Source organism: Malurus melanocephalus, unplaced genomic scaffold (genome assembly GCF_030028575.1).
Source record: "Malurus melanocephalus ecotype Western Australia unplaced genomic scaffold, MMel_1.1 scaffold_46, whole genome shotgun sequence".
NCBI classification, from domain to species: domain Eukaryota; kingdom Metazoa; phylum Chordata; class Aves; order Passeriformes; family Maluridae; genus Malurus; species Malurus melanocephalus.
In genome coordinates, this window is record NW_026623278.1 from 1 (window position 1) to 71,497 (window position 71,497).

General features: G+C 40.3%; 3 protein-coding genes across 3 annotated transcripts in view; all 3 read left to right on the forward strand.

Annotated features, from left to right (window-relative positions):
• Positions 1-49: 49 nt before the first annotated feature.
• Positions 50-11,903, forward strand: LOC130572934 (desmoglein-1-beta-like; the record flags this gene model as incomplete). The annotated part of the gene is given in 10 exon segments (XM_057364986.1): positions 50-240; positions 805-990; positions 1,172-1,431; positions 2,383-2,525; positions 2,673-2,891; positions 4,054-4,611; positions 6,055-6,203; positions 6,695-6,755; positions 8,240-8,448; positions 9,929-11,903. Coding segments are annotated over 10 exon segments (2,948 nt in total), but the record flags the coding sequence as incomplete, so codon positions are not given.
• An 8,531-nt stretch (positions 11,904-20,434) lies between these two features.
• Positions 20,435-45,855, forward strand: DSG2 (desmoglein 2). The gene is made up of 15 exons (XM_057364987.1): positions 20,435-22,293; positions 28,380-28,415; positions 29,313-29,447; positions 30,386-30,544; positions 30,896-31,040; positions 32,294-32,454; positions 33,255-33,389; positions 33,530-33,715; positions 34,667-34,926; positions 35,797-35,939; positions 36,567-36,794; positions 38,236-38,466; positions 39,478-39,620; positions 40,756-41,085; positions 43,108-45,855. The coding sequence occupies exons 1-15, from the start codon at positions 21,865-21,867 to the stop codon at positions 44,131-44,133; spliced, it is 3,747 nt and encodes a 1,248-aa protein (XP_057220970.1). The 5' UTR covers positions 20,435-21,864; the 3' UTR covers positions 44,134-45,855.
• Positions 45,856-65,616: 19,761 nt separating this feature from the next.
• LOC130572937 (transthyretin) overlaps positions 65,617-71,497 on the forward strand; it is a 7,778-nt gene continuing 1,897 nt past the window's right edge. The window contains exons 1-3 of the mRNA XM_057364988.1: positions 65,617-65,731; positions 66,488-66,627; positions 71,111-71,246. Of these exons, the coding sequence (XP_057220971.1) occupies positions 65,663-65,731; positions 66,488-66,627; positions 71,111-71,246 (345 nt within the window). The 5' untranslated portion in view covers positions 65,617-65,662. The remainder of the gene's footprint in view (positions 65,732-66,487; positions 66,628-71,110; positions 71,247-71,497) is intronic.

Sequence of the window (71,497 nt, forward strand, 5' to 3'; positions counted from 1 at the left end):
AAACATCTAAGTCAAATTCCTGCACTAGGAAACAGTAGTAAGATATGAGTTGTTTATTAGATGCACAGATGGTCTTCAATATATTTATTTCTCTTTTTGTGACAGCAACATAGCAGCTACACTCTTGTTGTGAAAGCATCAGACCGGGATGGGGCTGCAGATGGAATATCATCCCTTTGTAGCTGTAATGTGAAAGTCATTGATGTTAATGACAACTTTCCAACTCTTGCTCAAAGCTCTGTAAGTTTCCAATATCAAAACTGTTTTAAAACACTGTTTAAAAGTCCCATTGATAACAGAGCCCTTACTAACCCACAGAGAACTTTTACATTTCCATGATCCGCTGGGTTAACAGGGTTGTTCCCTGGAAGCGTGCTCAAAATACAATCTGTTGCTTGTGCCCCAGTTCTGATAACATACACATAGATTTTTAATTTTTTTTCCCAGAAAAGCCAATCATGACACTGTCAGGACTGGCTTCTCTCATTCAGAAAAACCCAGTCATTCAGGTGTCCAGACTCCTACAGTACAGCCACATTATCTAGATTAACCCAATCTTTGGAAGATTATTTCTCATAGAAAGCACAAATCCTTTTCCTCTAAGATCCTCTGCAAACTCTTGAGATGATACAGCTTTTCAGCTCTGCAACCACAATCACAGTTTAAGCAGAAAGCATATTTTTTTATTAAATTGTTCTCGACTATGTTCAAAACACCCTTCAAAAGCATCTCTGCAGACAGCTGTGTTTTCCCCACATTATATATATCTAATGTTTGCTAATAGGTATTTATCTGTCATTCCAGTTTTCAGCAAGTATTTCAGAAAATTCTCTCAGTTCAGAACTGCTACGAATACAAGCTCTGGATGCTGATGAAGAGTTTACAGACAACTGGTTAGCAGAGTTTTTCTTTATATCCGGTAATGAAGATAACTGTTTTGAAATTGTTACAGATCGAGCTACAAATCAAGGAATCCTTAGAGTAATTAAGGTATGGATAAATATTGTGATTCAGCTCTTAAAATAATCATCCTAAAATTTTAATTAATTGTGAACAGAATTAAACAGGCAGTAAAAACACTGTCACTCAACTATTTAAAGTAAAAAAAATATTTAAATAAAATTAAAGGAGCTTTTTTTTATTATCTAGTTCTCTGTGGTTTACCTTTTAGGAACTGGATTATGAACAGCTTCGAAGTCACTCACTGATGATTGGTGTCAGGAATGTAGCTGCCTTCCACCACTCTGTCGCACAGGACTATCAAATATTTGGAACACCCCTCACAATAGAAGTAAAAAATTTGATTGAACCACCAAGATTTCACCCATCTTCAGTTGTGTTTAACCTGGCACATGGCGCAAAAGCGAATTATGTTATAGGAACCTACACAGCCATGGATGAGGACACCAGAGCTATCGCATCAAACGTTGTGTAAGCTCTGCTCTGCTTAACTCCCTGAATGGAATAATTCTTTTGAGATTTCAGTGGGATGAGGAATAGGTATTTTAAAGGATGCCTTAGAAAAAAACGTTTATTGATTAGCAATAGAAAAATGGCAATAGTATATTCTCCAGCCCATTTTTATGCTGTAGCTGCTTTTCTTTCCTCACCTACTTTAATTAACTTTATGCAAAACACACAGAAAATATCATTTTTCTAACAGTCTGTAAATTGGATAGATTAGAATAAGGGTTCTTTTTCTAACTCAGTCTAAGAATACTTTTTCTTGAAAAGTTTGCTACAAATAGAGAAGTTGTTAGCATCTTTAAAAAACAGGCACAAAATCCCAGTAATGGTCATATTATCCACTCAGAATAGAAGAGGTCACTACCAGCTAATTCTATAGAAAAAAAATATTTACACTTATTTTTCTTTAAATTAACGATAATAACTGGGACCATAATTTGCTTTTCAGTGTATGTAGAAAAAAAAATATAGCCTATTTAAAAATATCTTTTAGAAGTTCATAAAATAGAGAAATGTGTTAGCAAATAAAACTGTAGAATGCTGTAGGAAGAGTTGTGGATTTAACCACTGTCATCAACAAGGATTCTAGAAAAGGTTTACAGGATCAACAAGGGTACTAGTAAAGGTTTACAAGATCCAGAAAATTTTTGCTTTTAGATTTTGATGCTACTTTCAAAATATAATTTTCTATAGTACAAAATATAGGCTTCTACACACTTGCTTTATTCCTAATTACTTTTCTGGACTACATCTTTTGGAGTCTACACAGATTTTGCTTGAACTGAGTGAAATRCAATAGGACCTAGCAGAGCCTAAAGAAAAATGTTCCAAAGTGCCAAATTTTATCTGTAAAATAAATAATTAATAAATATATTCATAACATAATGCTGAGTAATTTTACTTCACCCAACACAGATATAGCATAGGACGTGATCCAGCTGCCTGGTTCAGAATCAATCAAAACACTGGTGAAATCACCCTGAACAAGGTCATTAGCCGGGATTCAGTCTACATAGTCAATGGGCAGTACCAAGCAGAGGTTCTGGCTATCACCAGAGGTAAGAAAGGAGATGAAGTTTTCTAAAATAAACTCTTTTTGTTCCAGATTTCTCTCATTTTTTTTTCTGTTTCTGATTTTCCAATCCTAACTGCATTATTTATAGTATCAATATTTCCTCCTGACCACAAATATCTTCTTTTTACAGGGTCTCCTCGATATACTGCTACTGGCACCATTGTGCTTTCAATAGATGACATCAATACCAACTGCCCAACTATTAATACTGAAATGAGGAAAGTATGTATGCATTCCCCATCAGTGATTATCTCAGCAAAGCCCAGGGATGGTGATCTATATGCTACCCCCTTTACATTCAGCATACATGGTGAACCTCAGACTACATGGATTATCAGACGAATAAATGGTAAATTAACCAACATTTTACAAAAGAATAAATTGTAGTCAGCTCTTATCTGAGACAACTGATTAGGATGATATTTTATTACCAAAAAAACACTTTTTAGAATCTATTCAAATCTCAGTTAAATATTAATGTAAGAAGTTGCTCCAAATTTGAATATATGCATGTATACATATGGATGTATGTAAAATCATATTATAACTAGGGTCGGAATTATTACATGTGTTACCTTTTAAAGGAAAGTGAAAATTTASTGATAAAAATAGAGCAGCAAAACTYACTTYGAGTATGGCTATAAAAAGAASCTTTACTGGTCTAAACATAATGAGGTCAATCAAAAGGAGTAATTTATACTTTTTCATTTCTATATTATCAAAATATACTAAGCACATGAAAAAACTCTAAAATTTTATTATTAGAGTATAAAGTTATAGTTAGCAGAGCTTTACTTTTATGAGAGGCATATGAAAATGGCAAATTAAGATTATAACTTTTGCAATGCATTGTACCAGTCATACTACTTGCATTTTAAAGGAAACTGTTTTAGTCAATGTCCATTGAAACCTTGCCAGTTTCCCTCAATAGGACATAACAAGCTAATGCACTAATCAAATCTCATACATTACAAAATGACAGAATTTGCGTAACTTACTGTATGCATAGAAGACTATATTAAATGACAAATATCAAAATTGAAACTATTTTTGAGTCTCCTACCTGTCCTAAACAGTTGCAAATATGTAATTTAAAGTATTTTAAATCTACTGAAAACTTTTTGAAAAACATACATCAATTCTTTGTGAGATGAAAAAGAAACACATAAAACTTTCAATTTTTATGCTTACCATTGTGTGAATAAAAATCAGAAAAGCAGCAGCATAAATAAAAAATTGCATTTGCCCTTTGGTATTTCCCATGTTTAAAAGTGATAACTAGACTGATTTGGCTCATGTTTTCCAARAAAAAAAAAACAAGCAGAKGYGAATATTATATTTTTCAGCTTTGAATAAGTCCTGTAGATGCATAAGTAATTGGGGTGCTTAGAAAAGGAAGACTTCGTTTCATCCTGTTTTTTGAACATAACACACAAGAGTCGTAGATTTGTAGAGCACTTATAGTCAATACCTTCATCTAAATATTTTTCTCCTTTTCTTTTCACTCCAAGGTTCCTCTGCAGAGCTAGTGGGCCAGAACATAGACTTTTACCTTTACAGGATCCATGTGGTTGTAAGAGATAGCCAAGGCCGACGCTGCGCTAGACCACACATAATTCCTGTGCAGGCTTGCCAGTGTGACAGTCGGAATTACTGCACCAGTGGGGCCACAAGAATAATTATCATCGGTGGTGGTGGTGGTGGTGGCGGCACTGGTGGTGGCACCGGTGGTGGCACTGGTGGTGGCACTGGTGGTGGTACTGGTGGTGCCACTGGTGGTGGCACTGGTGGTGGCACAACTGGTGGTGGTGGGGGTACTGGAGGAGGCCGGGAAGATGGAGGAGGCCAGCAAGGTGGTGATGGTGGTGATGCGGGATATGGAGATTATCAGCCCCACACAGAATGGGAGAGTTATACAGATGGATATGAAGGAGGTGAGGAAGGATACACTGCATCCACTGATGATAGTTACACTGGAGGAGAAAATTACGGCAGAGACTACCAATCAAATACCACACTTAGCGGTGCTGCCATTGGCCTGATGTTTCTCGGTGGATTAATATTTGTTCGTAAGTATAAAATTAAGAAAACAGTTTTATTACTTTTTTAAGTAATGTAAATGGTATTTTTTTCTAATTCTTCTAAAATAAGGTTACTTTGTCAGTAACCTTATACAAACACAAAATTCTGAAGCTCTCAAAGGTTGTTCAATCTGTAGTTCTCAGATGGTTAGTCTCACAGGACAGACTGTCTTTCTGCCTTTGGAGATCTCCCCTGGTAGTCTGGATTAAATCTGTCCTTAGTCATGCTGTATAAGGTAGCCCTTGGTATATGGTATTGTCCTTTCCCCTTTTCATTTCCCTTTGATGTTCAAGTAATCATAGGGCTGGAGCACCTCTCTTATGAAGACAGGCTGAGRGRGTTGGGACTGTTGGGAGAAGGCTCCAAAGGAAACCTCAGAGCAGCCTTCCAGTACCTAAAGGGGGCCTGCAAGAGAGCTGGAGAGGGACTTTTTACAAGGGCATGTAGTGACAGGACAAGGAGCAATGGATTTAAACTGAAAGGCAGTAGGTTTAGGAAGAAATTCTTTCCTATGAGGGTGATGAGACAGAGGCACACGTTGCCCAGAGAATTGTTCCAATTTTGGAAGTGTTCAAAGCTGGACTGGATGGGGCTTTGAGCAACCTGGTCAGTGGAAAGTGCCCCTGCCCACAGCAGCGGAGTTGGAACAAGATGGTTTTTAAGATCCCTTCCAACCCGAGCCATTCTATGATTCTAAGAAATAATCTTGTACTGCCTTTCTAAAATAAGATGTGTTTTTGATGCTGACCTTGACAACATTCTGCAATTTCCAACACCGAGCTCTTTAAACAACTAAGTCTAATGCAGCACTCTGGGAAAGCTGACTCACTCTATGTAAACATTTTGTGAAACTAGGGCTTGGGGGTTGCCTCCACTGTTTTTTCAAATCAAGCATTATGTATACTTGATGTGAAAATTGCAGCTGGAGCCTTAGCCAAAGATCACTGTAGTCAGGTGGCCATCTCTCCACTGATTTGCATATGTCTATTGTTACTAAAGTGTATTTCTTTTCAATTACAATATTTGAAGAGACCAATTTATGCTTATATATCAGGCAAGAATAGCACTGAATGCTATACATAGCAAGACTTGTTCTGTTCGTTTAATTTTCATATGTATGCAACTTATATTGGCTCAGCTGAGGTAGATCAAAGTCTGTTCCCAGGTGCATAAGCATAAATTTGGAGTAACAGCCCCACCCCTGTGTTGCTCTGCTATGACTAGAGGCACAAATTATTCTGAATTTCAGAATACATGCATCTCCTAAAGCAGTTAATGCTTCTGAAAGCCAGACTTACAGGCTGCTTGGTTAGAAACATTTTAAAGACATATTTTCAAAAGTTCACGAGCACCTGCCCTCTGGGGAAAGCAGCTATTCCTGTGAGGAAGAGATGTCCTAAATCCTTGTTTCCTGTTTCCTTCCTGTTAAGTGATCCCAATTTTGATGTCAATGAGTGACTGTTGTGGCTGTGGACCTGGCGCCGCAGGTGGAGTTGGAACTGGATTTGAACCTGTACCTGAATGCACAGAAGGGGCAATTCATCCATGGGGAATAGAAGGTGCACAACCTGAAGACAGGGTCAGTACATCCCATGTGTCATATTTAGAGAAAAGGCTGCATTTGGCTAGAGAAGGTTTCACTTTCACTGCTATAGACAGTAGCACTGTGTCATCTAAAACAAGTCTGGCAGTGTCAACAATTGCCAGATATGAAAGGTGATTCTTAATTACCATTCACTGATGGAGTTTATGTGTTTTAAGCTGTGGTCAGTTAGCTTGGCATAAAAGTTTGGTGTCACGACTTTTTTAGATGAAACATGTTAACTAGCAAGCTTCTTTTTTGCAAGTTTAGAAAAATGCAACAAATCATCTTTACAGATTATTGTGTTGATAATGAAAAGCTTGTAGTCTCTTTTTTTGTTATGTTTTGTTTGTTAATGAAGACAGTGATATTTATTAACTATCATTAATATTTTGGATTGCTAATTCCTTAACACAATTCACAAAGTCTTGGTCTTCATATGGAAATTTCAAGGTAATCATTCAAGGAGTCAAAATGTTGTTTTCCAGGATGTCTCACATATTCTTGGCCCAACAACAGCTGCAGGAGGTGATTTTGGTGAACCTTCTGGTAAGCAGATCTCTAAATCTTCTTAAATCTTCTATGTTGTGCTGTAATGAAACTATCTTTCAGAGCTTCAATGCCTTCTGATTCATGGAGTCCTTTAGTTTCCCAGCTATAATCAAACCCTTCCAATCTCACACCTGCAGATAGTCAAATTAATGCTGGCAAGACCTCCAATGTGAATAAAAAGTCCGGTGTTTGAACTTTTGAGCAGATTAATTTCTGCAAGCTACACTTACTTTAAAATACCTGCCATGGCTGTCAAATCCCAGGCAATTTTTTTTTCATCAGTGCAACTACGAATGGAGGGTTTTTCAAGACACCAGTTCTAGCAGAAATCAGTCTGGAGACAGAATAAGGAAATTTGCTTTCATAACTCAGATAAAAGTTCTTCCCGGTTTCATCTCTTCTTCCCACAAGATAGCATATCTGGTAGCTAGTTAATTACTGACAATTTGTGTACTTAGCTAGACAAGCTGGTACATAGCACAATAAATTTGTGCTTCTGAGATAGGCCACCTCCAGGAATTCAACGATCACAGAGAATAAATCAAGTTGTGCAGTGCCACTTTCTCTTTCTCCTCCATTCCTTACTTCAGGATAGGAAGGAAGGAGGCTGGCACAGATACATTTTCACTAACTCCTGATAGGAAAAAATGTTACTCTGCATGACAATTTCTCTCCTGGATATTTATTATACAAAAATGTTCTCGTATGTTCTCATTTCATAAAAATGAAAATGATATACAATTTAGCCTATGTTTCCCAGTGTAACCAGTTAAGACCACTCTATAAAATTCTTTTATTATAATACATGCTGATCATTAAGACAACTATTTCCTCATTATCATGTATTAAAAAAAATCTGGAGAAGATAAAATCCTGTATTACTTTAATGCTGATTGTAAAGACTATTTTTATTTTGGATTATAAACTTGTGGTTATTTTCATCCATTGTTGTTCTCCCCAAAGAACCTCACTCCTAGAAAATGCAAAAGGAATTACAAAATTCTTTCTTTTCTAGAATTTACAAAACTCTTTCTTTTCTAAATGTGTAAGGAAAAATAATTTTAACCCCAATATGATCATAAATATACATTTATGTGTTTGCAAAAACATCCATAAACATTACCTGATTTTCTAACACAAACACCATGACAGCACATATATATATATATCAGATAGAAAAGTCTTTTCAGCCAATCACAGAAGCAAATAATTGATTTTCTAAAACACAATAAAATGTGTTTTCTAATGTGTCCATGCTGCCTAGCCTCAGGAATAAAATCAAAGTCTTAGATGCCCATTAATAGGCATTTAATTACTACTGCAGTTTCAATGTTTCATACCTGTGCATGTACCTGTGACTGAAATTGGTCTAAAACACCTTTAGAAACTCAACAGTGTCATTATAGCATTTGTAAAACAACTGAAAAATTGTGCACAAAGTTTAACAGAGCACTGGAAGGATAACTTTTTTCTGTTTTCAGACATATATAATAACACATATGGAGGAGGAGGAGTAGTAGCTTCTGGTGCTGAAGAAACTACAGGGGTTGGCTATGGCACTGGTACTGGCTACGGAACAGCTGGAGGAATTTCTGGAACAGGGGAAGTAAAAGGGTCGATTGGAGGAACGATAAAAGAGTATCGAGAAGGAGGCGTGAACATGGCCTTCCTAGACAACTATTTCTCTGAGGTAATCATTTGCTCTTCTCTGAGTTACAGCTGTGAGTGTACTTTTTGTTAGACTCTCCTCCCCAGGGTACTTGGTGGCAATCCAAATTAATGCTACTCAAAATGAAAACTTCCATGACTTAAAACTGGTGTGAGGGCAAAGGTGACTGTACTGGTAGGAAAAGTGACAACCCCAGTAGCAGAACTGTCTTTGAGCTGCTGCCATAGTAGATGGATTGTTCAACAGCCTTTTTGTAAAAAGGCTGCATGTATGGATAGGAGGCAATAAATTATTTCACTTTCATAAGTAACCACCAAATTTATGTATTTTCCACCCTTTTCAGTGTAAAAATATATAATAACTTCGTGAAATTTTTCACTCCTACTTCCTGTAAAGCTTTTTAATGAAGTGACTTGAACCCTCAAAGAACTTTAAACTTCAGTTCATGTTCTTCCTTACTTGTATCGCCATTTTTGCTCCCTAAAAGACTTGTGAACTGTCAATGACAACAATACGCAGTTTTTCAATTGGCAACATCATAATTAACCTTTATATGTGGGATTTTAAAAATGGTATGGAATTTACATGATTAATGGTTTCATGGGCCATATTTTTTTTCATAGGCGTGAACTGGAAGGCATAAATGTTGTAATTGCATGTCACCAAAATACCAATTAAGATACAAGGATTGCTACATTTCAGAATCTAAACAAGGTTCAGTGAATGAGAGAACAGAGCAGTCCTGACATCCTGAGCATTGATTTCTCCCAGACTGCAATCTTCCTGCCTTGGCCTGGGGCATAATGTATTAATTGTTGGCTGACCATAGGGCTCCACAGATTACTCCTGCTACCTTCCAGGACTGACTGTCTCAATCCCCAAACTCTCTGACTCTCCCTCCCAGGCCTCCTCTTCCATCCTTTCCTGCTTTTTCCAACATTACTCTGGACTCACTTTAAATTCTCCTCTTTCCTGCCTGATGTCTCTTCAATGACCACTCCAAGGTCCCCGACATCATCCCAAATCAGTGATTACCTTCTTGCTCAAAACCAGACTCACTTCTGGACTCACCAAGACATGCCCCTGTGGACAATCCTCCATCCCATCTCCTCTATCCTGGTCTCTGCATTGCTCCCCTCATCACCCTGCTTCACTCCTCTWCCTATCACTTTGTTCAGACACTGCTGCCCAAAGAGGGCCTCTGTTTGCCTTTTGCACCACAATCAGACCCACTGATGTCAGACCAAATTTGAGATGCTATGTGTTGGCAGAAATAAGSATAAAACAGAGTAGTATTTTAACAAATTTATTTCAAGGTTAAAAATGTTGATGGTATAGTCTGCCCTGTTGATGTCCTATTTTTCAAGTCAGCTGGGCCTTACTGTGGTTATAGAAAACTCACTGTGATTTGAGTATTCACAGTCAAAAACCTGATGAAAATTCACTCTGTTCTTCTGGTTTGTTTCTTTTTTCTCCATTTTTTTGTTTTTGCAAACCACAGAAAGCATTTGTGTATGCAGATGAAGATGAAGGCCGGCCGGCAAATGATTGCCTATTGATCTATGATCACGAAGGGGTCGGCACTCCTGTTGGCTCCGTGGGTTGCTGCAGCTTTATTGGAGAAGACACAGATGAAACATACTTGGATACTTTAGGACCAAAATTTAGGACCCTAGCAGAGATCTGTCTGGGCAAAGAGATTGATCCTTTCCCTGACACCAACCCACCCTGGCCAGGCGTCAACATCCCCTTCCCCAGCCCCGAAAGTGATCTAAACCTGCCGCCACCCGGTACCACCATCGTTGTCAATGGAAGTGCACCTATGCCTCCCCCAGTCGGCACCACAACGGTTGTCACCGAAAACACCTACACGTCTGGGGCAACCATMCAGCCCCCGAGGCCGATGCCGGATCCCCTACTCCATGGCAACATGACGGTGACCGAGACCTACACCTCCGGCACCCCCTCTCTCGGCGTTGACCCTCTGCGTGCATCCAACGTCGTGGTGACAGAGMGGGTTGTGGGGCCCGCGTCCGCCTCTGATTTGCGTGGCATGCTGGATATCCCTGATCTCACAGAGGGCTCCAATGTCATCGTCACGGAAAGAGTAATTGCGCCTAACTCCCGACTCCCGGCGTCTCTGAGCATTCCCGATTTGGTAGATGGGTCAAACGTRGTCGTGACAGAAAGGGTGTTCAGGCCTGCCTCAGGCATGCCAGGCAGCCTGATAAATATTCCTTCAGAGCTATCGAACGCCCACAACGTGGTGGTCACGGAGAGAGTAGTGTCAGGGTCTGGGATGAGCGGCCTGGGAGGAACGAGCCTGGGGGGAGCAAATCTGGGGGGCCTGAGCAGCACGGGCCAGATGCTCAGTGCTGACAGTGCCTTTGGCCAGGGAATGAGCACGGCGTCTCCAGGCACCTCCCGGAGACGAGTGACAAAGTACAGCACCGTGCAGTACTCCAGTCAGTAAGGCCTCTGCTGGCTCCCCTTCCTGCWGAAATCACCGTTTGCACCGACACTCATTAGCTGCCACCCATCAAGAATATTGTTATTATTTATAACTAAGAAATAGYGCTAACATTTCAGAGATTCCTGCTTGTGTGAGGATCTCTGAAGGGTGCCCCGTTCCGAGGTCAAATGCAGGACTTAGTCAGTGAAGGGAAAATAGAAGTTAGTTTTAAATTTATTTCTTTCCCTCCACCTCGCACTGCAAGTGTATAAACAGACTCTAGTATTTTTGGAGATATCTGATGGTGGAGGAGAGCAGTGAGAGGGGATCCTTGTGTGCACAGGATCTGAATTAATGGTGTACAAAAGCATGTTAAAATACTGTGCAGCTGAGTGATCTCTCACAATAAGCAGATTTGGGTTAATAGCCCCTCACTGACAAGAGAGGAAAAGAATGTAGTTAATAATTAGTCAACTCAAGACTAAATAAGCACTTTCAAACGCATCATTTTACTTTGCATGTAATTCAAGGAGCGCTACAAAACGGCACTTTCAACCATTTCTCCCACCAYCACCAATAGTTATAAATAATAATTATCTAAACATATTACACTTCCATTGCTTTCTGAAGTTCTCAGTAAACAAACACTCTGCCACAGCCTGCCATGCTGTTACTCTCATGGTGAGGAGCGTGACCAGCGATTCGTCGCAGCTGGTGATGCCACRTTGACACTGTCACCAAGGAAGATGTTGGCTTCATCTTTTCTCCATTACAGCTTTSCTTAAATCTAAAAGGACTTCAGTGACAACCAGGAACTCTTAGTCAGATTTTTGTGCCAAAATACCATCCAAATCACCAATGTCAGGTTATATTAAAAGGGCTATAATATACCATGCCAATTCTCATTTCAAATACTGAAAAGAAAAAGAAAGTCTTAGAAGCTTTATGATGTGAGGAGGCAATAGCAAGTATTGTATTACTGACACTGGTAGCTGAAGTCTTCCTGAAAAGAAAAAAAACAAAACACTTGGAAGCAATATAAACTTGCTAATAAGCAATGTGGAGAAATTTTATTTCATATGTCAATGTATTTTGCATTGATATTTTGAAAGTTTATTTGAATGTATTGATTGAAAAAGTCTATGAGTCTATAAACTTAATTAAATCTGGCTTTTATTTTCCCACAAAAACAGCTCTACTGGACTCTGTTATTCTAATAATACCTTAATGTGGATAAGAATAGACTATAATCTGAAGGAACAAAATACTGAAATATAGCTTCTATCTCATTTTACTGCTGTATCATATGTATAGTAACCATAGAGTACCCAACATCKCTTCAGTGTAAATAAAATAGAGTTATAAGGAGGGACTAGGTTTTTTTTTGCTAGACCACCAAATCAGTAATTTCCCCACAAATTTTGCTTCTTTGGCTTCGGCAGATCAGTTAGCGAAAAATCTAAGAGTTGTCCATGAACTTCCCACTTGATAAAATGGAAAATAAACTTTCAATTATGTATCCAGACTAACTTACCTCGGAAGAAATGGATGACAGTTTTCTGAGTCCTATACCAAGAAAAGGTTTTTTAAAAGATGGTTTTGGGAATGCAATTAGATYGGCTGTCAACAACTGCCTGCCGTGCCTCCTGAGCCAAGGCCCCTGCCATTAATATCAATAATCCCCAGGAGTCATGACCAAATCCAAGGCTGCCTCCAGAAAAGGTCCCTACCACAGCTTCAGGTTCTTTTCTATAGCAACCAAGCATACTGGATTCTCTCCCCGTAAAATCTGATGTATTTCTGGTTTTGCTTCTTTCTGCAGCCTTGATTATTTTAAGTATCACTAAAATTACATTGACTTCAAAGGAATTAGTCTTTCCCACAAGTTATGTACCAACTGTAATTATGGCTCCTGGAACCATTCTTTAAAGAAGTAAAATAGGGACTAATATGTAAAGCTGTATCCTTTTATATCTGGAGAATCTGTGCAGAAATTCACTAAAATGCTGACAAACTCCATTCCACTTTGCTAACGACCTGTTTACATTAAAAAAAAACAAATATTTGAAATATATATGACTGTCTGGATATATAGAAAGTCAATGCAATATAGCCAAAGCTCACTGGAATACATTTTAATATAAAAAAAAATTAGTCTTGTGTAAATATTTCTGTAATCATCTTAAGCAAATCAGAAATATTTTTCTGAATTGTGTTCAAAGTAACGAAACTAGCCTTCAGGAGCACATGCTGAATTCCTTGAAGAGGAATGCCGTGTGAAGTATGAGTGTCTGAACTATGGTCTCTTGCATGTCTAGAAATATGGGAAGAATGAATAGAAAAAATAGAGAAATAGAAAGCTAATAGAAAAATAGATAAAAATATTGTTTCAAAGGACATTTTTTGCTTATGTGGTGGCTGTCTACATCTAGTACTATCTTTTACCAACTTTATAATTATCAATTATTACATAATACAATTTCTTCAAATATTTCTAACATCTTTTCATTATGGTTTCTCACATCAAACAGCAATTGCATTATCCCTCAGTGCATTTCCAGTGCACTTCTGAATATTAATTCCTATTGCTGTGTACTTCTTACAAACTTCCTAAAAAWTGTTTTCTTAGTGAATTGAGGAATTTTTTAGGTTACTACAAATTGTGGAAGAAAAAAATGTATTTGAAGATGTGAACAAATATTTGGTCCATTAAAAATTCTGTGCAAATTATTTTTCTAGCTTCATTGTTAAAAAAATATAGCATATAGTTTAATTCTGGCCAGCAGACATTAGTTTTGTTTCTTTTCCTCCAGTTGTAATTTAGCAGCCTGTTTGCTGTCTTACCTTTAATTTTATTGTTTAATAATGAAGAAGAAATGGTTTTTAGGGAAGAAAGACAGCAGTAATATCAATTCTGCTCTAAACCATTCAAGAAAAACACTCTTACTAAAGAGTCAGCAGCRTGCAACACAAAGTGMATGGCTTTTTTTTTCTTTKTTAACTTGGGTTTATTTGGGAGTAGGATCCTATAGTTATAAACAGGTTCTTTGAGACCTTGGCATGATGAAAAGTATACTGACATGGAATAAAACAGAGCCACAAGCTAAGGGTMTCATTAGATTTCTCTTTTGGGAACACTGTCTGAATCTGAACTGCAAGTTTCAATACTTTTTYCTCTGTCCTGATTTTGTGGTAATAAATAACACTTTTAAACTGTTGTGAGCAGCACTTACTATGTGCAATATGGAAAGACCACACAATTTAAGCAACAATTTTAAAAAATTCTGCCTTTTTCTTTGAATTAACATAACTGCATAATTCAAATGCTCCTCAATATTGAGTCACCAAATGAATCATTTAAATTTTATTTWAAAAATAAGTAATATTACTGTGGGCTTGTATTTTCATAAATAAAAATATTAGACACTTGTTTGTAATAATTTCTGAATGGCACTGAAAAAATACAATAAATGATCATTTGGAACATTATGTTTCATATAGAGTGGCTCAGGATTTTTCTTTCAATTTATCAGTGGGAAATACAGTTTCCTTAAAACTGATTTTTTTTCAGAAAAAAMCTCATTCTTTCAGGAAATAAAAAAAAGGTGGAAAAGGTGTTGATTTAGAAAGTCAGTCACCCCCAAGAGAAAACTATTTCATGTGAAAAATTGACCACAATASTTTGTTTCAGGTTGTCAAGCAGAAATGTGTTCCACATCTCACAATAATTACAGTACGATTTCCTCGACCCATCATGCTATGCATTGTTGTCTCTCTTTAGACAGTCTTTTCTTTGATAGCCTTCCATCCTGTAGCTCTGAAACAGTGCTTCAGAGGAGCTATAAAATAATGCTGGACTACAAGCCACAGAGAAGAAGGAGAAGAGAAGTCTCTAGAAACACAATATTTGGGCAGCACAGGTACTGCAGGTACATCTGCTCACTGTCAAAATGAGTTGAACCAAGCCAAAGTACTTTGGTTCTAAAATCAAATTTCTTTCTGATGTCCCAAACCACTGATSGTTATTCAGTGGTCATTCATGATAATAATTATTGTTTGCACAGAGATTTTCTTCAGCAAGCTTTATTTGAACTCGGTAAATTACTGCCTTTAAGAAGAGTATCATGTATAAATCAAATATTTTCTAATCTATAATTTTATTTTGCCTTAACATTTTGACATCTTTTTTCTTCAGTGTTTCATACAGAATGATTATTGGCACTCACACATATTTCAGATAATGATTTAAGTATCTTTTCAGGAAGTTAAGTTGGAAGAAAAAAATGTCCATCTTCAAATGTATARCAACTTTGCTGTCAGTCTGATGATACTGCCAATTCCAGTGCAACAAAGATAATTTATTATTTATCTTTTGTGTATTTAGAACCTACCTAAATGGAAATGAACCAAATGTTATGTTACCCAACACCAGTTTTTATGTTCAAGCAACTTTAGTTGAAATCCATGGGAGCACAGGTACAAGTCAAAAACAGGTCAATAGACAAAGTTATTTCATATTCCAAGTGCACTTAAATTTTACAAAAAGGAGAATAAGGGCAAAATTACAATTGGTGACAGTTTTGGGTGCACATTTGTATAATGATGTATCTGTCATATTTTCTTAATGTGACCAGTTGTTAAACAATATCCTGTAATTCAGGATACAGAGCAGTAAGTTACAAAATGGAACAGTCACAAAATCACAATTTAGGAAAAAAAAACCTGCTTATTTGCCATCCATCATGTACCCTGACTTCTGGTGTTCGTCATGCACTGTTGTGCCTGCCTGCAAATTTAGATAGTTACCTGTTTAATCCTTTTCTTTTYCCTACTTTTTGGGAAAGCTCTAAAAAAAATTTAAAATGTACCCACATTATTTGCAGGCTTTCYTCCAGGTCCTTCATTAAATATTTGTTACAAGCCAGTCAAAATCTAGGTAAAATAGATAGTAATTTTGTACCTGCAGGCTTTGATTTTACAGTGATCCAGTAGCAAAGACCTAGGTGAGGGTCTGTTTCTGTGCCAGTCACTGCAGGCTCAGGTTGTCACCCTGAATTGTGACACCAGACTGGGACTCAAGAGATGAAGGCTCCCCAGGATTCCCTATAGGAKCTCGGTAAGTTGTTTAATTTTTCTGAATTTTCAATCAATTGTGTTTGAAAAGGGGAGTTGTAACTTAATCTCTTCCCCTTAGGAATACGATTGCAAATTCAATTGTAAGATGCTCAGGAGTTAAGGTGCTTTGGTAATACCCATAAATACTCTGCCAGCMATGTGCCTGTAGCACATATGCAGAGGACACATCTCGAGTCTTTGATGTTGAATGTCCACTATAATGAGTGCTATTTGACTGTAAAATCCACTCTATATCAAATGTTTGTATTGCTGTTTGTAAACAGCAAAATAATAGCTACTGGACATGCAAAGTTTATAAATAGTAGTAGGAAAGTAATGCTTCTCTTGTGCAGTTTTTGGGTATGCACATTTGATTTTTATCTTCTTGACCTTCTTAGCTAAAGTATTACCGAATAAAAGTGACCATGGTAAGCTGTAGGTGCACCAAGAGCCTTAGAAAGGGACTGGAGAAATTAATATGAGACAGGTCAATAAATACAAACTAAATAGCCTCACCTGGGTGAATGCTAGGAGATGGACTGCAAACAATATCCAGGCTTGAACACAATTCCTAAATGGCATCTCCCATTGCCATTCTATCAGAGGTAAAATGAAGTTAAATACACCCATTTTTATTCTCAGTCTTATCAGTTCTGCTCCACTGTCATGTGGGGGTTGCTTTAAATTTTATTACACACCTCAGTTCAGAGTTCAATCTAAAAATTCAGCAATATTGCCAGTGATTGCAAATAACTTTTTTTTTGTCACTTTTGAGAAGCTGTCTAGTCTCAGTTCTAGGAGATTGTCTGGGATTTGTGCTTTTTATACAGGAATCACCTGAAAGCATCTGAAACAGCCAAGTCTTATTGAAAAGGTGCCAGTCAACACTGATGTTAACCAATATCGTTTGCACATTCATATCTGTGTAACCATTGACAGAAATCTGCCCAAAAACCCACAGAGTTCTCATCCCTGAATTTCCAACTGAGACACTCCCACTAATCAGAGTTCAATATTCTTCCAGTTTCCAGTCCAAACTTCAGATCAGTTGATATCTGGTTTTGGGCCTGCATTGTTCTTTAGTTTTAAAAATGAGCCCTCTTTTTCTGCTAAGCCAACCTCTTCTAAKGTTGCCTACTGACATAGTGCAAAAGCTCACATAATAGTTTTATGTTTATTTTTTCATGTGACAGAAAAAAAACCCAGAATAATACTCCTTTTCTTCTAAGACTGTGAATGCCACATTCCTCTATCTACAGTCCCTGGAAGCTTACACTGTATTATTGCAGCTGATACTGGACTTGACAGATTAGAGCAAGATCAGCAGAGATTGTTTCCAAGGTGTAACTTTTCAAAATTATCTTTCTGTTCAATACAGTTCAATTGTTCAGCACTACTGMAAATTCATGGACCAAAACCAGGCAAATATTTCTACTTATGCCAAACACAAGTATAAAATGGGAAAGAAGAGGTTGCAAAGGAGCCCTGCAGAAAGTGATGTGGGSTGCTGGCCAGCAGGAGGCTCAGTGGGAGTCAGCATTGTCCTGGCAGCCCAGAGGGAAAAATTCCGACGTGGGAGGCATCAAAGCACATGACCAGCCAGTCAAAAGAGGCAATTATCCCGCTGTCTTCAGTGTTGGTGCCTTCATCTGGAGTGCTGGGCCCTACACGGCAAGAAGGATGTGAAGGTCCTTTGAAGAATCCTGATGACAGCAACAAAATTGGTGAAAGGGCTTGAAGGAATGTTCTACGGAAAGTGTCTGAGGACTTTTGGTTTGTCTAGTTTGGAGAAAAGGAGGGTGAGGGGTGACCTCATTGCTTCCTAAAACCTYCTGAAGAGAAGTGGAGAGGGAGGTTTGATCCCTTCTCCCTGGTATCCAGTGACAGACACATGGGAATGGCTCAAAGCTTCCCGCAGCAGAGGTTCAAACTGGACATTAGGAAGCATTTCTTTAATTGAGAGGCTGTTCAAACTTTGGAACAGGCTTCCTGGAGAGATGGTTGATGCCCCAAGCTATGACTATTTAAGAGGCTTTTCGACTGTGTCCTTAATGACATGCTGTAGCTTTGGCCAGCCCTGAAGTGGTCAGACAGTTGAGCTGATTGACTGTAGCAGATCTCTTCCAGCTGAACTATTCTATTCTATTCTATTCTATTCTATTCTATTCTATTCTATTCTATTCTATTCTATTCTATTCTATTCTATTCTATTCTATTCTATTCTATTCTATTCTATTCTCCTATCCTATCCTATCCTATCCTATCCTATCCTATCCTATCCTATCCTATCCTATTTATTTTATGCTATTTTATTGTACTAACCGCACAACAGAGCAATTGTTTATTTGTATCTACCTAAATGCTCTCTGTCATGTGCGTTTTCCCAAAAAGAGAGCCACACCACCTTGAAAAATGTGTCCAGGCAATTTCAGAGCAGCGCCAGTTGCTAAGCAGAGGAAAGCAACAAAAGGGTTACTCTGCCACGCCTTGTTTCACACACACACACAGAGCAGACKGTGTATCACTGTCGGTAACAAAACGCCTGTGTTCAGGGCAGGGATCTGGCCTGGCGGTTTTACAGCTCTGCCGATCCCACACCTCACGGCTCAGCAGGCTTACTCACTTCCACAGCTGCACCTGGCACCCGAAAAGTTAAACAATCTGGCCACACCGGAAAAGAAAAAAAACAAGCACCCCCCTCCAAAAAAAAAAAACCAAAAAAAAAAAAAAAAAAAAAAAAAAAAAAAAAAAAAAAAAAAAAAAAAAAAAAACAAGAAAAAGAAACCCAGGCAGTCAGGGAACAGGAGAATGAATATAAGGGAAAGAGCTGAACAGAGAAAGATAAGGAGAAAGCAGTTGAGTGAGAGAGAGGAGGTAAAGTAAAAGAAAGGGGAGAATTAATCCCGCTTGAATTTGTTTAAGGAGCATGACAGCAGGCATGGAGAATCCAAAACGTAGTTAATGCACACAGGAACAACAATGACTCCATTTTTAGAATGCCAAATGTTTGCTTAAAGTATCAAATTCTGTTGTTAATCTGCTTCTCAGTTAGAGCATTTTTTCCTGGAAAAAAATGCAGGAGCTTGGCCCTGCAAGCACTTTGAAGCTGGTGACTGTACCTTCTGCAACTGCTCCAGTCTCAAGAGGTGTCTGGGGGTTAGAAACCCTCTCTGTGATGAGTATAATTTTTTTACAGATTATGCATTAGCCATTACCAGTTTTGAATAACTAARTGTTATTTTGATATATTTGCGCAATGCTCTGATACACTGGTTTCTACTGGGATCTTTTCCCAAAAAAGTGAGTGGCATCTGTGACCAAATTGCAGTAAAGAGACTTTAAACAATGCAGAGAAGATAACTGACATAATCTCAAACAGTGCAAAATATTTGTATAATAGTTTCGTGCAAATATAAATGAATTCCAAGATTTCATTATTAAGAATATACACTGGGTTTTCCACCTTAACACCACTTACTGGGTACTGCACCTGTCTCCTTTGGTTGAGTCACTTGTCTAAATGAAGAAACTGTATTTTTGTAGAAACAACAAAAAACAAAAAACAAAAAACAAAAAACAAACAAAAAAAAAACCAAAACAAAAAAACACAAAAAAAAAAGAAACCACAATTGCTGTAAAGTTAACCTTGCTTTTGTAAGAAGAGGGGGATTCGGTCTGATCAAGTATGTCCTCGTCCTCCACCCCAGGGAAGCCAGAAGTTTCCTGGCACTGCTGTAATGAAGTTWAGTCAGCACGAATAGGGCGTGGCAGGCAGAGCTGGGGGCAAGGCAAGGTTTTGGGGGAGTCACCAAGACCCAACCATCATGCCAAGGGTGCAGTAGTACCTGGCTAGAGCATTTGTGCTGACAAATACTATTCCTGAAAGCACACACTCTCCCTCCTGAGAAAAGTTAGGTAGTTTTAGATGGAACTTATTTGCTGTTAAAAGCTTATCAAGAGCATTTAGACAGATGTCTGCACCTTGACACAACAGCAACCTGGCACATGCCTCACACCTTGGAAAGCCCCTCTCCTCACCAGGCACCAGAGAGGGGCTCAGCTGCTTTTGTGGTCTGAAAAGCAAAGATTAACTTTCTCTTTGTTCTGCAGTGTCAGTGAACTCTTGAATTGCTGCTGTCCCCAGCAGGAAAACAAAGATCTAATGCTCAGTGGATCCTCCGGTACAAACTGATTGTAGGGACAGAACCACAGCCTGGTTGTGAGAGGAGGAGTGTTTAGCTGCTGCCAGGTAAAGCAAAGGAAAGGTAGAAAGAAATTCATCTTCAGTGGTTGCTGGCACATTTACTAGCTGTTTTAAAACCAAATGGATACTGTTTGACATACTTTTCATAACAGCAGRCAAATTATTTTTGTAAAATATGGAGAACATAGTTTTTTCATACAAAGGATCAAAAAACAAAAAAACAAAACAAAACAAAAACCCCAACTTTTTAATGATAGCTGAGGCTATTTTAGGATGGCCAAGCCATGAGCCTTGTAGCTGACCCACACTTAAGTTACAAGCAACCTAAGAACAGGCATCTAAATTCTGGCAAGACAATTTGCAGAAGAGCTTCTGTCTCCTGTGCTATKGAGCTCTGGGAAAAGTTTATTCTATTCATTTCTCCTGTAAACACATGCAACTTCAAAGGSAAATCAAAGCTAAGGATTTTTCAAAATAAATTCATTTAGCTTTTTACTCCATCATATCAGCATTTCAAATTGACAAATAGTTGTGTGTGTRTATATATGTATRTCTACACTATAACCTCATTTACAGTGCACTGGATCAGCAACCAAAAAYTGTCTCAGAATTCCACAAAGCAACCTGCARATTAAGAAGAAAGTTGCAAATCACSGTTCTTCTCTTACAGCCTTTTGATGTAAAKAAACACTTAACCATTAGTCTAGGAAATGTAATATACATCTGAAAGCAGAACCTACGTCTAAATCACCAAATTAAAAGGATTGTAATATGAATGCTCTCCAAGACGTTCTCTGCCTCATTCATCTCAAACAGGAAAAACTAAAAGAAAACTTCACAGTGCTTCTTTGCCATTAGCTGCAGTAGCTACATCGTCTGTTAAACCTGTGCCAAAATACAYCCCGGTCCTCGAGACCCTGGAGAAGATCCTCAGAGGGCCTCAGGGTGGGTGTACTGTTGTGTGAAAGTACACAACTCTGCTTGGTTACAGTGATCGGTCCAGCACAATAACTCAGTGACGGAACAAAGCAAGCCTACAAAACCCTCTAATACTGTGCATTTCACATATATTGGCTTGTTTATGCCTTTTGTTTTCTTTAAGTTTAGAAACTATTTTTATGCAGGAGTATCAGCAAATTCTGTAGACTGGGATATTCTAAGAAAACAACGCAAGCAGATATATTTCACTTCAGGAAAACTTGTGAGGTTAAGTCTCCATGATGGCCATGGAAATTATAATTATTGCAACTGACATTGAGTTATGTATTGTGCGTTGTTACAGCATGCAATAAAGGGACATAATGTGATTGAAAGATTCCCATAAGGCTGGTTCCCCTCTSCGAGCACAAATAGTATCACAACCATCGGGTTCGGAAGTTACTTACCACAACTGAGTGTTATCCTGGAAAAATTAATCAGGTAACTGCCTCAAAGAAGTAAGGATGTACGGAAAGCGCGTTTGAATTATTTCGCCATCATGAAGAATCAGTTATGCCTTCGTAAGCACCAATTAATCAGGTGTATCCAGGAAAGATCTCTGCCAGATAAGAGTAGGAAGGATATAGCTCGRAGCGTATAAAAATGAGGATTATGGGGAAGGTTGTACTAAAAACACTCAGTTTTATTTTCCCATGAGACCGCGCTCCCCCCTATCCATTACTCGTTTATGTATCAGTTTGTTATCGCAGCTCCTCTGCGCCTCTCCTGCACGCTCCGGCTCGCCTTCCTCAGCGGAAGCGGGGGAAGCAAACCTCAAACTCAGGAGCCCTGGGGAAGCCGGGGCTCGGCGCTCCGAGGGCTGCCCTGTGCGTTCTCCGCGGGCGGGGCGCGGCCGGGACTCGCCGCCGCGGGGCGGTCACCCCGAGGGCGGGCCGGGCCGGGCGGGGCTCGGGGCCGGRCACCTCCTGCCCTCTCCCGGCACGGATCCCGCCCGGCACACTCCACCCACCCGCGGCTACTTGTGCCCCCCTCACGGGCCGCCGGCATTGCCGTGGTGGGCGGCCGGAGGAGCGGAGCCCGTCCCGTCCCGTCCCGTCCCGGTGCGGCGGTCATGTCGCGGGGCCCCGTGGCGGCGGCGCGGCTGCTGGCGCTGCTGGTGAGTGCTCGGCGCTGCTTTGCCGCGGGGTTCCCTCGGTAACGGAGCACTGCTTTGCTCCGGGGATCCCTCGGTACCGGAGCGCTGCTTTGCCCCGGGGATCCCCCGGTAGCGGAGCGCTGCTTTGCCCCGGACAGGGCGTGAAGTGCGGGAAGGGAGAGCGCGGGATGGAGCCGCGGGGGTCCCGAGTGCGGCCGCCGGGGAGAGGTGCTCCCGTCGGGGCTTGGCAGCACTCCCAGAGCCGGCTGCGTGTGGCTGGGAGCGGGTTTGCTTTCTTTCTTTGGGAATTAGATAGAAACCATCGCCGGAAAGCAGGTGGAGGTAGGAAATCCCAGCAGGAACGGTATCTGGGATGGGTRGGGCTGTGCAGCGCCGGGAGGAACAGGAACGCAGTGAGGAGTTCACGTTATTGCCGTCTTCATGTTCGACATACTTTCTATACTAGTAAAGTGTATTTCCCTTTTGAGGGAACAGTGCTAGGAGGGCAAATGAATTTAAAAGCTTGGAAGTCTTTGTCGCCTTAGRAAAATTACACCAAATTCTTAACAATCCAAAACACTTCAGGTTTTCTACTCCCCTGCCCTCACTATTTTTCCGCCATCAACCTTATATCCTATAAAATACTTTCTCAAACTAAAAGCAACGACTGTCTCATAACAGACTGAGATCAAAACGCTTGGTTTGTTGAATTYGGACTGATGTTTTCTAGCCCTTTCTAGCTGGTTTACGGCGGCATTTTCTTTTGCTTTTCACCTTTCCAGGCTGGCAGAATGCCTGCGGAAGTCGGGCTGCCGCCACTCAGACAAAGGTGAGGGTGGAGGCCAGGCCCTGGGCTGTGCYRGGAGCTGCCATGCAGCTGAGCAGGGATCAGTAATGTTGCATGGATAGAATGGAAGGTGCCAAAGGTCAGGACATTGTTCCCTGAGCTCAGGATCCTGCAGAATCAGATTTGTTATCTGGAGACCTGTTGCCTGATAGCTTTGATACTGACATATGGTTGAGCGCAAGATGGCCAGCAACTGTTAAACCTGTTTTTTTACAGCAGGCTGCTAGTTGAGGTTTGGTTGGAAAAAGTTTCATCCTCATTTTGTCCAAAAAAAAACAATGGAAAGCATGGAGTGCTACTTGTACAAAAGTTTTTACCTATTCTCCCTGCAATGCCTGAAGCCACACCATCCTCTGTTTTGGTGTACTTGCAGTGGCTTAGGATGCTGTTAGTTTTGCCTGAATAACATTATTTTTCTCAATCCTTATAATCTTCAGTCTCAGCTGAGGCAGGGTGTGATGTACTGAGAGTTAACTCAGTTTGGTGCCTAAAAGCCTCATTGTTGGATCAAATATTAGAGCAGATAAAGCTGCCTTCATTAGCTGATATCAGACAAGAAAGAGAGGCACTGCTGTGTTTTGAAATGTTGGGGTTTTTTTCCTAATATGGACCTTCATGTGGCAAAAAGTTATGTTTCTTGTTTGAGAGCATTGGATTAGGGTCATTTATTTCTTGTGAATCTTAAGAAGCTACTTAAAAACAATACTCTAAAAGTAGTGTCTTCTCAAGGCGGATTCTACCTTAGAAACGTGGAGAATGATAGGCTCTTCCTCTCCCAGTTTTTCCTGGAAGTATCTCTCAGTGCCCTGTCCCTGCCTGAGGGCTGCATCCCTGTACCACCCTCAGGTACCTCACAGAGGTCACAGCAGATTTCCCCAGGCCCCTGCCTCTGATCCTTTTCCAGGAATGTTCAGCTCTGCTGAATGGCAGTGCACCCAAAGGGTTGGGCTTGACTTGGTTCATGTCCAGAGCACACRCCCAGAGGCATGGGCCTGCCGGGCACGGCTCTCGAGGATTATTACACTGGGAGGTTTCTTGGTTATTTCTGAATGGGGGGTGGACATCATGTATTCAAGAGAGGAAGTCTTAGAACACTTCCTGCATTGGAGTGAAAGAATAGCTGACAGAGATGTATGAATCTTACTATGGGAGTAGCTAAATTTACTTTTTCTCTGAGCGTCTTCCTCAGACAGTACTTCGTTGATGTTTGGGACATCAGACTTAGCCAGRGTATGATGAAATTCAGGCCTGAATGTTTTAGATCACTACTGTRATGTTGGAGCCAGTAGCAGTTAATTATCAGAAGTCATAGAAACAAGTTAAATAAAAACCACCACAAATTTATGTTTGGTTTCATAAAGAGCAAAGGTGAGCTAATTCAAAGCGACCTAGCTTCTGTTGTCAGTAACATGCTGAAACATGGTAAAAGTATTTACAACTATTTGTGGATTGATTCAACAGTTTAACATTGTTCCAAAACAGAGGGGAAACCCAGCTGTGGTCAGGTCTGAAAGCAGCTGGGAAATATATAAGATCTAGTATTTTATCCATCCTATTGAATTGAAGTGGTATGTTATTATGTCTCTTCAGGAGACACTACAGAACAGCTAAAAAAAAAAAAACTAAACAAAAAAACAATCTAAACCCACAAAATTGTATTATTTTTTTTAAGGGAAATTAAAGAACTGGTATGTGAGCAAAGACAGTGAGTAAGATGTCTGACAAGTTTGCAGATAAATGAAGGGTGGAAGAAAGGAGAATAGTGAAGAAAAGGGAATTGCAACATACATGAGAGCATTGTCAGTGTCACAAAGGACGAGGTTGGGTTTGAGGTTAAGACATCTCAGTATAGGTATTTAATTTTCTGTTATCAGATAGGTGTTAAATTTTCTGTTATCTCTCATAAATGGAGATACAGTGAATGCTSAGTACACCTGTTTGGTTGGATCAAATTGTACTTTTGAAGCTAATGGCAAGAGTGTGTGAATCATGTCCCTCCTGAGTGAAACCACATTGTGAGATCCATCTGCTTGTAGGGCTTTGGTCTGTGGCACCAAGCTAATTCTAGTCTGAAGGAAAATCATCAAAAATGGGTTGTGTAGTGTTGGGTTCTCTGCATCGAATTMTTTGCTCCACAAATCCTCCTGTATTGTGTCTACAAACTGAACATACTTAAAAACAGTAGAGGTCAGAGAGAAATAGATATAGCCTGGTTTGGGGGCAAATTGTACTGTGCTCTAACCTCTGGATGTATTTCTGCTGAGTATGATGATAGTTTCGGCACTTCGTTTTCATTTAGGTATGACATTTAGGTATTACTCTGAATCTCATGCAAGCAGCAATATGGGCAACTTGCAAGGAGTTAAAATTAGGATAATTTTAAATTTTTTTTAATTAGTTAAAAATTGGTTTAATGATAATAACTATAGAAATTAGCAAAGATTTTTCATCTGTAAGAATATCTGGACAGCACCTTAGGTTAATGAGGTTGAGGGACCTCCATCCCTGATTTTTAAGAACAGGATAAGCCATTGTCAGGAAGTACTTGAGTGTAGTTTTCTTTTCCCAAGGGCCAGAAAATGTTCTAGTARATGACCTTGGATGGTTCCCCCTTGCTTCTCCAAGGTTGTCCTCAACACCAAACTGACTCACAAGAAGTGCAAGCTTCAAATATCCTAGCACGCAGCATATGGAGAAGACCAAGTTCTAGACATTACTGTTTCATGGTGTAGTAGATGCAGTTACATACCTTCTTGGTTACTCAGTCTTTATAACTTTACAGCTTCAATATGAGCTTTGTGTTGAAAATCTGTCCTTTAATCACTTCCTGACTACACAAGAACAGAGATTTGGGCAAGAACATCTTTGGACTCAGTTACATGGCAGTCACTCCCTTCTTTCCCATGTCCTCTTGCCTATTCCTGCTGCTTTCCTGTAGTATTTCATTCCAATTTCATTACTTAAGGCCTGAAACCTTTTTTTTTTTTTTTGGTAACCATCCAGTTTTATTCTGACAATGTTTTCTCAGCTCTGTCATCAACAGGTATGATCAGTAGATGTCTGATTTTTGATCCAAGGATATGATCCACAACAAATGACAGAGTTTTCCTGTTTTAAGCCATTTAACAGAAGGCAGTTTTAAGATATTAAAAAAAGGGGGGAAAGTCACATGTTCAACAAACATTAAATTCTGACATTACACTTGTCCTTGAAGAAAATGTCACTGAAAAGTGCTTTTTCCCTTATTTAAAATATTTGGAACATTAAAAAATTTCAATCCAAATGCAGGATCCCTTTATGTATTTGTTTCCCATGTATTTATGCATCTTGTAAATAAAACTCTCATTCTTAAACATTTTTGTAAGCTATCTTCTAGGTCCCCTATGAGACTACTTGTGGTCTGTAGATTAAATAATAAAAGAGCAAAAGTATTTTTTACTATCTTAGTATTAACCTATAATGTTTTGAGGTACATTTGCTACTATGCAAACAAATTGGTTTTTACTTCTACTTATCTTAATAAAAGATTTTCTGTTTATAATGACTAATGGAATTTTTTATGCATTTTTGATACTATCTCAGTGGAAGAGCTGCTTATTCTTGATCTTCAGCCACTTTTGTTTATACTGGGTTCTCCAGTTTCCAATACAAGGAAACTTCTCTCCATGTGCTTCTTGTCTCCATTMAGTATTGAAACACAAACACTCTCTCCTCCAATTTACCAGTTAGAACAACCAAGGATGTTTCTGATAATGTCTTGACAATTATTCACCCTCTGAAAGATCTGCAGCTTCTGTTGGAAAACCTTGGCTACAAAGCAAAATTATAATGTCACTGTTGCTGATATAATCTCATTAGTCATAAAAATAAATTTTGAAAATCCATACAATTAATAAAATCAAATAAGACTAAGAACATCCATGAAAACAGCTTGGTGTAAGATCCTGTACTTTTCACAATGCATATCCATTAGGAAACATACTGCTTGATAATTTTTGTCTTCAGAATATATACATTGGGGAAATACCATTTGAAAAACAGTTTTGTTGAACAAGCTGAAACAGAAATATGCTGTATTGCTCAACACAGTCTGCTGGATTGTGTGGGGAAGAGATAACATCTTTTTTTTTTAAAGAAGCTGTCATCAATTCAATAATCAAGKCTGAGTCAGAGGGAAGAATAGAAAGAGCCCAGTCAACAGACTAGAAACCAGTCAGAGACTGACTTATTTGAGTAGAAAACCACCTTTTCTGAGCCTGCTTTGCCTTAGGCAGTGGAATGCCTAAAAAACTAATCATTTAAGTTGTGAAATATAAATACTAATAGCTTTCAGAATGATAACAGTATTCAGAACTACATGAATAAAGCCCAAAAGCTTGATCTGTAGGTTTCCCATGTTGTCATGACCTGCCTTTTAATGTTGCTGTTTCCCAATACCGACACTTTTTTCAATTTGAGGGGTGTTACTTGCAGGGTCTTTGGTGCTTGGAGAATGGACRTGAACATGGGGTCTCTGATTAATTTGGCTCCTTCCAGTCAGGATTTGTCACCTAACTGAGTCATTCCAAGGAGTGTGTAGCTTTCCTGGCTTATTCTGGTTCTTGAAGAGGTGGGCAGTCCCGATACTGAGCACTGGTCTGTAAGGTTTTGTCAGAGCAAGCACCTCTGCTTTGCTTTAATAAGTGATGCCATTTATCCTCCCAACATGGTGCTGAGTGAGAGAGCTGCTTCTGTCATGTACACTTCATCAGATGTTTGGGTTAGTCCTTTCCTTTAAACTCTATTTATCCCATTTTATTCTCTGCTATGATTGGTAATTCACCACAAGTACATATCCAAAGTTTTCCCAAAAGAGGGAGTTTCGCCAAAGTGCTGCCAGCAACCAACACTCGTTTCATCATTTTGGAATAGTGAAGCATTATTCAACACTAAAAAAAAATGGTTATTTAAAAAATACTATCAAGCTGGAATTTAGTAGAAAAAAAATATATAAATTGTTTATAATCTGTTTCCTGCTGGAAAAAAGGTGCCAAGCTTAATAGTTATATCGTTAGAGTGTATGTTTTCAATGTCAATGGTTATGGTTGAATTTTCAGAAGCAATTATGGGTAAATAATAAATAATAAACATTAATTTATATGTGTGAATAGCCTTCTTCCTTATGGCTTTGCTGCTTTTATGAAGGAGGTCACATTAGTTAAGTTTTAGTACTGCTGAAGTGACATAGAATTAATAATGATTATCATAATTTCCATTGCAGGTCTGTTTGAATTATGGAAATGGGCTCCATGTGAAGGTAGGATGCAATGGAAAACCTTTTTTTTATCAGTGCCTGAATAAGGGTTGTCTGAGAAAAGTATCAAAGCCATGCCTTATTTCATTTGATAAATGTCCTGAATTTTACCATTTTCTGAAATGTGAAAGCTGATAATGAATAAAGAAATGAAGGCTGAAAAACAAGTAACTAGATTCCATCACAGTGAGTGGCATTGAACTTTTAGAAACTTCCCCTAACACATTAAATTTGTAGATTGCTTTTTTGAACTCGGTAAGTGAAAACAGCCCCTATTTTATTGAATATATTAATCTGAGAGTCAACAGAGACAGTAAAGACTAAGGCAAATCTGGAAGTCAGCAAAGACAGTAGAGATGAGGTAGATGGAAGGATGAGGGGTGTCATGCAGAGTGGAAATGAGGAGCAGTTGAGCAAGGATAGCAGAGACATTGGGTGGGTTGAGTAGAAGCCTGCCCTTCCATCTATTCTCTTTCAGAGAGAAAGCTGAATATGGAAAGCAACACTGATGAAAGATAAACACGGTGGTAAGGCAGAAAAGGTGGTTCAGAACAGCCTTAGWGCCAAACTTCTTCCCACAACTGATGACAAGCATTTAAATCTTCCAGAGCAGGTGTATTTTCACCAACCACTGGTCATGGGAACTTGTTCATATATTTAAAGCCTGTCTTAGCTAATTCTGTCCTGATGAAAAGGCCAGTGTCGTTTTCCTCTTTAACCAGCCTGAGGGCTGTGTAGCTCTTAGATTGTGACTCAGAAGGCTGATGCTGCTCCATGATTTTGGAGTTACTAGCTATTGAAAGAGCAAAAGTTATTCAGAAGTCTTAGCTACAGCAGCAATAAAGCATTTATCTGAAATGACTAAATGTAGTGCTGACATTCCATCTTGTCTTTTCACAGGTTTACAATCGAAATGACAGGAGTGGCATGTTGGCTCATCCCAACAGYCTAGTCAGACAGAAGCGAGAATGGACAGTCCCTCCAGCCTTCATACGGGAGGAGGAGGACAATTCCTATAAGAATCCAATTGCCAGAGTAAGCCCAGAAAAGAGTTAAATATGCAATATACATAAAAATAGAGATGAAAATGTAAAATAGGGGTGCGGCTGCCCTAAACACATACATAAATATTTCTTTAACTTTAAAGGGCTCTTAAATGCCAGTTGAAGATTGACACATTTCCTTCTGTTTCCTTTACTTTTAAAGCCTGGTTTAGCTCAGTCTCTCTTTTTTTCATAGCCCCATTTTTCATAAAGCTTTTGGGAGTGTCATATCTTTGAGTTTTTTCATACCACCAGCCCTACTCAGCTAGAGTTGAACTTGGCAAGTGGGCCCCAAATCAAAAAGTGATGATTTGTCAGAAGGGTGTACATACAGCATGATTATGTATGCCTAAACTTTTAGGAAATAGCTAAAAATAACCAAGGGGTTRTCCTTTGTGAAAGAATAATATGCATTGGGTTCAGCACCAGTGTTGAAACCTAAATTCACACTCCTGCCATTAAAGTGACTACAGGTGGTAGCAAGCTGCCACCCTGTGCTTGGCCTGCCTCTTGATGGTGATGCTGGCACAATGCACACTTYTCCAGATGTTTTGAGTGTCTGCTGACAGCAGAGAAAGGGTGTAATCTCTAGTCTCTGCAGCCTCTTACATGTGTTCATCTCCAGGTCTGACCTTTCTTCCTCCACCCTATCYCTTCTCCAGCCCTGGTCATGTTTGCTAGCTTAGGCCTCATGTCCTTGGTCATCTCCCTGCTCCAGATGTTTCTCATCTCCCCACACCAGATTCTGAAACAGAACATGCAGCCCTTCCTGCATTCATCTCAACATCTCCCCAGTCAAAGGAGTGCATTGAATTGTTAAATATTTATTTTTATTTGTTCATTACAAGATAGCAAAAATATTTTGTTGCACTTTCAAATGTGTTTTTTTTTTTTAAATGAGTTCCATTTAATTTGTTACATTTCTTCTAGATACATTCAGACCTTGAAGATACAGGGATAGTAGTGACTTACACAATATCTGGTCAAGGAGTAACAGAACCCCCTTATGGATTATTTGTTATCAATGGAAAGACTGGTGACCTGAACATAACAGGAAGGGTGGACAGAGAAAAGACTCCGATTTTGCTTGTAAGTTGAAATTTATTTTTCTTCTTTTGAGGTCCCCTCCTGTTAATTTTTAATTTATTGTCTTTAAATGTGTTTGCTTGAAATAATATATAATATATATATATATTTTCGGATACTTGTGCGTGTATACCTGCTTGTATTAGTAGCATATATTATATGCTTTTATAATGTTTAGATTTTGTAATATATAATATAATACATATTATGTTATGTTAYGTTACATTACATTATATAATGGTAATATAAGATATATGATCTGATGTATTATAATACAGAGATACTTCATTTTGCATATATATTTATAGATATTAGAGTCACTAACTGGATTACTATTTCTTTGTGTATTATCAGGTCCGAGGCCACGCACTAGATAAGAATGGGGCAAAACTGGAAGAACCAATAGACCTCCCAATTAAAGTTGTGGACATAAATGACAATTTTCCAGTGTTTTCACATGAAATTTTTGTTGGTTCAATTGAAGAATTAAGTGAAACAGGTAACTTCATGTTCGTTTTTCACTTGGCTTTTCCCAAGACATGCAAGGGCACAAGTGAATGTGCGCTTTGCGGCAGTATTTCTGCATAACAAGGGTACATTCTCTTGCTGGCATAAGCCATGTATGAATTAAAGTTTTTATTCAGAGCTAAGATGTGTTGTGTGATTAAGAGAGAGCATCCCCCAAGGGGCAAGAGAGGATATTGCCTCTTGTGGTACCTTTGGTTTGTTGTCCAAGCTTCCACAAATGCAGGCACCAGAGTCCTTCCGCAGGAATTGCACAGGAAATGCAATCTGCCTTCTGGACAGAGAAGTCCTAATCTGCCTAGCTGTCACAGCCTGTTTGGGAGGGACTTTGGGAGGGACTCTGCCATCTTCATCTAAAKCCCTACTTTTATCTGTGGGCTGGAGAGGTGCTTTACTGCTTTACTGTTAGCACATATTGCTGTGCCATAACCATTGAAGAATAAATGGCCATTTTCCTATTGACGTCAGTAAACATAAGAGCAACAGATTATTTGCAGGAAGATAGGAGGAGCTGGAATAAAMCAACCTAATAAATACCTGGCAGTGTGTCCATTTTAACGTCACTATAATTTGAAGAAATAAATTCTTGCCCATCCAATTAGGTGAGGTATTGAGTAACCTCACCAATCTTTCAAGTCAATAGCAGACATAYGTAGTGGCTCTTAGTATGAATTCCAACTAATGTTAAAACTTGGACTCTGGATGCTTTGGTACTCCCTCTCCCAAAGTATAAAACCCCATGCTATTAGTTGTGAGGGTATTTCACCGTAGGTACCAGTGTGTGTTTTGAGTGAAGCTATTGTAGGGCATCAATACATATCAATGGTTTTAATAATGTTCATGTGGAGGAATTATTAGTGCTCTCTTTTGACGAATACATGAGGGAAATGTAGCTCATTGTTCAAAAATTTTACATTCTGCTCTGTGTGGCATCTACATTTTTTCTGTCAGAATTATTGAGAGAATTTGACTTGTCAATTTGTTCATTGAATTCTGTGAGTCAGARATGTGAGGATATAATCTCTATCTTGGCTAGAACATATGCTTTTAACATATACCTTTTGGGTTTAGGAGCACTTTAACTTCATGCATTAAATAAATAAAGGCAAGAGCATCAGAAAATTGTGCAGTGTATCTAACAAAATGCGCTTATCTTTGATATTGCAATAAAGATCTTTGCCAGTGCATGGTGGTGTAAACAAGTGTCATATTTTGTTTGTATTTCAGGTACAATTGTAATGAGGATAAATGCAACAGATGCAGATGAACCGAATAACCTRAATTCCAAAATTGCTTTCAGGATTGTTTCCCAAAGCCCTAGYGCTGCATTCAGCATGGATAAGAATACTGGCGAGGTTCGAGTAGCAAAAATAAACCTTGACAGAGAGGTAAAAAACCCTTCAGTTTTAATGTTTGTTGGTAGTGGTTTTCTGATGCTTGTTGTCACCCTCAGCCCCACCTGAAGGGTGGTGAACTGGTCCTCTGAGCTTCCCTTGGGATTAAAGCCTGGTCTGCCTGATGCATGCTTTTCAGGCATTGAGAGAGGAGGTGATGGGATCAAGGTTGTATTCCCCCCATCACCTCCCTGGACAGTACCAGCCCAATGGCTGTAGCTTTCTGTCCGTCCTGTGCAGCCAGGCAGCAGTTACACAAAACAAAGGGTCTGGAGAGTGTATGGCAAAGTCAGCCCAGATCACCATCTGGAAAGCTGCTGATTGCTCCTGGATTTTTGTAGCCTTCTATGCAAATTGCGGTGCAAAGAGTTAGGACAGGTGCTGCTGTGAAACTGCATTGGAAGCCACRTATTACCAGTGACACAACCTGTGCTTGCAGAGTTTTCCCTGGCCAGCAGATGGTGATGGCAATATTAGCTCTGCCTCTGGCCATGCCCAGAAATGCAAATGTCCCTAATCACACGCCTGTTCATGGCCACTGAATTTTTTCCCTTTGCTAGGAAAGTAGAGTCTGACTCTTTGTAGGGAAGATGTGAAAGTCCCTTCCACACATCCTTTTCATAACCTCAGTTCTACTTCAGCAGAATCTGTCAAGGTACTTGTGTGAGAGATTTACTTCTAGCTAGAGAGGAGTTGTAATTGATCATAAGAGATGTTACCAAAACATAATAAAGGTAATATAGTAAAGGAAGAATTTTTAGCCTGGATTAAACACCTTTTTCTTACCATGACAGACACAAAGTAGCTATTCTTTGGTGGTGGAAGCAAAGGACCGTGGTGGTGAAGCAGGTGGSAATGCTGCAACATGTTCTTTAGAAATCAAGATTTTGGATGTCAATGACAATCTGCCTGTTGTTGAAAGCCGCACAGTAAGTACATTTATCATAATATTTGGCATGTTCCTATACCTGCCAGCATCCCATAATATTGTGCAAGATTCCTTGCACCGGTGAAATGATGTAAAACCATGACAGTCTCTTTTAAAGACTGGATTTTTTTTAAATTGCAGTTTGAGGGAAGCATTGAAGAAAACAGAGCAAATGTGGAAATTATGCGAATAAAAGTATTTGACAAAGATGAAGAGTTTTCTGATAACTGGCTCGCAAACTTTACATTTGTTTCTGGAAACGAAGAYGGTTTTTTCCAAATTGTAACTGATAAACAAACAAATGAAGGAATTTTGACTGTTGTGAAGGTTAGTACAAATTTTTGGAAATCCTTCTTTAAATATTAGAATAATTTATCCTTCTATGTTGACAAATTGTGTTTATTCAGTCAATATGTAAAATATGTGGATACTCCTCCTTTGCCATATTTTAATATATTCAGTAATTCCATGAAAAATAGTATTTTTATCAAGGTTTTCTGTTTGCCTTCTGTGTGATCTCAAATATATCTAGTTAGGCAGAAGTCCCCAGACTTCCCTTGTCCTTTGGGCAAAAGTGCTAACATGCTGTAAACTTGCACATTTTTGCTGTCCTTGATGATCTCAGTATAAATTTCTTTATTTCCCCTGGCCACTGATAATATTGCAGGCAGCATCTGTTCCATGAGCCATGGGCTACAGATTATTTTATGAATTGTCGTAAGTTGAAATGATGATGAAAATATTTTCCAAAATTGGAAATATCTATTTTATAATTTTCACTTTTCTTGAGTCCACAAGAAGTGGAGATGTATAGTGCCCTAGGTAGCGGGTTTTTCTCTGCTCTGGTTTAATTATCCGAAAACCGCTAATTATTAAAAAAAATAATTTGAGCATTATTAAGTGAATGATTTGGTTTAAAAAAACCCAAAACATACATTTGGAAGAGCCAAGTAACTGATCACGGATTCACTGAAAGCACAGGCAGAATATATGGGTAGGACTCCTTGCACACACCTGAAATTATTTTAATTCGATAATATAGAGACATACCTATGCTGTTAGCCATTAAAAATGAGTGAGAGTAACATGTTAACAACCTTCCTCACACTGTAACATCCTAATTGCTTGAATGTTACTTAAATGCTTACATCCTTACTACTTAAATAAGGAGACTACACTCTTATTTAACTAAATGATGTACTAAATGTATATCAGTTGTCTAGATATTAGATTCTGACAATTTCTAAGTTTTCTTTATTATTTTCTTTATTGCTCTAGGAGCTGGATTATGAAAAAATGCAAAGCCTAAACTTGGGTGTTGTTGTTACAAACAAAGCAGAGTTCCACAAGTCGATTAAACCCAGTTAYAAGGCAGAAACAATTCCAATCAAAATTAAGGTGATTAATGTGCGGGAAGGCCCAGTGTTCCCTGGTGGCACAAAAATTATTGAAGCAAGTGAGAAACTGCAGATAAAACAGGTTATTGGACAGTATCAAGCTTATGATGAAGACACAGGAAAAATAGCAGAGCGCATTACGTAAGAATTTTTTTATAACCATTATAACTGAGTATGTCAGCAGTACATTTATTGTAAAAATTTGGATGTTGAACTGAAATAATTTCAAAGATAATACTTTTCCACTAAGGATAATTCACACCTTAAACAACATCGTTATCATCATCTTCAATACTCTATTATGCAGAAAACAGGTGGTATGAAAATCCTCCTTTTTTTGTATATGGTGAGATGTGAGTGTTTGGGCTGAAGTCTGTGTTTGGATGATGTGTTTGTCATACCTGTGTACTTCTGAGAGTAGATTTACCCATCTGATTTCATTGTCTCTAGTAAAATTAGGAAGAAATATGCAGAAACATTTTTCAGTCAGTCAGAAAGGGTGTAACACAGTTATGTCTGCAGGTGTGTGCTTGGGTTTTGAATCACGTCTTGTGTTTTGAATCATAGCTCTTTAGCTACAATGTTATTGAACYACCTTTACAAATAGTGCACAGCAGAATTGCACACCCAGGGGTGGACCCTTTTCCCCCATGCCTGTAATACAGTCTTTCCTGGATGGCTAATGCTCAGCTTTTGCTGGRAACATGGATGGAGTGGCAAAGGACRRTGACCAGCAGYGCAGCTCCCTCTCCTGTTCYRSKCTCACTCCCTGACTGTACTTTCTATGATGCAGCYATACCAAAATCTTTGATTTAGAGAGAAAAGCAGCTCTCAGTRTTCAGGGTAGGTTTATTGTTGTAGCCAGTTGCAGTGGCAGGAGCATCAGACCTCAGACTTAGGGATTTGATTTCTGCTTTAAATGATGAGTGAATATACTGTGAAGCTGCTTTTTTCCACTGATGGTTGTTTTCCTCATCATAAATCTGTCCATCTTTGTGTGTTCTTCATCAGATACATGAAAGGAAGAGATGCAGCAAACTGGGTCACTGTAGACTCAGTCACAGGTGAAATCCGACTTGCTAAAAATCTTGATTACGAATCACCTTACGTAGTTAATGGTACCTACATTATCACCATGTTGGGTGTAACTACAGGTAAGTTAGAGGGTTTTGTTTTCACACTGATTGGTTTGTTTGCCTATCTACAAGGGTAGTTGGTTTTACCTATCTTTAAAGTTAGGCACCAGCTGCAGTCTCGGTGTTCAGAGGAGAGACASGGGCAACTCATTACCCTGGAATGTCTTCCCAAGGTGTCTGTTTCTCCTCTTTGACTGATGGAGGTGAACTTTTTATAAAAGTTTTCAAAATTAAGTCTGATAAGAAAAATCTATTGTCAAGGTGGGAATTGCAATATTTCAATATGCCAATAATCAGACTTCATAGTCCTAAGTTTTCTTCAGTTCTAAGTAAGAAAGACTCCCTGACCTTCTTGTGTATCTAAATAGAATTCTTCATTTATAATCTGCATGTTACTGTGTAACCATACAGGATTTTTTTTTTTTCAAGTTAAAGTAATAACACAGCTTGTCTTCAGAAGAACTTAGTCCATATATTTATTAACATTGGGAATAAAACACTGCTCTCATAAGCTCTGGAGAGAGCTCTTTCAACTTACTTCTCCAATGTTTGTGTTTTGGAAAATACTATTTTTTTTACATTAAGATGAAATTTAAGGTGAAATGTGCACAAAACAATTTAATTTTTCATAYTTGAAAATCTTAGATTCCCCTAAGAAAACGATCACTGGCACAGTCGTCATTCAAGTTCAAGATGAGAATGATAACTGCCCGGTTATTGTGAACCCTGTGCAGACTGTGTGTTCCGATGCAAAATTAGTTGATGTTACAGCTAGTGAYTTGGATGGTTACCCCTACAGTTACCCCTTCAGCTTTACTGTCCTTGACGAGCCAGAAGGAACAGCAGAAAAATGGATAATTGCATCTGGAAATGGTAAGGAAATGTATTTTTAATTGCTTTCAGTTCTTTGAAGTCCTAAAATTGTAATTTATCAATTCCAATCAAACTGACAGTTTGGCTGAGTCACACCAACAAAAAAAACACCCCACCTAKGTATGGAATCAGGCATTAAGACCAYCGTTTGYATTCTGCTTCCTTCTCTCTGAAGGTTATAAAAGCCCAGTCAGTTCTCTGGGGTGTCAGTGTCTCTGGTGGTCCCTCAGCTGGACCATCTTTGCCTGGCTTGATTCCGTATGTATGGTGACCAGGATTTCATGAGTTATGCTGGGATCAAGCTATCTCCACCTTCTCAAGCAAAACATGCAGTGATGCATTATCTGGGCATAGATGACAAGCTGTCCATGAGCCAGCGATGTGTCCTGGTGGCCAAAAAGATCAATGGTTTCCTGGGGTGCATTAGGAAGAGCATTGCCAGCTGGTCCGAGCGATCCTGCCCCTCTAATGAGCCCACATCCGGAGTGCTGTGTCCAGTTGTGGCTCCTTGGTACGAGACATGGAGCTCCTAAAACCTCCAGTGAAGGGCAAGATGGTTAAAGGACTGGAAAATCTCTSTGATGAGGACAGGCTGAGGGAGCTGGGCCTGTTCAGCCTCCAGAAGAGATGACTGAGAGAAGACCTTATCAGTGTCTGTAAATRTCTGAAGGGAGGGTGCCAAGAGGATGGAGCCAGGCTCTTCTTGGTGGTTCCAATCAATAGGACAAGAGGCAATGGGCAGAAACCGATGCTCAGGGAGCTCCACCTGAATAAAAAGAGGAACTTCTTTATTGTGCAAGAGACTATGCATTGGAACAGATTGTCCAGAAAGATTGTGGAGTCTCCCTCACTGGAGATACTCAACAACTGTCTGGATGCAATCCTATGCCATGCACTGTAGGATGATCCTGCTTGAGCACAGAGGTTAGGCCAGATACCCCATTGTGGTCCCTCCCAACCTGACCCATTCTGTGATTCAGTGATCTTCTGCCTAGTTAGTCCTTGACACGACATAGCCACAGGAGCAGGTGTTTTGTTGGCTCCTGATCTCTGTGTGTGGCCTACAATAATCTAAAGACTGAGGCTTGTTTTTTGTGAGTTCATCTTTTATCTATGCAGATGAAGTGGTTGATGCCATGCAGGTGATTGGGCTGTCTTCCGTGCTAGGTCTCTGGTGGTGTGAAACTTGACAATTATCTGAGGCTCCGAGTGAACATGGCTGCTCACTTACCAGCAYGAATTACTTGATGAAAATAAAAGCACATATACTGTAGAAGCGGCTGATTAAACTTAATTCCATTGCATTAGCTGGACTTAAATGGAGGGGKTTTTTTTGGAGACTGTAACAGTTGTATTTTACTTAGTTTACAAGAGTCAGTTTTCTCTCTGATCACTTCTTGTCTTTTTATTTCACTTTAACCTCCCTCCACTTCCACCTCAGACACCAGTATACAGCTGATACCACAAAACCTGAAGCCGGGCAGAACTGAAGTTCCCATGCTAATAAAGGATTTCCAAGGGGTCAGCTGTGCTGTGCCTCAGTCTCTGCAGTTGACTGTTTGTGAGTGTGCAGATGAGGGCGTGTGCCAGGAGAAGTTTGTTGGCGCAAAGTCGGTGGGTCTGGGACCAGCAGCGGTTGCACTAATCATCTTGGCATTTTTACTTTTGCTGCGTAAGTAATTGTTTCCTATTATCTCCTAAGCACTGTAAATGTGGCCTGCAAAGCATCTCGAAAGAAACAGTCCAGTTCCCAGGTTTTATCATCTTGATTCATTCTGCATGAACTCTCAGTCTTGTGTGAAGTCCTAGGAGATCCCCAACTAATTTTGGTAATATCAGCATTTCACCCTCAAAAGATTTCAAGCCATGCATCTTAAAATTAATATGAACAACTTTTAATAGTTGTTTATGGTGCTGTAAATAACAGGTGGGGAAGCAGTGAGGAATGCTTTTGGTATTCCCAGATGTCCCCAGGTGAACCCTAACTCTTCCTACTAAAACCACAGCACATTCTCCACTCTCTTCTCGGTCACTGCAGATTCACTGCCTTGCTCAGAGCAGCATGTGACATTGTTCTTTGGTGAGATAAAAYAGAAGAGAAATAAGAGAAGAATATTTGTAGTTATGGTATGGCCAAGTGTAGCGGTGCTGCATTTAAACTCGCAATAGTTTATTGCTTGTGCTGGCAGCAATCTAACTGTGATAAAACAAAGTTCATGCTACAGGAATAGTATTTTCTGCTTCTGAAACTGCAGAAGTCCCACAGGCAATGCTCTAGGCACATCAGTGGAGTGGTGAGGTGGAATTTACGTGATGCCATGTTGTTATCTAGTAGTAAAAGAAGAGGAGGAGTTAGAAATGCTGAGGTTGTACAGTGATAGCTGGGGCTTGTATTTGGTATGTGAAATCTTTGGTGTTACAGCTACGTACATGTGTGGTCATCTGCAGAATTCAGGCCCTGACATGTTGATTGTCAGTTTGCTCTCTAGGAAACTGGCCTGGAATATGCTTCAGGAAATGCCTTGAACATTTGGGAGCCAGTCTTCAGTCCTTGTAGCCCTCATACTGATCAGTAGCTCATTTAAAATATATTTGGGTATAGGAGCTGAACAAACTTAGAATGGCTGTTAGTATGGCTTAGGTCCTAATAATAGTTAATTGGCAACCTTCTGTTTCCCTCTAGTTGTTCCACTGTTACTGCTGCTGTGTCCTGGTGGCTTGGGAGCAAAGGGATTTGGTGGAGCAAAGACATTTGCTGAAATACCAGACCACAGTGAAGCGATGCTGCGTAAGTGGAACAGCGAAGGAGCAGCTCCTGAGGAGAAGGCATGTATCCCTAATAGCCCTTCTCTTTGATTTCTGTCCCAGTGTTCAGTTTGGCACTTGGTGCCTCTTCCACACTACAGGTGGATATTTCAAAGCTCTACAACAGATTTTAACAACATGTAACATTGATTAAAATTAACCCTGTGAAGGTCAGCAAAGGATGTGTGGGAGACGACTTCCACCAGCAGCTGTAGAAACAGTCACCATAGCACTTAAATCCCAAAGTATAGGGAAAGCAATCAAGCAAATGTTGATCATATCTGAGCAGAAGATAGGACTGTGGGGAAAGTATTGAACCAATAGAGAGTGAAGCATTTGCTGTTGCAAGCCTGGAATGCTCTGCACCCCTTTGGGAGTATGATAAACCACCAAAATAATAGATTATAATGCTGAGCTTGCCTTCATTGGTTTAAAGTTTCAGACTGTTTTAAATTACTTCCCTGTGTATTTTCTTTTTTAAACAGRGGAAATTCCTTAATAAAAAAGAAAAAGGCATAAAAAGGTACAARTCTGCAGAGGGAACAGTAAATGCCAAGTGAAGTTCACCCTTTATTGTTATACTACAAAACAAGGTTTTCAAACTAAGGGCATGACACTGACATGTTTTTGCACAATAATAGAAACTGAAGGTAAAATACTTTGATTTAGGGCAAATGCTCRCACCAAAGTCTTGTTAAAGGATAATTAACAGGGAAGCCAAACAGGTAGAAAAAAGAAAGGGCCAGGCAGCATCTCAGAGGTGGCAGGCAGTGCGCATTTCCCCACTTCATCTCTGAGGAAAACTGGGCAGAGTTTTTCTTGGAACAGCTGAGCTCCATGGAGTTTTGCAAGTTTTTTTTTTGGTGGGATTTTTTTTTTGGTTTTTTTTTTTTTTAATTTTTAATCTTCTGAGTTTCAAGAAAACATGGTCTATGGAAACATTTCCATGAACCTTCTTGGCAATACATTTGTGGAAGCTACACCCTGTTTTAGGAGGCCTTTTGCTCTTTGCAGCAACACGTATGAGTGCAAATTCAAACAAGTCGTAAGACAGCACCCTCCCCGTTCCCACCCAGCCCCACTGCTTGTTTGGTGAGTTCCACATGCTAGACAGCAAASCTTTCATGTCACATCTTAATTTGTCTTCTTTATGTAGCCAGTGCTAAGCTTCGTTACACCCACTGCACTCGGGAACTTGAGAGGAGCAGCAACAGGAGCAGCAGCAGGAGGAATGAGTGGAGAAGAAGCTGTGATAGGAGCAGGCAGCTCTGCCTCTCATGTAGGAGAGCATCGTAGCACCATCACCAGGGAAAGATGGGAAGAGCAAAGGCGTCTTCTTTCTGGTGCAGACTATGGAGCCATGGCAGCTGGRGCGGCTGAAGGCATGACAAGTGTAGATGGCAAGACAGTCATGTCTGGAGGAGGAGTTGCTGTGGGAGCGGCAGGAGCCATGAATGAAGAATTCTTAAGAGACTACTTCAATGATGTAAGCATATGACCCAAAAATAACAGTATTTTGAAGTTTACACTTAGCATTGTGAAATTTCGTTCATGTTACGACAAAGAGATGAGTAGATATGTGTATGTACAAACAGTCCTGATACTGTGCATGTGGAGTTGGGGGCATTAATGATTTTTTKATTAGCCACACATGTGGGACTTGGAGTGTGACAGTGCTCAGTCTTGTAGCCCTGAGCGCTTGCRAGGTGTCACACAACTAGATCTTCTCTCTCAAGGAAGGTACTTGGGGGTGGGATACAGAATATTCAGCAATGGCCAAGGAGTGCCTTGCCCAGAAAAAAGCCCTGAGAAAGACTCTGTGATCTAAATCTCAGGGAGTTAAAACACATTAAACCAGTCTCTAGGGAGGTGCCCGTGACTCATCATGAGTCAYAGCTACAAGGAGCAGGTTTTTGAAAGATAAGCCGAAGATGTCATACGCCAGTGGGTGGGGCTGTAGTTTCAAAGTAGCTGACAAAGTSAGTCGTGCTGACTTATCTGTTTGCCCGGCAGCCTGGGTAAAGGGCCATTCATCAAAGGAGTATGAGGCATATGTTGCAATCCCTTTTTTTAATTTTTACTGATCTAACCGTTGGCCTGTAGGTTTTTCCTATTTGTTGTAACCGTTCCTTCTTTGTGTTATGCACATCGTTAGTCCTTTGGCTGGTGAGCTCCTTGTAGTGAAAGTTTGATTTCCATGCTCCACCACCTGTGGAAACAAAATGTCTTCACACCCTACAGCTGGCAGCTGATGGGGTTTTACAGGGGAGTAGCTGTGCAGATTTGAATCACCACCTCAGGCCAGGGAAGGATTTGAACTTTAGGTACTTGTATGTCTCCAAGTGCCTTTGCCTCTGGTGCTCTGGGTGAACAGATGCAGCAGTAGCAATCTGCTTTTCTTCCTCTCTTTGTGACATAATTAAAGCATATAGCTGCCTGATGGAGTCCTGCAGGAGGGAGATGATACTCAGTAGTCCATACAGGTTCTGGGAAGCTAAAATATCTGATTATAGGGGTGGGGAAACAGACAAGTAACCAAACCAAATTATTTCAGATGCTGGTTTTTGTGGCAGAATCTTGGGTCATTCATGTGCCTACTTCCAGGATCAAATGCAGATAAACATGCAGAGTCAATTTGGGTCTGGATGTATACCACATTACATAGATGCCTGAGCTAATTCACAGTCCAGAACTTCAAATGTGGCAGAAAGATGGTTCTGAACACAAGTCAGGAGCCATATTAGGTGAAGCTGATTCAGCAGGCCCRGAGGATTTGGCTGTCTTCACTTTTGGAACTGGAGCTGATGCAAACACATACACGGATATTTGTGCCAGCACCGCAGCAGCTCCATGGCAGACACTGTTTTCAGCTTGAGCTGACACTGTRGGCACTGTAGTCAGAACTTGTGAGCCTTCCTCGTTGCCAGGTGGCCTGCATAGAGCCTAAGAATTTACATGATGGACTATGCACCCATACTTTACTGATCCATTTAACTTTTTGATTTGTTTCCTGTTGGGTATCCTGGGTGTGATCCTGTAGGCTGCGCTAGTGAAAGGGGCCATGGGAGGGGATAACAGGCAGCTCATTAAATGTTTGTGTAAATGTTAGGACACTCTCAGAAATGGTCTTGGCATTCTTCCACAAAAACCAAGATAGAGGTGAAGTTCATTCACTGAACTAAAGCTAAAACAATTTATTCGTTAATATGGAGCAGTATCACAAATGGCACATTTACTGGAGGGAACAACAGCAGGTTCTGATGGTATCCAAGGTTTTAAATTTAATCTCAGATTTTTCTTCTCAGGCAAGTGTACTGTGAAGTTCAAAATAATTTCAGAAAAACAAAATGCTATGTTAGGTACAGTCCTTGCTTGGTTGGCAATTTCTGTGTCTTCAGTTATTTTTTTTATTTCAACCTTTTTGACCAAGCATTTCTGATTTTTCAAAATTTTTAAGTCTAGAGCTGTAATTAATGAACTTKTGTTTGCTTTTGTTTTCTATCTGCAGAAAGCTGTCTCTTTTGCGGATGAAGATGAAGAGCAAGCTGCRAAAGACTGTCTCCTGGTTTATTCCCAGGGAGAATCAGGCTCCCCTCATGGATCCGTTGGCTGCTGCAGTTTTATTGAGGGGGATCTTGATGACCATTTTCTTGATGATTTAGGAGACAAATTTAAGACTCTAGCAGAAATATGTATAGGCAGACAGATCAACATGAAAGATGGTGGCTCCAAGAATGAATCAGGTTTTGGGTTTAGTGAAGCAAAGTCACAGTTCTTAGATCAGCAAAATGCTTCCAGCTCTGAACAAGCCTTTGCCTCAGGCAGTCATTTCCAGTCCATCCCAGCAGTGCACGCAGGCAGTGGCACAGGAGAAAGCACCCTATCCAAGGAGGTGGTCACAGAAACAGCCTTTTCATCATCCCATTCTGGGCAGCACAATGTGCAGCACCTTCCCACAGGCCACACAGAGACCAATGTCACCATGACGGAAACATCCTACTCTGTGGGGGCTCCTGCCCGCTCGCCCGCCGTCTTTTTAGGYCCCCAGTTTAAGGAGAATGTAGTGGTGACAGAGAGAGTGCTGGCACCTGCATCGAGCATCCAGGGTATGGTGAAAATCCCTGATTTGCCTCAYGGAAGTAACGTGGTGGTTACAGAGAGTTTGGTGAAGTCGGCAGGTGCAGGGCCAGGAGCCCTGACAGTTCAGGATCTTTCTGACTCCCAGTACGTCGTGGTGAGGGAGCGAGAGAGGGTGCTGGTGCCCGCTGCAGAGCAGGGCTCCCTCGGCTTCCCCGCTTTGACAGAGGAACGCAGCACGGTGCTGAAAGAAGGGATGGTGACAGCCTCAGGGCTGCAGAGCAGAGCTGAACAGGTGACAGGTGCCAGCTCAGGAAGGCAAGAGCATGCAGTAATCACAGACTCCCYGCTTAACCTGACGGGCTCCAAGTTRGARGGGCCACCTCCTGCCAGTGCCACACTGAGCAAGTCTTCCAGGGTCACCAAATACAGCACAGTGCAGTACACTCGCTCATAGCCTGGGTTCCTTGCAGCAGTGGCAGTGTCCAGCACCCTTCTGTCTGCAGGCATCCTGCCTCGGGATTGTCCATGAGATCCAAATTTGCCAGAGCTTCCAGAATGACATATACTCATTTGCACTAGTTTGTATAAATATGGACTATATGACCAGGAAGCAAGTGAGGAAATCTGGTGTTATTATGTTACATTGGCAGGGATCCTTTTGAAGTGTGAGGATGAGGGAAATATTTTTTTTCCTGGTTTGCTATTTTTGTTATTGCCTTTTATTATTCAGACAGTGTAACAATGCTTCATAACCAGAGCTGCATGATTATGGGAAAAGAGGAAAAAAAGTCACAAATCTAGGGATGAATAGTAGCCTACAAAGCACAAATTAGGTTTTTGAACTGCTGTTGGGTGTATCTGAAGTCCTCCTGTGAGGGGAATCAGTTTCTTATTGTGTCTTTGCCACTCTGTTGTGGGCCACGGTAGCTCCTCCTGAGCTTTGCTAAGAAATCTTCCTGAGAAGCCCAGGCCACCAAAGCTACCATGTTTTCAGGGCAGTGGTGTGTTGATCTTCTGAAGAGATGTCACAACTTCTGGTTATCGAATTTGTAACTTAGGCAGTAAATACTTGCACATTACCACAATGGTTAAAGAGAGCAAGTAGCAAAAAAACTGAGGACTGCCATTTTTTTGCCACCTCAGTGTAAAAATTTCATTATTTGGTGTGGTCTACACTGACATGGGCRAGTAAGCATTTGCATTATGTACATTTTCCACTTGATTTAACTTATGAGAAACAGAAAAGGTTTACCTTAGCTTTAGAGCCAGAGATTCAGTCAGTGGCTTTGCCAGCAAAGTTTATGGCCCTTAGACATCTGTAGGATCTGATTTACAGGTGCAATTAAGTATTTAGAATTGTGTCTGTGAATTCAAAGGCACAGAAGTACAGGCTAGTGTGTGTGAGAGGTTCCACTAATGTCAGTACCAGTGCAGTGAAATGGCAACTTTCCTTGCCTGTGACAGGACAAGAGGATGCCCCCTTTAGCTCTGCAATACTTGAGTTTGCTTTGCTTGCTGGAAGTTTATGGTAAAAGCAGGAGACAGTACTGCACTCTTTGGTGGTATGTATATATGCACATTTAAATATTTTTATGCTGTTTGGAACATTCTGAAGTTAATTTTCTACAGGAAAAGCTGTCTACATTCCTCATGTTTTCTCAGAGTAGAAGTAATTTAGATGAGGTTTTGGTACCATGTTTATCTCTTACCTATAAGATCAGCAAGCTGGTCACAAGGTACTGCAAAGCCTGCAGATCTGCAGAGTTTTCAGATTGTCTCCATCTCCTGGAGTTTTCCTGCAGCTGCAGTGTTTTTTTCTACTGGTGTGGTCTGCCTTTGACTAGACATGCTTTCAGTGTGCTTAATTTTACTCATAATTATGAAAAAGTTGGTTCAAAACCATAAATATTTAAATTAGGAACCATGGCAGTGCTCAACCATGACAGATGGGCCATTACATTAAGTGGAGTAGTATTTCCAAACATATCAGGCTACCTGTTTGCTTGGACCTGTTGGTTATTTATCTCTTCCACTACACTTTTAAAATGTAGTGTATTTATATCTGAAATATGTATCTGTTTCTAAGCAAGCCTGCAATACTAAGTGGTCACCACTTTTCTGACTTTCTAATATTTGTGGGTTTTTCTGCAATCTTAAAATAAAGAACTCTACTGGATTTTTTAAATCTTTATTCAAACAGCTACCAGTGAAAATACTTAACTTTCCTACTGCAAATAAAGAKTTTAAAGATAGAGCAAGGACTGGGATTTCCCAAATAGCCTCAAGGAATATCTGAAAGATGCACATGTAAAAAAAGTTGGTGTCATGCTACACTTTACAGATTCAGACAAAAATGTGAATTTTGCCTTGTGGTTAAGTGCACTTAATTGGTTAAGTTACTGTAGTAACTTGGTGCTAGAGAACAGCATCCCCTCCACACATTTACTGAGTCAAACTCTTCTAACAGTTTATACTTCCAGACAAAATGGCATAAAATGGTCTTGGTTTTATAACATGTTAAGACATGTAGTTGTTAACACCCAGAAGAACATGTAAGAGTCGGGATTGTGTCACAGAAGTCCTGAATTCCCTTTGTGTTGTTTGTATATAAAGGCCTTTCACAGATCTGCTTGTGCTGTCAAGAGTCTGTTTGAATAGATTCATTAAGAATGAGTCTCCCATTATCTGACTTAGTCTTGTACCAAGGCTTCAGCTGCTGTCAGTATATCAGCATGTGTTAATGCTGGCACAACATCCATCAGATTAAGTAAGTCACTTCTAATGGAGCTGTGTTTTGTAAACGATAGTGACTGGTGGGAGGAATGCACAGACCCAAATTAATGGAAGTTCCTGGTTAGCATCTTAGTACTCGATAAGCCTGAGAGGGGGACTAGCCCCAGACACTTATCTTTGTGAGAGATGCCTTGTTCTGACTTCAAAAGGAAAAACAAAGTCTGTAATTTTCTTATCGGAGAATAATAGAGCACAGTTATGATGAAATGCCAGCATGACAGGGATTATATCCRTGCTGCTCTTTTGTGATTTATGTTAACTGTGATTCCTTGCTAAATATGTTGGACTCCATGGATGTGAACCAGCCTGCCATGACAAGGATGCCACCTGTGTCCTGCTTACCCACAAGGAAGTATTTCTGTGTCATCCCTCAGTGTGTACTTGGAGCCAGGGTAGACTTCACAAGACAGGACGATCTCTTCCAGGCTCCATTCTTTCCCAGGAATTTGCCCACAGCCCACTATCAAAGGCTTAAAGCTTGTCAGGCTTATCAGCAGTAAATCAGTTTTTAAAAAGTTAAGTAAATCAGCTTTTAAAAAGTTAAGTATATCAGCTGCTACCCCTAGGAGAGTGATGGTGTTTATGGCCTTGTGGCATCCCAAAAATGCATTGCTCCTTCAGCATGCACTGCAGCAGTGGAGCTAGTGGTGCTGACTATCTCCTCTGCTGCCCTCTTCTTCTTCCTGGTGGCGTTTGCGATTCCAGTGAGCTCAGAGTGCATTGACAGCCATCTGTTCCTCTCACCTTATGGACAGGAAGGTTGGCCTCTGCCAGCTGCCAGTGTCAGCTTTCAAACATAGAGTTTACATCGTTTCAAGGTAGTTTTTCAAGGCCAATGGATGAGCAATGAATGAGGAATGGAGAAGCAAAGAATTGGGGGTTACTGAACACACAGAAATGGCTTCCAGACATGGGAAAAGGTGAGAGCCATGGTATGAAAACCTTCTTCCATAGCCATCTTAGGGTGGCTGCTGCTGGTGGGATACTAGTTGACAAGGATTTCTGGCATGATCACAGAGAGCCTTGATGTCAAGTTATAACAGGGCAGTACACACCTGAGGCAAAACGATGGATTAAGTTGCTTTACTTTCCCTGCRGAGAGAGCAATTGCTGAATAAACCAATGTGGGGCAGGGCCCTGRTTGCCCAATAAGCCATGCCCAGTGCCCCAACCCTGATGTGACTAGTGAGAGTCAATGCCAGGGAACAACTGCACAAACGTAGCCAGTGTGGCTCTTGAACCACACAAAGGGGCTGCACTTGCCAGCTCCCAGTTTCTTCTGGTAGCCTCATCCCAGGAGCCAGCACCGCAGGTGGGCAGATCTCTCCAGTAAATCATATTGCTCAGTGGCCTGGCAGCCAAAAATCAAACACGGTACCCTCTCCTCAAGAGAGGAATAGGTGGCAATACCATCTATGCAGAACAGATGCTGAATGAAGATCCCAAAATGGGAACTTTACTTCAGGTGCTGCTGCACAGGGCATCACTGCCACAGCTGCCTCTCTGCCATGAAGGACAGCTCCCTGGGCAGTACCAGTGGTGGAGGGTCTTGAGTTTTGCAGTCCAAGAGGATATGGACAGAATATGTTGTACCAGTATTTGGTATCAGTGGCCTGTGCAATCTTCCTCGCTGTACCACATCTTTATTTCCATAGCCTGAAAAAACAGTGAGACAGGAAAAGCCTCCTAATTTTGAGGCAAAGCAGAGCTGGTTATCTGATCGCTATTACCTTCATTTTTACAGCTACCCATTCATGGAGTCACTGAGGTTATAATGAAAGGAGGCATGACAATGGGGGACACAGCTGAAAATTGCATTTCTATGAAATTCTAAGCAAATCTTTTTACACACCAAATGATGAAATTTCCAACAGTTATTTGTATTAGTTAGGAGAGCCCAGGGAGAGAGGCATTCACACAGTGCARGTTTTTCCTCTAGTTATTTCATTGTTTTCTATTAGATACTGACATGTGTACAGAGTGGTAGCACTGATTTTAAAATTGCCCTGAAACTTATCTCCTTGAAACATGTAACAGAAAGTGTCTTCAGCCATATGGTAGGAGTGCATCCAGAAGGTGCTGTGGAACATGCTGAGGGAAAAACACATGGCAAAGTTTGTTCTGCTGGGTGCTGGGGAAGCAGGAGGGTTTATAGCCTTCCCACCTCAGCTCCAAGCTGGTTCCTGACCTATGTTTCAAGTGTTTCATCAGACTTTCTTTTAGATCTGTTATCTGTTATTTGCTAGAGCAAATAGAACTCACAGATATCACCTCACAATGATTATGCAACAAACAGCATTGATTCTCTGGCTAATGATTATCCTAGATCTTTGGAGCATGGCTAAAGTTTAAACCCTGGGGGAGAGCAGGAGTTTGAGCGGACAGTGCTGGTACCAGCAGACAGGTCTCCCTCAGGCCTTGAATCCAGCCTCCCAAAGCAGCTGTGGGACASAGGATGGTGGCAGACACTGAGCTGCTGGGAGTAGCTGAGTGGCARTGACATGGCACTGTGCAGCAGGAGGGGACAAACCCTGTGCTGGGTAGCCCAGGGCAGCCTCCATCCTAGCTGTGTGCCTTTGCACCTTCTCTTGTCACCCACTCTGGTCAAACTAGTGCCTTCCTTGCTTCCTTATCTTTCTTTCCCTCTTAAAAATCTCTCAGCACTGCCTCTCTAACATAAGGCAGATTTACTTCATCATCATTATTAYTATTTAAGTTTCATCTYTCTTGAAAATAAAACTAAAAGCAGAACTTCCAGCTACAAGGACTTATATACCTAGGCATCAGCTTTTAGATGGAGCAAAATCGCATCTCCGAGGTGATGCGTCTCACCTGATCTATCACACACCTCTCAGTGGCACAGCTAGTACTGACAGGCAGATTTGCCCTGTGGGCACTGTTTTGTTATTTATCATGCTTCTGTAACCAGCAAGCTTGATTTTTGCAGCAGCAGAAAAGACGAAAAGCCTTTCACACCCTTTTAGAATCAGAACCCCAGGAGAGGGACTGTCAAAATAATAGATCTGTAAAAGAAAAGTTTCCTTGTCATCCATCCTACCTTGGTTTTGTGGGAAGGATGAAATACAGATCTATATAACTATTTGATTTTTTTCATGGTGCTGGTAACTTGTAACTCCCTGTACACTGCCTTACTGGAATAAAGGGGTTTTTTTCCTGACACAAACAAACCAAACCATATCAATCAGAGCTCTGTGTGAGGTTTTTCAGCCATCTCTTCAAGCAGGCAAGCAAATCAGACWTAGTGTCAGATGGGTAAAAGAATGCTTCAAATACCTTTTTCCAGGTGGTTCTAGTGGAATTGGTTAGTAGCTGTACTTACTGCAGTAGTTGAACTTACTGCATTTTGGATAAATGGCTGTCACCTGGGGCAGATAAAGTCCAGACTACATCAAGTAAACAAGCTGGAGCAGATCTCAAGGACATGTCCTGAACAAGGAGCACAGGGTCATTCTCACACCCCAGTTCTTTGAATTAATGATCATTTAAATATTTGATACCATGTGAACCAAGTCCAAAAAGAGTGACCTTACAGCACTCTTGATGTTAATTAGGATGCTCTTATCAAAGAAAGAGAAGAYAGAATGGAACTGAACTAGGTCTTCTCTCACCTGAAAATTCCCCTTRCAACTTGAATAGAGTCAACTATAATTATAAACTCTGATAAATTTCCTGACTCACTCTGCTTGTGTTACTTCGAAACATTAGTTCAAAATATTTGTGAGATACACAGTACATTTTTTTTATTTTAATATAGGGTTAAAAGAAGAAAAAAAACTTAGCTGCCTTCAAATCCTCACCTTTTTCCATTGTATTCTCCTCCTTTCAAATTCAAGAAAACTCCTGCAAACCAGGGTCAMATTAAAAGAAGATATAAGTACCTTGGACCTGCCGACAGTAACACAGTAGCAGGAGCTGGGAAAGCAACTACAGTAAAATTTTACTTGTAAATTAAACCACGTCAGTTTAGAAGTATAGTTGGATGTTCAAGGATTAAGGAAGTCTTTTGAARGAGATATTTAAATAAACATTCTGCTAAAAAATCATAAACTTTCAAGACCCACTAACACAATTATAAGAGCTATTGTGGTGTATCATTTACCAAAGATCTCACCCCTTTATTGTGATCCCCTTGCTACAAATCACACTTATAACTCRTAGTGCAGTCTGGCATCCTGCTGTGTTGTGTTTGGCTGGGATAGAATTATTTTCTTCACAGAGCTCCTGTGGTGCTGCTTTTCATTTATGACCAAAACMGTGTCGATAACACAGGAATGTGTTAGTTATTGCTGAACAGCACTTGCAAAATGTGGAGGCCTTTTCTGCTGCTCACATTGTCCTGTCAGCAAGTAGGCTGGGGGTGGRCAAGGAGRGGACAGAGCTGGGACACTGCATCCACAGTGCAAAATTCAAAGGGAAGGGCACAACATTATGCTGATTGTCATTACTTATTTCTCAGATATCTTATTCAGGTGTTTCATTGWGAAAGAGTATTCTGATCTATGACAAAAGAAAAAGAATACTTTTGAGACACATGAATGGAACAAAAACATTCTTGATGTGATGTGATTTGAGGAGTAATAAAATAATTTGAAGTAGAAAGCTTCCAAGAAGTGASATTCTGCTATAAACACAATTTTAGGCTCTCTTACTGCATCAGCTGAAATTTGAGATAAGCAGAAAAGGACAACGTGACACAATATGTGATGGTGTGGAAGAAGGAGAGAAGCTGTTATATTTTAGATTGTTCTGGAAGAGAATGTGCTGAACATACTGCTTAGTCTGAGTTTACAAAATTATCTGCAGTGTTTTAGGGAGAAACACTCYGTGAGAAATGTTCACTGCACTGGGAGGAATTTGTATGACAAATAAATCAGCAGTTAGTACCACCAGGGTTCATTTCAGAGAGATCYTCCTTTGCAAGGGCCTGCCCCTCTGATAACCCCTCTTTGTTTCTCTCCCACATCTACCTTTTCCTGCTGTGCTCTACAGCCAGATTAAAGGATCAACAGGAATTTAAATACTCCACAGTGCCGCCTACTCATCCAGCAGACCGGGTGGTTTTTTATTTAGAGGAGTTGGAGTTTGACAATATSTATCTAAGTGCATTAAGTTTGTCTGCAGAGCATTAGAAAAGAAAACCAGGGTTTCAAAGAGAAGGRAAATCTGCCTTCAGCATATTTTTTGTTTACTTTGGTAATAGAATGATTTTTTTGCGGGGATTTTTTTTTATGTCTGGCTCTGCCTGCCACCACACATAAGCTTCTGAACTGCAGCAACAGAAGAATAGCTGACAGTTTTCCTGATGCTGCCAGTGAAAAGAAAATAAGAGAATTGGTTTGTTATCTTTATTACCAACAGATGACCAGCTGCTTCCCAGGAGACACCAACAGCGTAATGTGTCACAAAGCAGAACCATTAAATCTTTCCTTCATGAAATTACAGAATTTTTAGGTTTGTAAGTGATTTCTGGAGATCATCTACTCCAACCCCCCTGCCAAGGCAGAGTCATCCAGAGCAGGTTACAGAAGAATGTGTCCAWGTGGGTTTGGAATGTCTRCAGWGASGGAGACTCCRTGACCTCCTTGGGACCYGTTCCAGGGTTCTGCCAGCCTCGATGGAAAGAGGTTCCTCCTCATGTTGAGGTGAAACACCTTGAGTGTTAGTTTACAGCCATTACTCCTTGTCAAGTCTCTGACCACCACTGAAATGAGTCTGGCCCCCTCCCCTTGGCACCCACCTTTGAGATATTTACGTGAGCTAATGAGATCCCCTCTGTCTTCCCAGACTGAACAGGCCCAGCTCCCGCAATTCCTCCTCATGAGAGATGCTCCAGACCCCAAATCATCTTTGTGTCCCTCASTGGGCCCTCTCCAGCAGCTCCTGGTCTCTCTTGTACTGAGGAGCCCAGAACTGGCACAGTCCCCAGCTGTGCCCTCCCCAGGCCGAGCAGAGGGGCAGGATCAGCTCCCTCGGCCTGCTGGCCACACTCGTCCCCAGGCACCCCAGGACTGCATTCCCATTCCTCCTTCTGCGCAGGAAATTTCCCACCTCACTGCCTCGGAACCAAAACCAAATCAATAAAAACAACAACAACAACAACAGGTAGTTTTCCTGGAATTGGAGGAAAACGCCCGGGGATGTGAGGAGGAGGAGGTGAGCGGTGGCTGCGGCCACCAGGTGGCAGCCGGGGCCCGTGTGTCCCCTGCCCGCCGGGGCTGAGGCCGGGCTGTGACACGGTGACACACGCGGTGCCACCTCCGCAGGGACAAACAGCCCTCACACGGCACCCACTGCCCCTGACACCGCTCCAGCCACTGAAAGGGTGCTGGTTCCCTTACAAACACATCGTTAGTGGCGGTAAAAGGTGACCAGTTGAGCTCAGCAAAGCCCACGGGAACAAAGAACGAGGTCCTGGACTGCAATACAGTCTCTCTTTCTTAGTCCTTCCTTTCCTATAGGTAAGAAATCCCTTCCAAATAACAATGATTTTCCCAGCTTTTTTCATTGATCTCTTAGATAATATGCTCTCTGGCAACACACCAACACTTTCCTGCTCTCAAAAGATGAAACCCTCAGGATCCCCTCATTCCCTCACTTATAGCATTTTTCTTTCAGATGTTTTTATGCACTTTGTAATGAAACGAGAGACAACACTCAACCTGATTAATAGAACTGCTGCTAACAAAGAGTGCCCTGGGGGATCAGCACTCTAATCATCAAGTAATTCCAAAGCACAATCTCCATCCCATTTCCATCATTCTTCCTCTCAACTTCACACCGTTTTAACCTGAGATAGCTCTACCCATACACTGTGCTTATACAGGTGGTAAGTCAAGCTGCAAGAGGAGACAAAAAGGTATCCCAGCATTCACAGTTCATTGTGTGGTGGTTTCTGTATGGCTATCACCCTAAATCAAAATGAACAACCTATCAGTGACCCTCTAGAAAGGGTCCCATTATGGATGTTGATACTTTTTAACAGCAAAAAATAAGAGATTGAGAAAAAATATTGCACAAAACAGCACAAGATGTCCCTCCAGAAAGAGTCTTGTTTTGTGCTATGCAAACATTATGTTTTCCACCCCTCTTTTCTGTCCATGCTTTATAGTTTTTCCACAGAAAATAGTTTTTCTGTTATTGGTGCTTTTTTTTTCTTTTTCTACCTCCCTATTCTTGTAAGAGGTGACTAAACTTGRCCTAAGGTCAAAACTAGACCCTAAATACCATGAAGGCACAATTGTGTTTGCTTTAGAAGTGTCCTCTTGGTAGTTTTCTCAACATCTGGGCCAGGACGCCATAAAAATCCAGAAATTTATTTTCCTTGTAAGCAGAACTCAGCCTGGGATGAGAGGCAAGTGTCATTCTACTGGGAGTTTCTGTAAATCACATCAGTCATATAGGGGAGCACATGCAATTACAAGGTGAGGGATTAATTAGTCACCCTGTCTTAAAGGAATATTCTGGCATTTAGCAAGGCCACCATAGTCCTAGTAGTTAGTTTTCATGGGTATCTAATAAATTCAGATGGTGAGGAAAGAAATGGAGAAACATCCTGTCCTCATCTGGGTGCTGTGCCCAAACCTCAAGGGCAGCAAACACCTCCCAYTGTTTGCCAATKSTCTTCTTTGAGTCTGAAGARGAGCCATAGTATACWTGGGAAAAACCTGTTCTGGTGTAGSAGCAATAAASTGAATGTTTACTTGGTGTTTGAACGGCTGATTCATCCCAGCAAGAGGAGTTCCAGTTTTGGACCCACTACTCTAGGCAGTAGCTACCCTGCTGGGGCCACTCAGCTAAAACCAATCTTAGCAAGCACCCTGTCCTGTTTGAAAACAGAACAGTTACCTCCAAAGAGAAACTACAKGCAAAGCTACAGCAGAAAAGGGTGACAGGAAAACTACACAAGCTTTTCTGAAAAAAAAGAGTGATACAGTGAGTATTCACATTCCTTCTAAAATTTGAAACCAAAAACCTCAGTGTCTCCTTTGCAAGAAGCTCTGTAAAACAGGATGTCCTGCAAACACCAAGTCTTGTGTAGGCACAGAGGCAGCGCATGTTTAATGTCAGCTACAGTTCAAAATACAGAGACTGACTCAGAAAACATTATTTCAGCCTTGTTGCTTCTTAAGTTACTGCTTCCCTTGACGACTTAAGCATAAAACATTGAAAATATCTGTCCCCTGTAAAGCAGACATATTGAACTCCCACCAGGTTTGCTTTTCTGTACATTGCTGCTTTCTKTTTCTGTGTTTTATTTGCATGACAGTCTGTGTCCATCACCTCCTGAAAGTGTATCCTCTCTCCCTCCACACAGCCTTCCCTTCTGTTGTTTTTGCAGCTCTTGTTTCTCACCATCCCTCCATGTCATTTCTTCCTTTTACTTACATTTTAGCCARGCAATTCCTCCAACCTCCCCCTTCCCTGCTCCTGTTAAATGCTTGGCTCATGTTCTGTCCTCCCACTCAGTCATGAAATGGGTCCCCACACATCTCTGCCCTTCTTCTGTCTCCTCTTCCTTCATGGTTCTCCCTGGTGTAGCTTTTCCACTTAAAATAATAAAAACTGGTTTCCAGCATCAGGAGGYCTTTGCTCCTCACACTTCTATTAATGTCTGTCCTGTGTACTACCACCTTCTCCTTCCAGCTGATAAACTATATCTTCTTCCCAGACTTCTCCTTCCATTTCTGCCTGCATTCCCAACACTAGCCAGATATTTTTCTGTGCCTTTTCCACTGTGATCCCTTCAAACCCCACTCSGAGCAATTTCTGCCAGAGGTTCACCCTTAAGATTTAATAATTACCTTGACCACTCAGGCTTGTGTCTTCCTCCAYTTTCTAATGCTGTTTCACCACTTTTGCCTGAGAGATTGGAACATATTAATTTGGAAAAGAGACAAAGAAATGGGGAAATTATGAGTGGAGGAAGCAAATGGGTGACCTCTGAAGGGTCTGAACACTTGAAACCATTTTATATACTCTTCCCGTTTTCTGCTAAAATAAATCATTCCGAAGGACTAGGGTAGGAGTTTAGTTTCTGAGATCCCCTGAGAGCAGAGACCCTCAAGGTATTTTAGTAGGCAGAGCCACCTCAGGGTGTAGAGGCTGGATGTGGAAAGGAAGGGTCAGTTTATCAGGATCCTGATCAGCCCCTGAGGATAAAAATCTCTTGAGGGGTGAGGCTGAGAGGTGGGAGCACAGAAGCTAAAGCTCAGTTCTCAAATAAGTAACTGAAATGTATAATTACACAAGAGCAYTGAATAGAGGTTTCTGTTAATCTATGATCCGATAATCTTCTTTCATTGCCACTTAGCAACAGAATTACAAACTGAGATGGAAAGCCAGGTTGACTTAAAATTCCTCTCTTTGCTGGGCAGAGATGAAAAAAGGTCCTTCTTTGGGCAGGCAAAACAGGTTTCCCAGATACTGGGAATTGTCTTTCAGCATAATGTAAGTGCAGACCCCGGATTTCAAGCTGCCCAAGGTCCAGCTCAGTTGGAGAAATGAAATTGTTTATAAGAATTAGTAAATTTTAGTCACAGAAACACAAGATTAGTCCAGACGCACACAGCCACGAAGTCCATTCCCACACATTAAAATCATATATCATCAGAAGGGGGAATGTGGAAGGGAYTATTCAGCCAAAACTGCTGCGGAAATTTTTCTTGACTGTTGAGTCAAGCAGAAATTGTCAACTTTTTGGGAGATCCACAATGTCACAGAGATGATCAGAGAGTGGTGCAGGAGGGTGTAATCCTTCTGCAGTGATCCTTACCTAGAGCCACTGGTCTTCATTGTCCTAGCTTTGAGAGACATTCTGCACCCAACAGAGTGTCAGCATGCCTCAAGCCTCTCCTAATTTTGGCTATTTTCATAAAAATCACAAAAAAAGTATGACTTAGGTGCCTGCCACCATGCTCTTTATACCTCAGCCTCTTATTTCCATCTCCTTCTTACCTTTTTGGGGGGTTCTTTTTCTTACCTTTTCCTTTTCCTGTGATTTTTTTACTACAAGGTCAAGCAGTCAGATAAGACATCATCTTTTGCAGTGTTGCTGTGAGTCTGGGGCAGAGAGGCATCTCAAAATCATTCTAAAAGCTGCTTAGCAGCCAGGCTCAGCCACATCTTGSAGTGCCTGGTGAGACTGCATGGCCTGCTTGGCATTCAGCAGATTCTTCCCCATAGTCCAACTCGGGTGCCTTTTCCTTTGCACATGTGGTGATACCCAGAGACAAGACTCCTACAATGCCAGCTTCCTCCCACCTTGAGCAATTTGTTAGTGTGGAAAGGATGGCCTCCCATCCCAACAGTGCTGCCCAGCAGCAGAGGAGAGAGGGGAGGTATTCCAGCCAAAGGGCAGCACATGCAAGGGTGCCGTTAAAATGAAAGTTTAAATTAATATTTACATTTTAAAGGGATTGAATTTGCTTTGCTGGGTTTATCTGCAGCCAAGGACATGGCACGTTCTTGCTTGTTTTGTTTTTACAGTAATGTTTTGCTCTGAAACTGAGCAGCCAAGATCTGCCAGTGCTGACCCATGCACTCTGTTTAAGAGAGGYTCTTTGTACCGCAACATGGCTCTGCTCCAGGATGCTGGAGTTCTTCATTCCTGGGCCAAACCAACCATGGTGGAAGGGTCTGTCCAAGGGTCCTGCAGAGCTCCATAGCTGCTGGGTGCCCTGCCATGGACCACGGGAAAGGGTCCCCTCAGGAAGGAGTTGATGGATAGGCAAAGAGGAAGTRCAGAACAGGGAACTCTGTTACCGCTTCTCTACTGTTCTGAGTGGCTGTGTGAAAGGAACAGCTGGGGGAATTCTGGCTTTCAAAAAGCCCAGGGACTGGTTTCTCAAAGCGATTTGACCTGTACTAGCAGATGTTGCAAGAGCACCCATGGAYTTCTGCAGGGTGTATTCAGCACAGTGTTGCACTTGCACTCCAAGCAGAGGGGCCAAAAAGTCTCATCAGCCACATATAACTCAGTGCATTCCTGCACTGAGATTTCCCCAACTTCTGCATGGCAACTCTGGTTGTAAAAAAAAAAAAAAAAAAAAAAAAAAAAGACAGATTGCTCAACGAAAAGGACTGTGACTTGCAATTACACACTTCTGCTATTTACAGCCTTCCTCACATAATGGCACAAAGAAAGAACGAAATTAGTATGTGTTCCTCTTTCCATGTGACTTTTTGTACTTTGTGGAGGGACTTCAATAGACTCATCAAGCTGATACTAATAAAAGATCTACAGTTCTGTCTATAGTCAAATATTCCCCAGATAATAGTYGTGGGCGGGAGTTATTTGCTGGTTTTTCCCACCTCAGGCTATGCTTCTTTCATCATTTTTCAAAGACTAAAGCACCTACTTGCTGAGTATCATCTTTAAAGAAAAAGCTAAAATTTGCTTTTTCCCTGCCACCAGGAGCCCAACAGCTAATGATGTCAAGCTCATTGGAAATCATCAGTTCAAAGCAAYAGCCAACAGGATGGCAAAGTCCAATTCTGAGGACAGAGGAAATCTTTTAAATGGCAGGAAGGAAAGCAGAATAAAGGAAGTCATCCAGAGTGCATGAGTCTTTCGTCCTTTATTGAGGGAGAATGCTAGTTAGCAAGGATGGGTAAGGATTTTGATCTGACATTTCAAAGCTTTTTGAGGCATCCAAGCAATTCGAAGGACTTGTCTGTTTGTCTATGCTTGAGAGTTTGTTAAGGCAGAATGTGAACATAAAGTGTGGCAACTGTTGTGCTAGGTGTGGACAAGCTGCTGGCCTCGGTGCCTTTTCTGGCCTACATGAGAGGGATTAAAATTCTTTTGAATCACGCTTAGAGGAGAAAATCACAGAGATGAAGGGGATTAAACGAATTTAGTTTACCAGTACATATTTCCCTAAGCTGGTTTCCAGTGGCTCCAATATTATGGGCTGTGATGCACTGTCAGGATGACATGGGATCCTGTGCTCTGCACCCTGTAGTAGTAGGGGAGCACAGTGCTGCCCTACAAACAGGGAGGGCACTATCTGGCCTCCTTAGGGACATCAGGCCTCGTGTGGCCCCAGATCGGCTCTGCAGGAAGTCTGGGGTCTCGAGGAGCAGGACTGGTCTGCTCTGGGAGCTACTGTTAGAAGGGCAGTACAGCAACCACAGTTCATGCTTGACTTCCACATCTCATGACAATAAGCAGTGGGAATAATTCCCCAAAATCTCCATGCTTATCCAGCAATGTGGATCACTCCACTGGCAGAGTGATTTTTTTTATATAACCCTTAAAATATGAACTTTTGTAAAGCAAGCTGTTGGGAGTCAGGAACTCAAACTTCCTCCCTCTGACCTGAGTACAGGCAATGACCATTTTTCTTAACTCTAGCAGAGACCTAACTGGCTGCTGTCAGCCAGCTACTGTCTGACCCCCTGGAAAATGCACACTGTATGGAACACAGAGGGTCTGTTGGATAAGATGGTTGTTGTTCCGCTTCAGTTTGTCTTAAAGACACAACAACCTCTGCTTTGCTGCTGTTATTGACAAAGCATACTTGGATGCAAAAAAGTTCTGAACAGTCCAGAGACAGAACAGTTTCCCAGCAATAGTTTGTGGGGGCCTATGTACTGTGCAGGCCAAGAAAGAAAAGCTAAATGTTCCCCAGAAGGAGAATACATGAATACAAGGCAGGGGTAAAATGCCCCTCAACTGCAAAAGGAAGATTTTGTAAAAGCTGTGGTTATAGATCTGGAACAGAGGCACAACAGTCATAGACACAGCTAAGTTGCAGGCTCAGCTGATATTTATTTTATTTTTTTGTGGTACAGGAGGTGTTCTGAACTAGTTCAGAGATAGTGACAAAAGAAATTGCTATTTTTATCTGCAGCAAGTGTTGCATTAAACTATTCACAAGTTTGCACTATAAACCTGAGCAAGTGATAGGAATTCAGTCTCCCAGCTTGGCTGGCAGTAGGTAAAGGGGGATATAACCACAGATGCTGAGAAACACTACCTAAAAGATACTCTTTTTTATTTAGTATGCCTTTAYCAAGTATTTCCTACCTGGATCACAGAKCTAGCTTTCATCTGCTACAGGCAGAACTAGCAAGAGGTTTTGGCTCAGGGAAACTAAAAAAATCTGCAACCAGTGGCTGGTCTAAAACAGCTATTAACTCTTTTCTTCTGCTGGTTTTGCATCATAAAAGTGTCTAGCCCTWAAGTTTTTCTCCCTGAAATGTGGTAGTACACTTTATTCTTGCCTTTAAAATTTGAGGRGGAACAAAAAGGAAAAAGAAAAGGARRAAAGGAAATACAGACATTATTAATGTATTATACAAGGGGTCTTGATCTGTTCTGTCCCTTCCTTTTTGAAATACCTCTTTCTTTTTGTCCCTTAAAAGATACAAGGCTGTTTCCTCTCATATCCATTTTCACGAGGCATTCATTTGGTTTTGTCAGACCAGTGACTCTGGTAAATGTGCTTGGAAGCTGATGCCAAAGTTCAGTGAAGCCTGTGGTGGRAACAGGACCTCTGTTTATGAGATAAAATGATTAGTCTAGCATTTCCTCAGAGCTTTTGGCAGGAAGCAGGCACCAGTTCAATCAATAGAAAGAAAGGCATAAATGTGTGACTGTCACTGTCACTTGGTAACTTCCCACTCAACAACATGCCCAGGGGATTTTATTGCAGGGCAGATGGGGATCCCATTACAAGGTAGGGCAGATGGACAGGAGGGATATATGGTCTGGTTGGCCCAGAACACGTGACAGAATGAAAAGTCACTCACGGGCACACAGCCACAGTTCACAAGGAAGATGCATCCATGTGAGTGTCCATGTGGGGATCTACCTGTACAATGATCTCCACTGAACAGAGACTTGAGTAATTCAAATTACATTATAGCATGATTAGCCATTAACCAGTGGCTAACTTGGCCCTGTGCAAATTTGCAGAAGCTTTTCAAAAGCCTACCCAGGTGGCTCTGCATGATGGAAAAACAGGCATTTCCTCACACCTGTTTGTATTCAGGTACCAGAATGAAGTGTCCTAGAGTCAGCATTTTACAATCTTAARCAGCAAGACGATGAGCAAAGTGCACAGCTGTGATAGCTTAACAAATATATATAACCTAAGAAAAAAATATAATTTAACCCTACAGAACCTCTTTTGGTCATTATAGMTAGAGGAAGATTTTAATTGTCATGTCTGCTCTAATTAATCATTTGACATCTGCAGYCCACTGAGAAAAAATTGATAATTGATGGAAATTCACTTAAAAATATCATACACTCTCAAAAGAGCCTAGCCAAGATCCTAGGAAAACAGTGACCTCTGTTAATGGTTCTTTTTGCTGTCAGAAACTTTTGCATCACATTGCAGATTTATTGTGTATGTCTTACTGTTAGAATGTCACCAAAGAAAAAATAAAATATCAACCACCTAATCATTTTACTTATAAATAGATTGACCTTTAAAAACATTGTTCTCATGACAAGTTCCAGCATCTTTCAGACACAGGAAATATTAAGTCTGGCACAAGGACATCCAGTTAGCTTTGTGCATAAACTAAATTAGATTTTTCCTTTTTTAAATCACTTGTCTAGACTGATAGATTAATATGTAGACATGAATACATATTAAAATTGAATAACAGAARTTTGTTCTTGAGAAATCACAAGACCTATAGGGGTAGCTAATGAAGTAGTTATGATTAGTGCCCAGTGACCTTSGAATTTAAATGCTTCAGAGCAACAGCCGGCTGAGATGAACACGTTCCAGGTGAATTCATACATTACAAATGYCCTAAAGCAAGAATCATCTATTTGTATGTTTCTTTTTTTGGACTTCAAGCTATGTCCCAGGATGCTCCTTGGACACAACCTTGGAAATTATAAAAAAAACCCTGTGATTTTGTACCTCAAGACCAACCCAACCCATCTGTCTTCAAAATTGTTTGCTAACAGTATCCACTTCCTAATTTTTGAATTAACTGGATTTGATTTAAGATASAAAATAGGGATGCTTTTCTTATTTTTCTTCATAAGATCAATAGTGCTTCCTCACTTTCCATTAAAATAGGCAGTGTTAGTTCTGTGAACAAAGAAATCTGAGAATGATCATTAAAACTCAAAATAGATATTATCCTCAGTGAAAATTAAAATTAAAAAGGCTGATAAACATGCAAATGCCATGCATACCTGAAATGCCACCATTTTTAATGCCATTCTTTACAAATTGAAATTCAAGCTCAAACATGAACCACCCTGAGGGCATTTATTAATTAGAAAAGCATTATCCCTGGCTTTGCAGGGAGGGGAAATGTTATATGATTAGCAAATAGTGAAAGCAATAGAAAATTTCTCACTGGCTTCACACAATTAGTGCATTGAGCATTCTCCTGATGTGCCAGAGYTCTGCCACAGCAACTCAGTTGGTAGATACCTGCAATAAAACTCATAGAGTTCTTGACTCTAGTTCAGAAAATTCAGGCAAACTCCTTTGAGAGGTAAATCTCAGGTCTTTTCCTGTAAGTCCCTATGGAATGTTACTCCAGAGAAGTRGGAAAAGGTGTCACATTCAGGTCTCTATATTACAGAAAGGATTTTTTCAGAGCCCAGGAATTCATTAATTCTTTGAGCAGCACTAGRGAATTCTATCCAGATTACTGAATGGCTTACCATCTATCAGGGCCTTTCATTCCAATGTCACAGGAGAAGCTTACTGGTTTTTATGGTCAAAGTCAGGTATTCCAGCCTGTCTGAGCATTTGGTCACGTAGAAGCAGTTGGCTTTCTAAATAAAGTCAAACAGGAGGGAATGCAGCAGAGAATAAGGAGCTTATCTGTGTAAAACAAGCCTAAGTGTGTGAGACTACATGGAAGAGAGAGAAAAATGCCATAGCACAGTGGGAAAAATCCTTGACATAAACAAGAGTATTAGCGGGACATGTTTGCTCTTGACCTGAACTGTAATGCTTCCAAGCAGGGAACATGCTTTCATTAGAAATAGGCATTAATCCTAATTCTTCAGAGATGAACTTCAATTGATTTGGAATTCAGATAAGCCTTAAAACATTCACATATTTGAAGATTATCTAAATTTTTCCATAACTGGGGGTCTCACACTTCTTGGTTTCCATAAAGCTGACGTTACTGGGCACACCAGGGACTCTTGGCAGTTCTCTTTTCCAGCATCTTAATCACCCTTGTATGCTGGGTGACCCCCCTCCTTATGGGTTTCGTGTGTCCCCTAGATCCGAGGTACTTGCACTGTATAGCCTTATACTATGTCTGTTTTAGATATGTRTCCCTTCCACACCAGGATTCCTAAATATTCTCTAAATATCCTCTTTCTGTTGAGTTTTCAGTAACTCGGTTTACTCTTTCCTTACAAAATGGTATTTATGCCACTGCTCTGTGCTATTCTCATGGCATGCTGTGTAACAGTCTCTGGAAGCTGCCCTTTTTCCTGCTCTTCATGGCAGTTTCCTTGCTTTTTCAGAAGGCCTGGAATTTCCCAGTTCCACTTCAAACTCAGAGCTTAGCCCCTTTTCATTTCACCTTCTSTTATGTCCTATCTGAGATAAGACAGATAAGTTATTCACTATATAAGTTCCAGAATCCTATTGCATAGAAAAGGTTTGACAACAACAGACAGAACAATCAGCACCTGTTGGATGCTCAGCAGTTACCCATCCTCTTTCTCCTTTTCCCTTCCCACAATCATGTTTTGATTCTCTCCAAAGGAAGAATGCTTCTTCTCAGCCAGCTCTTCCAAATCCCTGAGCTTTCACATAGATTTTATGGAAAATATTACCATATTGTGATATTAAATTGAGGCTTTGTACAATGGAAGGAGCAAGATCTACCTAGCATTGTTTTGACTAGTCTATAGTAATTTTAAATTAGGTTCACATGGGATTTTAACAGAATTCTGTATAAATTCTAGATGCTTCATGATCAGGGATACAGTAGATACTTGTTTTTTACCTTCTTAGTGAACCTACCTGTGTCTTAAGACTTATAGAAATGATCTAGTTGTGTGTAGAATATGTGAATGGATATTCACAAACACACAAAGTCTAATTTCCACTCAGACTAGTGTCCCTGCTAGTAGTCCCTGTCTGGGATATGTATGGGATCGTCAGAGTTTAAAAAGAAAACAAAAACAAAAACAAAAACAAAAACAAAAACAAAAACAAAAACAACCAACAGCAAATGCAAGATAAGGGAAAAAAATCATGCTGGAGTTAGAATTTTTCATGCTTATTATTCTCTCTAAAAAACAGCTGCCAAAAGATCAATGTTATAAAAGAGGGAAGCAAAATAGATAATATGGACAGCTGAAATGATAATATGGACAGCTGAAATGTACTATCCCTGTAGACCTGATTTTTCAGAAACTGCTACATTGCAGGAAAACCTAGAAGACAATCATTATTTTTTAAGTAATTCTCCCATAGGAAAACAATTCCTCATGCAGACAAGTGCCAATATAATTAACTCCTTGGCATTATTTCCTTGCAGAACAGCTGACAGCAAAACTCAGGACAGTCTGCTTGCCCTAGAATACAGATTATTTCTCTTCCAGACATACAAAGTTGCATTGCCTCAGAGAAATATTTATAAATAATGAGGACAAAATAATGAAGTAATATGCTGGTGCRCAGATATAAGAGCAGCATTTAACTTTCAAAGATCTGAATACAACCCACAAGCGCGAGATTGCAGCGTGGTTTGTTACTGCTGGGCACCTTGCACTGACTTTTACGTGTGTGTTTAAAGTGTGTGTAGAATGTTACCTACGTATCAGCCTGCTTTGCTGTAAGGACAAAGGGCACTTTGATACCAGTTCAGGAGATTACTGTATTATGGATTTTTTTCTCAAAAATCAACTTTGCCTAAAGACAAGTACTGCATAAAGCAGCCTGAAGGCATGAAAGTCTCTTGAGAATGCCATCCATGATTTCTCTCTAAGACCTTCATCATAATCCTATTCAAGTTAAGGGGGAAAACTGCTTTTTTTTTTTTTAGAATACTGTGAAATCACTGAAAAACGAGTGTCACCACCTGAGAAGTGTGGACTCAGGGTTGTTTAGAAAATGGGGGAAAGCAACTGCTAAACAGGGCAGTTTCTTTGTCTTTTACCTAGCACAAGGTACAGTATGGACAATTTTTATGTGATGCAGCTGAAGCAAACCAACTATACCATGCCATCTTCCCTAGCTGAATTCTCCCAACTTAGGCTGGTGCTGAGTTCACCCCTGAAAAACCTCTGAAATGTACATATGTACATATATAAACGTAGAAATATATAAATGTACATGTAACAATAACATTCCCAGCATAATAAGGGTTTGGCAACTAGAACCTGTTAACAAAAGCTACCAGGCTTTGCTGGCTGCCTTGGTTCCCTCTGGGGTACATGGTGTAAGTGAGGTCTCATTTCACATTTCTGGCATCATTAGCCTCCCAGGGAGGCAGATTCCTACAGGTCTTTTCCCAGTGACTTAAGAGGAGACCTGAATGTCTACCTGAAGACTGGGCAAGATGAATCATTAGAAACTTCKGGTGAGTGACAGATTGTGTCAGATGCCATGTCAATTGTGTCTCAAAACAAAGGCATTGTCCCTTGCCAATAAGCAGGGAAACTGCTTGGGATTCTATCTTCCAGCATGGACAATTAGCACTGCTTGAACCAGACAATGATCAAACCCCATCACCCACCTACTCAGTCTGCATCTGTATGTTGAATCTGATCCTCAGAAAGCACTGAATATATTGAGAAGAAACATGGGACAGGTGCAGAGAAAGCATTGGGGCATTATTGTGCACAACCTGAGGCAAGGTAAAGAAGTTCTYCTGGAACTGGTTGGATTTCTGGGCAAACAAAGGTCATTTGTGTTATTTTGTGGAGGGCTTTMTATGAGTGTAATCTCCCCAGGCAAGGGTCATGTTTGTGTCCGTTACTTATTTTCTTTGCTCTAGTGATCCTGCAGTCCTTCCATTGACTTCAATGGGCAGTGGTATTCATGGACTGACTCTAGGATTGGGCTATTTACTAAGCAAATAATCAGAATCAGCAGTTTTGGAGTCATATGGGCACCCAATAAGCAGCCTGTTTTGTTGTTGGATTGGCTATAAAACCCCAAATCCCCTCAGCTCCTGGCTGCTGGCACCAAGGCTCACTAACAGCAAGCAGAATGGCCTTTCAATCTGTGCTCTTTGTTTTCTTAGCTGGACTGGTATTTTTCTCTGAAGCTGCACCATTGGTGAGTCTCTTTGTATTCAAACTCAACCATTACAAGAATGATAATCTAGATTTTATAGATGACTAGCATCCTCCTCATCCATGAAATTCTGTAACCATTGGGCTTTTCCAGAATGCTGTGTCTGGGGTTTTTTGACACAGCATCTTCAGAATTCTTAAAACTTTTCCTTTTTGCCACTTATTTTGAGGTATTGTGGAAGGGTCAGGGGTCTGGGAGGTATGACCTTTATTTTCTGCTTGTTTCTGTCTCTTCATGACTCACATCCTGTATCTTCAATAAAGAGGGAGCTTTGCCAAACAAGTGCTTCTCTAAAGCACTAAAAAATATTTTGAAGTATGACTAAGGATTCCTCATAGATAATGAAGCCTAACGGAAAATTCTTTCAGCCTTAGAATATCCTAGGTATTTCTTTTCTGGTTTCCCTAGCTATCATATTTTGTCTGGACTTACAAGAATTTACTATTTTCTTATCTGGGATCTCATTATAAGGCTATAACAGAATAACATTTTCCTAGAGTCATATGCAACTCTAAATATTGATCAAGCAATCTGTGCATGTGTGTGTAATAAAGTTATCAGTACAAAGCTCCAAGATAACCTGCTTAAGAAATCAATATTTGCAAACTAGCTTTGAATAGAATTTGGTACTTACTTTTAAGGGAACAGAAATTCTGCAATTAGAAACCACCTTTCCTTTGGAAGAAGGTTTTTGCAGGCTTGGTAAAGAGTTCCTATATAACCTCTTCTTTCTCCAAGGTGTCTCATGGCTCTGTTGATTCCAAATGCCCTCTTATGGTGAAAGTGCTGGATGCAGTCAGAGGAAGTCCTGCGTCTGATGTAGCTGTTAAAGTTTTTAAACAGGCTGAAGATGGAAGCTGGCAGGATTTTGCTGTTGGGTAAGTTGTGTGGTCTTCTGGAGCCATTCTCCAGGTGCCTCAGGCAAACAACTGAGAAGCTGACAGAATGGAGCTCTGATCAAAACAGCAGTGCCACATTATCAACGTTAACAGCCATAAATTCTGGTCGAAAATCCATTAGATTTATGTGGAACTTATCCATGACTGAAATGCTAATTGCAAAATATGTTCATATGCTCATCTCATTTTTGTAAGGCACTAGTCTTAATATTTAATTTTTCCTCCTATTATCTCTCCTTTCTATAGATAGAAAAAAAACAACAAAGCCTATTTCCCAGCATTTCATAGGTAAACCAGAATAACCTATCTTCATATGCAATAGATAYAGAGCTTTATTTGCAGCAGTCACATAAAAAATCCTCTCTGCAAGCTTTGTCTGCATACAGGCAAATAATGAGTGCATTATTCAGCTTCTGCTGTGTAACAAATGTGCTGGTTGGAAGAAACTTCTTGACCAGAAAGGTTTAGAGAGTCCTGGTGTAACACAACACATAAACAAAATCTCAGTGTTTGTTTGTGGCCATTTCTATGGCTCTGAATGTCTTTTGCTAGAATGACAGCTCAATACCTACAAAGCATCCTTAGGACATTACAGAGGGTCAGACAGTAATACATTCAGTCTGGGAGAAGTGTATCAGTAACAGAACACAGTTTACTAACAATCAAATAGCTGAAGTATTCAGAAATTTAACTTTCATAGCAACAACTCGTTGAATCACATTTTTAAATAACTCAAGAGAAATGTCCAKTAGCAGCAGAATATTCAAGCACTGAATGACAAGCACAAGGATGGACAGGAGTCCACAGTACATTTAACTGTCTTTTATTGGGATGTTTTATAGCATGATTTACATAAAAGCTGCAGGAAAAAAATACCCAGAGAAGAAGACTGCAAGGAGAGATAACTTTCTCTACAGCTGAATGTTTTGGTTTTTTTTAATATAATAAAAAACAAGAATTACTTTTCTCCATTGAAAAGTAGCAAGAAAGTTTACAACATTTAAAAAGAAGCAAACAACTTCACTCTCAAATGCTGAGTGTGAACCTAGGAACAAATTACTCTTAAAATGGATTTATATACTTTAATGAACAGAGAAACTCCATTAAAAAGACACCCTTTTTTCCAAGGAAAACAGAGACAAGGTTAACGCCTTATCCTAGTGAGTATTTCTTCCATTATTATGAAACCATATTATTTAAAATGCTTCATCAAGYGCTCTTTAACATCTAATACAAAATACTATTTACAGAGTAATAGGATAAATGTAATGCTGCTGTTAAATGCCCTCACTTTTGGGGCATAACGGTGTTTTCTTGTTTGGTTAGCAATGCTGCTCTCAACAAGCCAAAGGAGAAAAATCCTGTAGTTCTCAGGCAACTTCTGTTGACACTTTAGGTCTGAATGCTCAAAATAATCAAATCACTTCTTAAATATAAATTGAGAAGATTAACCCTAGGCAAGTGATAACCATTTTACTGGARATGGCAGTAAAGGAACATTAAATCACAGTTTTTATTGCAGGTAAAGATTTGACCTTTTCCTTGACTTGCATCTTAACCAAGGCTGCTTATAGTGATACCTTTCACACTGGCTAATGACACTTGTTTGAAATGGSTTTTCATACGCAATTACAATTTATCCTTTTGGGGAAGCCAGAATTTCCCTTTGTTAAAACAGCTGAAARTATGAATGCAGTCCAGGAACACAATATGTAAATGTTCCTGTCARGTGAATAATATTTTGAAGTTACAGTACCTAGCAGATACAGATGGGAAAGTTACATTTTGTACAAGTGTCTATTGTAGTCGTTTTWTACCTTTTTGTTTGCTTGTTTTTGCTGYACTAACACACTTGATGGAATAAGCAAATGTGGCTAGCAACGATTGAATTTGAGTAATGGTATTTAAGGGGTTGGGGGGGAATTAGCATAGTAAGAGCTGACTTTATTAAGAGGCTTATTTCAAAATTACTCTAGCKAAAAATATGTAAGAGATAACCTGAGCTGAGACACACACTGAGGAAGGGTTTAKGGCACAGAGACCTGGGAAGCATGTGATTTGGATTCTGTATGAGCTCCTCCCATGACTAGCTTTGACCTTTTCATTCCTCACAAGATTTTGGAAATCAAGGTCTTGTCAGGTAGTTCAAAAGCTGCAGTCACCAAACATAGTTTTTATGTGACCTAGGTTACAAATCATAAAAAAAAAAAAGAGATTCCACAACCCTCCTCTTTTTGTTTTTAAAAACCAAAATAATAGTTGATGATCCTGAGATATTTTGTCAGCAGTCTGCAGCTGAGAGCACAGTTTATCTCAATGCAGTATGTGTCTGAAGAGTTCACCAGCATCATTGTACAGACAGTGTAAATTTAACCTGGCCACAACAGACAGCTAAGGTCCAGATAGTCAAAAAGAGGATCAGGATTGCTGTCTAGGCTGGTGCCATTGTAACTTAACCGGAAAAGCACAGCTTTTTTAACTTATCTGTCCATCTTAGAGCAGATGCTGGCAGTCCACATCCCATTAAGAATGAGGAACCACGTTATATTTACTCTCCCACTCAGACAGAAATACAAGCACTGTTCAGAAGCAGCCGCAGCATGAATTTGCTACCAGCGCTGAATGCTGAGCGTGCTCTGCCTTGTGCTAATCCTCTCCAAGCTCTGAATCACACACTGTCCTGCTGGCTGTCAGTGCAGCARTAATGCTGAAGGGTTTCCTTGTCAGAACACTTGCATTGAATGGCTACCACTTAATAATGAAGATAAAGAAAGTGCCAGTAACTTCTGGTAGCGGGCATGCCTTTTCAARTGAGCTCTTGTTCCCAGTGTTCCAGCTCTCCTGGATGGTCAACATCTGCCACTCTGGGGCAGCACCCGTTCAGGAAAGCACCATTCCAGCTGCAGCCACACTTTCCTCAAACTAAAACTAATTTGTTTGTCTGAACAAAGATTTTGAGGCAGGCACCATTCTTCCTTTTAATTGGTTTGTGTCTACACTATCCAGTTTGTAAGCAGAAGTACGTAGATTCTAACTTCTCTTCTGCAGGATCTCAATAACTGTTTCACAGCTTCAAGGACACTCAGAAATTAACACTTTCTCCTTTTATTTATGCAATATAGATTAAAACAGAAATTACTAATTAAACTAAAAGAAAACAGATGCATACGCTTTACAAAAGGGCTGTGATACTTGTTTCAAATAGAACTTGGATTCTCTGCAGGTTTGGTTTGCCCTGGGTGCAGTTGATTACACTTGTATTGGGCCAGTGAGATTTTGTCAGTCTTGACAACTAAGAAAAATGAAAATTACTATGGTACTTTCAATCCTGTTAGCTCTTAATTTAAGCAAAAATTCTGTCATTTTGTCTTTTTTATTTATCACCATTAACCAAAGATATAAAATTATGTGAAGGAGGAGAAAGAGGCTGGGAAAGAAAAGCCCAACAGCACAACTGATTCTGTCTCAGATAAGCMGCACTGCTTTCCCCACTTCCTCTCCTCCTCCTCGAGCTTGTTTTCTGCCTAGGCAGTTACTCCTTGCCATAAGACCAGAAAGTTCCAGTGGTTCTTCCAGTCCAGGCTTTCTTCATTTTTCTTCACCTATATCATGTGGTTATGAAGTGTCATAAATAACAAATAAATATTTTCGGCATGAAGAGACCTCTTCACAAAAACATTAAAAAATCAGTTATTAAATAAAAGGAGGGAAAAGAGACAAATGGGGATAGGAGCTAAGTATGTATCTATTGAAACAGCTGTCATACAAAGCTTGAAAAACTTCCTTTTCAAACAAATATGGTGCAATGACAGCTCTACTTCCTTCTTGCTGCTGGAGTTTGTTCATCCACAGTTTTTTGTTATGAGCTGAGCACATAATCTCTAAGCTGAGAATTCCTATTGCTCATTTATATGGTACCCAGCAGAAGATGCCCCTGCTCTTTGACCAAGGCATTGTAATTCAAATTATTATAATCTTGTGATGCTAAATTGCTTTTCCAAGACATTACCACTTAGGGTCACATAAAGTCACACCAATGTATGGGAATAAACCCCAGAGCCTCAGTGCTAATAACTAGCAAAATAATTTTCCAATAAAATTTGTCTTCTCTCCTTAGTTTTATTTTGAGATTTGGTATCTTGCCTGTCATCATGATAATCCTTCTCCTAAGATAGTAACCTTTGGTTCAAGAGGGCATTTGGTACAACTTAAACATTATATTAAAAGAGGAACCTTAAGCCAGCCAGATTTGTTTTGTGATATATACGGGTAAGCTGGTAGCAAGGACAGACTCTGCAATATGGAAACGTGCACTACATAGAGAGAAGGAATTATTTCAGATGACTGGAAACTGCTCAATGTAGAATTTGGCCCCCTGCTATTTAATATTTCACACTGGCTCTTTCTGTTTAGCATCTAAATGACAGTATCAAATGTTTACACAGATATTTWATCATTCCAGGAAAACCACAGAATTTGGGGAGATTCATGAGCTCACGACAGAAGAACAGTTTGTAGAAGGAAAATACATGGTGAAGTTTGACACCAGCTCTTACTGGAAGGCTCTTGGGCTCTCTGCCTTCCATGAATACGCTGATGTAAGTACTTGCAAATATCCTTAATAACCCTTGTACACTGCCTGTGGAGTGGCATCAGCTGGAGAGAACAAACACAGTCCTTTAATACTGAAGAGCAGCATCCCCCAGTGAAGTGGTTCACACGAGGYTGGGCAAATAAAGGCAATAAACAGYCAGCTAAGACAAAGGAAGGAGCCAGCTTCCCTGCAAATGCTGACACAGCTCTTCCAAAYTGTAGCTGTGCCCATTCACCCATTCATACCAGTAGGGAA